Genomic DNA, 57639 nt, shown 5'->3' with positions numbered 1-57639 from the left:
TCGATTTATCAACAAAAAGAAAACAAAAATGGATTGAGAGTGGGTGGTGTTGGCAAAACGCACGAGTTGGCAAATGAAATTAAATACTGAAATATTGAAGGAGGTCCCCCAAAAAAATATTTATAATATACAAGTCTGTGTTCGTTGCGTGTCAACGCTTTCACTTAAATGTCTGTGTCGCTTTGGGGTCACGCCCCCATTACCCATTTTTTTGTTCGTTCCGCCCAGCATTCCAGTGGTTGCACCAACCCCAACCAACGCCTAGCCTAGCCAGCCTATCCAAGCTGTGCCCACTTGCCTTTTGCCTTTGTCTTTAGCTGTGGCCTTTGGCCTGTCTGCCAAACAGAAACAAAACCAGAACCAACAGGCAGCACACTTTAACTAGTTTGTCTGTTTGTCCTCCTTGTTTGTTCGTTTGTTTGTTTCGTTGTTTGTCCCTCTGACCCCTGACCCCATCTCATGCAATTTTTGTGCATGTCCTCTTTTATGGTAGCAGGACAACAACAAAAACGTATTTACCTCATATTTAATTAAATTGCCAACGCAACTCGGAAATTTCAATGCTTTATTTGCATGGATAAGTATTTGAGTGTACATTTTGTGGCACGCCACGCCATGAAAATTGTTGAGTTTTGATGGTATTCTTGAGGATTTTTTATTATCTATTGGATGGCATAAAATAACTGGATTTTGGAAAGCGTTTTTTAACATAATTAAGGGAAATATATTAAGAAAATATTTGTTTAATTGTGAGCGTAAAAAATATGTATATATAACGTATATTTAAGAAGTCTATAAAATATATTCGTAGTGTAAAAGTATAAAACTCACTACTGGTTAGCTTTTTTCGTTTCTTTTATTCTCACTTTTCTATTCTATTCTATTCTTCGTTTTTCGCGAGAATTAAAAACCAAGTGTCTCTCGCATTCCTGTTCATCCTCGTTGTCCGTGAGCGAGATAGACATATATACAAAACGATCTCTTAGGGCTAACTTGCATGATAGAATGAGATAACAGTATGTATGGAAAAAATGTACAGTTAAGTTGTTTCCTTATTTATCTTACAGTGGGTCTTATGCCTATACCTAATGCTAAAAGTTTTACAGTGGGCCTTAATAGTACATGTCCTACCACACTAGATCTGCCTGTTACACTATATTTAGAGTTTACCGAATCAAAGTTAAAAATGTTTGCCACTAAAAAAATTAAAAAGAAAAGAAAAATTCAACGCATTTTTCATTTTAAAGCCCATAACATATTTTTTTTCTATCCCACAGTCTAAAGATTCCCATCTCGTTGTAATTTGGCTAATTTAATGGTACATTCGGCACACAAAATAGATGCAAATCACCAAGTTCTTCGGCTCACTCACTCCCACACACACACACATACTCATACACTTAATTATGCCTTGTGCTTTGAACTTTTAGCCCCTGACTCCTTGGATTTATGTGCACGTATACGTAATTTATTTATTAACCCTTGAACGTTGCGCTTGTGTGTGCGTGTGAGTAGACCAAAAATGTACTCATCCAACGATTCTTTGGCATCTTGAAATAAATTTAAATTAGTTTTAACACATTAAGCGCAAAAAGGCGAAAAGGCCCTAAAAGTCAGCAGCAATCGACATTATTGTTGTCCTAACATCTAGGCAAACATAAACTTTAATGAATTTCACCAAAATCCAAACATGCGTCGGTGAGCATATGAAGTTATTTTGCTAACCTTTTGCCGCCATTTCGTTGGTTGCCATAGAGGCAAGTACCCAGAGTCAACCCAAATATTTGCATGAGTGCGCGAGGAAAACTCCATAGAATGGTTAGGAGGAGGATGAAGGATGCTGCTCCGGCTGTCCCTACTCCTGTTACTGCTGCTGCTGCTTCCACTAAAAACATTTTAGTTTGGTGAGAAAATTAAACGCGCACACATAGATGCTAGCACACACACCCGGCTTTAGACTAGACAGTTATATTTTTTGGTTAGCAGCCTCAAATTGCAACTTTTCGCACTTGAATATGCCAAAAACTTCACACCCCAACATTCGCGCTCGCGAAAGAGATGGCAACAGAATGTTAGAAAGAGACAGCGATTAAACCAGGGATCCCAGAAAACCTCTTGAAACTTGTAAGCCGCTGAGAAAAGGGGGGTCGCCTTCGTAACGCCCTCACATTACGCATAAATTTTGCACTTTACAAATTTGCCACGCACACGTTTGCGGCATTTTGTATAACATTTACACAGCCCACCGTAGTGGGTGAGTCCGGGGGAGGGCTAGTCGGGACAGGAAAATTAGGAGGGTTCGAGGTAACTACATATGTAAAACGTGCGCCATTTGTCAGGCTGACAGGCGGGCGCAAGGTGACACCGCTCGAGGGTCTTTCAAAACTACTGCGCCTCGGGCTTATTTAGTCAGCTTTGAATACCCTTTATAATTTGATATTAAATTTTAGTTAGCAGGGTTTAATTTAAATTTTATTAAATAAATTTTAAATTATAAGCATCAACATGGGTAAAAAGCATTCATTGTTACGTAAAAGTTTTCCTAACTCCCCGTATAAAAATGATGATGATATGAAATGATTGCAATCACTTCCAAACTTTGAATAAAATTAGTTTATGGATTTCCAGACTTTCCGAAGTTGGTTATATTAACCCTCTTGATTTCACCTATTTCTTATATGTAATCCATTTATTTAATACCTTTTAAAGTGCAGAACATTACTTTAAAAGTTGCTAAGCAAAAGGTACTCTTTTTTCCCCTTACTAAGAATAATGTTAATTATTGCTATAAGTTGTGTTCTGCAAAATACCCTCTGCCAGTGTGTTCTCGGTGATTGGGAAGAGCAAGCAAGGTAATGTAAACAAGCACTACACTAGTAATCAACTTTCTTATATGCCTCCCAACTAGTATGCCCCCTACACTTCCCCCCAGAGCTTCTCAGGCTCATGGAGCATAATGAGCCAGGTCAAAATGCTTGAAGCGCCGAAAACTCCGCACGTTATAACATCACTTATACGGTTTTCTATCTAACCCAAAGTGCACACATACACACTCATTTACAGTTACATAACAAATTAGAATTGGGTCTCGCACACAAACCCACACAAACTGACACCCTGACAACGCGACGTATGCGTAATGCGTTCCCATGTGCTGTCATTGCTGTTTTTGTTGTTGTCGCTGTTGCCGTTGCCGTTGCCGATGATGTTGCCTCTTGTAGCCTGCGGTGCTTGTAAACTTGTAGCCCTGTCAAAATGTCAAAAATATTCGAGGGTAGTCAGCGCCATTTCCCGCGCCTCCGCCCACTTTTCTTCGCACACTCTCAACGATGAGAACGCGTTAAAATAAAAAAAAAAACGAGAAAAACGGTAGCCGAAAGTGTAATTGGGCGTCGCTCGGGTTAATAGAGGTTACGCCATGGGCGCGATATTTTCGACGATGTCCCGCCCCCGCCACTTAGTTTTAATTAGTGGCTTACATTTCACGCAAAAGATATGACAAAATTTGTTTCCCGAAATGGAGCATCCCCAAGTGGCAAGATGGGTTCTGCTAATGCCTCCCTCAAATGATTTTTCCCGGAATTTCATGACGATCTTATCTGATGTTTAAAGTGAAAAGTAAAATTAGTTTTCAAAGGGGGGTTCTTCATCGTCAATGGAAATTATAGTAGTTTCGGCTTAAACAGTTTATGTTTAATAATTTTTAAATCAACAAAAGTTTAAAGAAACCCTTCTGTAGGCTCCCCAATTTAAAACCTTTTTAAGGACTTATATAATATTTAATGGTTTTTTAAAAGATTCTTCCCTTACGTAGACGATGTCATTTGGCTTTCCCTCATTTGCAAATCACAGTCACAATGGAAATGTTTCCTGCGCTGCTTTTACTTTTCCTGTTGTCAGCACTCGACCTATTCCACTTCCCCATAAATTTAATAGGGAAACCCCCTAACGAAGACTGCGAAAGCCGCGACAACAACAACGCATACATTTGTAATTACATGCAATTCATTAAAGTGTAAATACAACATAAAAAAAACTTGTTTATTAACAATTATAAGTGATGATGATGACTCGACCGAATGTTGACTCTTAAAAGGAAAGTTTTTTCCTATGTGGATTTTGATTTTGGATTTTTTTTTCATGCTAGCTTGATAAAAATATATTTTTAAAAATGTTTATTCTTGGTAAATTTTGTATAATCATTCTTTTTAGTTTTTAGGGAATAAAAATGTATATTGGCAAGGATTAATCACCTTCAAATGAAGTTTAACTTCGATGATCTGAAATTTTAGTTCAATGAAAAGTTGTAAGTCTTAGCAAACAAAAATAAAAGACAATTTCTTCTTGTGGAAAGACTTTTAACTCAAATTTATGTTTATTTAAAAAAATTTAGGTTTTTTCAGACTACAGAATGGTCCCATATAACCCTTAGGCTACCCTAGTTAAGATGGAAAATGATTCCAAAGGAACCGCAGCTAGAAACGGCTATTACTTTCCCATCCCCACCCCTTTACCAGTCAACTGCCTTACCCCTTTCCCTGTACAGGATGTGCGCAGACAAAAGGCATTTAAATTGTCATGGCAAGCAGCCTAGACGACAGCCGACTACAAGGACACGCAGAAAGGCTTGTCGCTGGTCTAAAAGTGGGTTGGCGAATGGGTGTTTTTACTGAAAATGTCTGCTCGCTTGGCTGTGCTTTTTGTGTGAAATAAGCAGTTGGGGGGAAGAAAACAACAAGAAAAAAAATGAAAAAGATATTACAGCCCGTGATGGAGGAGCACTGGCAAACATATTTACACCTTGTTGCCATATGCTTAATGAGCAAAAAGGCAAGATGAAGGATAAAAATGTAGGCGGGCAGGTAGAAAAAAACCTTAACAGGATGCCTGGCTGCCTTGCAATTGTAATTTTTGTTAAATTAACACGTTGCCAACTGTTGCGAGATGTGTGAGGTGGTAAGGTGGTTAGATATACCCCCCCTGGCTTGTTGCAGGAAGTTGTCAAGTGGCGTCGGCATAAATTCAATTAGCAAAGTGGCCTCGAGTGGTAATGGTTGAAGGAGAACTTTAAGAAGATCTGAGATATATATATATATATATATTTTTATATATACAATATTAGCTTCTGTGCATGGGCATTCGCATTTCGTTAGCCTTTTTCGACTCACAATCAGCGCAGTGAAGCGCACATCCTGTCAGCCTGAATGATTGTCCGGAGCTGTGTCCCGTTCTTGATTTAAACCGAAACTGAAATGCACACAAATGGATTCCGAACTTGACCTCGGCAGCCCTCTCCCTTCTATACGGTTCAGCCAAGCCAGTTTCTATTATTTTGTGAGCTTTATTTATACACGACTGAGGATGGGAAAAAGTACACTAAGGGAAAAAGGATAAAAATCTAAGTTTTTTTAAATAAAAATGTAAATAATCTAATCTCTTTTTCAAGATTTAAGTTTAAGGTTTACTGTAAAAATCTGAGTATAAAATTGATATTCTTTTCTCTTAAAATATATTACCATAATGTTTTAACATTTTCGACAAGTGCTCTTTATTTTTTCCCCCATTTCATTCAAGTCAATTTTGGTTTGCCTTGCCATGATTTGATGCGTGTGGGGGAGTGGCTTTGAGTGGGTGGTTTAGTTGCTGTTGGTTGAGATTTTAGCTCTGGGCCACCACTCGCCATTTATGCGCGACCCGTTGGCCTGGCGACAACATCTTTCGATTTGCACGTGCAATTTGCTTGCGGCAACCACTAAAATGTGTCACTAAATGCTCAGCACGCGAAACAGCTATGCACTCTGTATACAATACAACCCACGATCCGAGCAGCCAGCAATCAACCAAACAAAACTCAACAATGCCGCTGGGTTAGCTTAGAATAGGGTAGTAATGCAAGTGCTATGGGTTGTTTTGGCTACTAATAAAGTTTATTACAGAGTTTTTAGTAAACATTTATAGAGGAATTTCTTTGAAATTATAAGTTTTATAAAGGTAATGGGATGGAGTTTGAATGGGAATGAAAGATTGACTAGATTGTATTCTAAGATTTCTACAGTTATCAATGTTAATTTGGTATTTATGTATATGAAGATCTTTGATCACAAATTTAGGGCATATCCAAATTCGTTGCATTCCCAAACTGCACAGCTGCCTCCTTGTTCTTCTTAGTTGGTTATGCATTTGTTAAGCCCGCGAAAAGAAATTGCAACTCTAGCTTTTCCCCCATGGTTTCCACTGGTTTTGAGCTCTTGCCTTACGACTGCTGCTGCTACACGCCCAGTAATTGCCATTGCACTTGTTGTAGATGTAAATGTAGGATGTAGATGTGGTCCTTGTCCAACGCCTGCCACTCCTGCCACTCCTGCCACTCCAGCCACGCCCACCACCCTTCCTTCACCAACCATTCTGTTAACCGACCTCCTACAGAAAACCCGCTTGCACCCGTGGAGCCACTAAAAACAACCGCAACACAAAACTATTTTGTTCACGCAATGCGAAAATGCATTGTTGTTGGCGCTCTCTTGCCGCTGGCATTTGGCGTTACGTATACGCAACGTATGCCACGGCGCAATTTGCATTTGTATGCACATTGTTGTTCAAACGGGCGGCTAGAGGGCGTGGACTTTGGCTTGGTTTCCCTTGTAATTGCTTCAAACGTCATCATCACAGCCTCTTCTTGCTCCGCAACTGAATGCATTCATTGCTGTTATTGTTGGAAGGGCAGCGCTTGGCTTGGTTTAGCCCTAGCTAAAGTTTATTAAATTTGGTTTTGATTTAGCAGTCAATATTTGTATTCAGTTTCGGCATTGTAACAAAATTTTACAATTCTAAGCCTATTAGATAATCCGATAGAATGAACAGTGTATGGCGGGAAATCGGCTTTGCCCGCACGCATAAGCCAAAGAAACATCTGCGAATAGTTCGGATCAAGAAGCGCATTGCCAAGGCAAGGAAAATCTTTAATGAAAGGCAAAATGAATTGATACAGCTTCATTTCCGGAATCGAATGAAAAGTTTAATTATCAAATATCTGGAGAATAAATTAGAAGATTACAAGAACATGAAGAGGATACACAAGAGCTTAAAGTGATTGTCAAGATGAGTCATTGTAGAAATAGTAAGGGATCTGATTAAAAGAGACATCTTCAAACTTTAATTTCAAAGATTATCAAGAAATTACCAATTATTCCTGCTCTGAAAATATTTCACACTGAATTAAACAATTTTCAAATCAAAACCAAGCGAAAGCAATAGATAAAAGCCAAATCAATTTCCTTTGTTTGCCACACCATTCGGATTATGAAAATTTGAAATAAAGTTTCGTTTGGCCAGCGACCACAAAATCATTTTGAAACTGAGCTCAATAAAAATCAAAGCCACTGTTAGAAGCATTGCATTGAATGATTCGAAGAATCCAAGCCAAAATGGAAAGTTTCACCAGCATTAATAAATATTTACAGGCACGTCGCGTCCTCTTCAATGGAATGGCCTACTGGGCAGTTCCAGTCTCAGTTCTGGCAATGAAATCAAATCAAATATGCGCGCTGACGCTTTATATATCGCACCAAGGAGGGTAGCATCGTAGTAACATCGTTCGCTTTTGGTGTGCTCACAAGAATTTAAATCATCCGACTTACATGCTACTTACAAGCCAAAGCGCCTATATGTATGCCCCATAAAATGCGAGCAAGACCGAGTGCAGAATGGGCAAGTGGAAAAATGTCAGACAAATCACTGCGAAAAATCTAGTTTCTAGTTTCTTAAGAGTGTAATAGTTTGATCAGAATTTGAATATCATACTCGTACTAATGATATGACTTTCATTTTCTGAACTTATTATTGCATTTTCTAGATTTCCTATGTATAAACCATTAGTCAAAAAGTACGCAATGGAATTATAATACATTAGCTCGATGAACTTATTTCAGAATTTAAATTTTTCTCTCAGTGCCGAAGGACCAACGAAGCCAGAGGGCAGAGCCACGGAACGGAGTGGCGAACGGTCTCTGGCGGGCAGTTTTTGGACAACGCAGCAGCCTGAGACTGACATCGCCCCGGATAGACAGATAGATAGATGGCCGCCCCCACATCGTCCGCCCACTACGTTTCCTTCGCTGGCTGCAACAAAAACAAAGTTATTATTCGGGGTTTCGGACGTTCAACGATGGTTGGTGGGTCTTTGCCTTCTTATGCACACGGAATTTTTATGAGTTAATTTAATTTATAGTTTTATTATTATGTTCAGGGCATAATAATGGGCAATGGCGCGAGTATCGTGGCCCTCACTCCTTCAAGTAGTCGTTAAGCCTGGCCTTTCATGCACTTTTCAAGTGTGAATCGTCGCTACCAAACAATTTCTAGACCATTTTTGTCTTTTGGCTTTTCAGTGTTTGTTGGCAACGAACAACTTGTAAACAAGTCGAAATGGCGCATAAATTTAATTTAAACGTCGGACTGCTGGAAAGTATGCTACGATTTTTGCACTGTTGATTTATACGCTAATAAAAGCAATTTCGCTGAATGCTAAATGAAAGCAGTCTCCACAATCGGAGTAGCTGACAGATAGAAGGGGCTGAGAAAGCGAAGAGAGATTCAGGAAGTTCGTGAAAGCCGAGGAAGCCTGCCTTTGACATTGTAGACAAGCTGTTCAAGTGGTTTTCCCTTCAGCCTTCCAACCTATTTTTTGGCCATTTTGGCGGCCACTCCAAGTTTTATTTACGCAGCAAATTTAATTATTTACTCTGACTTTTCGACTTGAGTTTTGTGGACCAAACTAATGGATTGACCGCACCGACCTCTCTCCTTCTTTCTTTAGTCTAACATTATGATTAACTTTGCCTTTAGCTCTCAACTCTACGACCTTAAAGTGTAAGCCAACTTTAATTTTGGTTCTTTAAAGCCTTATTATTAATGCAAGGGAAATCAACAAATTCAGGCTGGCTTTTACATTCCGTTTTTTTTTTGTGCTGCCTACTAATATTGTTTACATTTTAATAACATGAATACCTAACATGCATTTTACATGCACATTTTCGTGGCAATTTTATTCAATGTTCGCCTGGCAACAAAACATTTAAATAACAAATGTATTAATTTTGCAACATCGAAGCGATGGTGCTCGTTAACAATAAATTTTCGCATGAGAACTAATGCTGGATGACTTTCAATTGTTTTAAAGCTGCCTAAAAATACATAACCCAAAAATATGGTTTAACAAAAGGAGGAAGTAAAACGAAAAAAAAAAAAACAAATACAAAGACAGACAAAAAAGTGAGAACCGGTTCCTGAATATTTCACCTGATACATGAATAAAATGAAAACGTATACTCATGCCTTTGGGCATTAAGGTTTAATGAAGCAATAAATTTAAAATCCGCCTTTTTTATTATGAAAAAAAAGGCTCATTGTAGGAGAGAGCAACAGAGAGAGAGAGACAAAGCGAGAGAGTGAGTGAAAGAGAGAGGGCTGTCAGTTTGGCGTGTTCGTTTGTATAAATACATAAACCTTTTTAAGCTGTCAAGTGATATGTCAAAATTGATATCCGAGTCATTTAAAATGCATGCAAATATGGCGCATCGGCAAAAAACCAACTCAACCCAAAGAGATATAGCGAGTAGTTGGACAAGGATAAAGGAGCAGCATCAGGAGGAGGACTCAAACACGTAGCAAGCAGGACTCGCAGCACATTTGCATAAATACGTTTACGTAATGTGAAATGTCAGCGACAGCGTGAAGAACTTCATATGCCCCCGAATAGCAGAGAAAGTCTTTCTCCAATCCCCAAAAAAAAAAAAAAGCAACGCACTCAATGCCAGTAAGCCTCACTTACTCGCTTCCTTTTTTGTGATGACCCCCCTTTTCTAGCAGTGCACTTTTTCAGTTCGAATTCGGTCTATATTTTTTCCTGACGCTGCATTGAAATTCATAACACATCTGATGCATAAACGCCCCCAAGCTGGCTATGGAAATTTCACGCATTTTATTAACACTGCAGGGGGCGTGGCACTGCCTGTCCTCGACATATGAGTGGAGTGGCAGTAAAAAACAAAAAAAAACAAAAAAAAAACATATACATATAAAGAGCAGAGGAAAAACCAGCGGGAAAGGCACTACAGCATCAGCGGGAGCTTAATGATGGATTTATTAATTAATTTCACTTTCATGTAGCAGTGCAAAATAATTATTGTGTTTTAAATGATAACAAACGTTATATTGTCTTTAGGCTTGAACTTCCTTTTTCCTTGGCTTGCAGATGGAAAGTTGATTATGGGAGGAAATAACAAAAATATTTACTTATTCGATTTAAAAGCTGGACGGAGATTAATTAGGGGTAAACAAAATCGCAAATCAAAGATCAACAGCCATATTTTTTTTAAGTTTTTTATATAGTTAAGTCCGATAGTGGAAAAATAGTGGAAAATAGAGTTAGTAGCGAAAAAAGTGGAAGATTTTTCTTAAATTAAATAATTTTATAAACCTACAAAAATAAATTCCAATCAAAATAATTTATGAATTATTATAAATTCACATTTTTACATTCAATTAATTTTTAAAATATTATTTTAATTGATTAAAAGTTGTTAATTGGCTATAAACCAAACTGAAAGGCATCAAAAAAGTATCCGATTAATTTAAAAGCTTCTTAAATAGTTATTAAATATTAAATATAATGCAAACGTTTTTAATTGCAAAATTTTAAAGAACACTATCGAACAAACTTTTGAATATATTTACTACCATATTATCGCAGTTGCCCTACTTAAAATCCCATTAAATATTTCTGATGTCTCTCCATCCAATCGCCTAGAGCTTTTGGCTTTCTCATTTCTGAAGCACCTTTCACAACATAATCCGCAGATCGGTGGCAACTCCTTAAAGTCGCTGGATGGCAAACATATTCATGTCTGCCTTGCACAACACTTCATTTTCCCCGGCTGCATTTGGCTTCAGTTTTCCACGTCCGCTGTTGCAACCTCATTTGTTCCTTCATCTTTCAAAAGCTTTGGAGCCCTCATCCAGTTGCCTATGTTCACTCCATCCTTGTCAGTCTGTCTGATGGCAACATATGGAGGCACATACTCCGCATTGTTGCAGCTCGTGTGTGCGGCTGGTGTTCCTGACGCTACACTAAACTACAAATCTTGGCTCATTATGCCAAATAATTTGGTTTTTATATTCTTAGCTTTAGATCTATTAAAAGGATAAACTTTTCCTGTTGATACCTTCAAAGAAAATATATCAAATTGGAAAACCTAGTAGGAATTAATATTTCGTAGGCCAGTGTTCGTTTCTGACTGCATTTTTGGGGCGCGCGCAAAACGTTGATGCATTACTTTCAACTTAACGCGTTTATTGTGCAATATAACGCGCCCCACACACACGCACACACACCCAAATTCGCGTAGCGGGAAAAAGAGAATAAGAGGAGAGAAAGCCGGAAAAGCTCCTCTGCCATTGCAAAATGTTGCTTATGAATTATTATGAGCCCCATGCACGCATTTTGCATTTGGCAACAATTTTATGGCACCGAATTTCGCTGTTGCCCTTGTCTGCCAACCATTTGCCAGCCCAGCCGAAAAACTTTTCACAGGCCGCATTGGTTGGTTGCAAGTTGCTAGTAGTAGTTGCTGTTTAGTTGCAGCAAGTTGCATCCATGACCATAGAGACGGCCCACAGTTTTTGGGGCCATTTATGAGTGATTTGCCAACTGGTTTTGTTTGGCCACACACACCGCATCGTCGCGCGTTCCAATTTAGCTCCGCTGCTCCGAGCTCCAAACTTATTTCCAAGTGCATAATTCATTGTTTCGCCCACATTATTTTCATGTCATAAGTTGGGCAGCTGTTTGTTGCCAGTCTCCGCTGTCTCTTTGGCAATTGGCTACAAGGCATATGAAATTAGTTCTATTTTAGTTACCAACTGCCACTGTCACTGGCAATATTCAACCGAAAAACTTCTCGCGACGTGCAATGGAAATATAATTTCGCTGAGCATTTAATTGAATTGTTAAGCTTTTGAAATGGCTGCAGGAAAAGGAGAAAAAAAGAAGATGTAAATGCTGGAGTACACGGAAGACAGCTGACATTATGCCATTAAAACAGAGTTTTGTACACAAAAAGTTGGGTTGATGCAATCATTTGGGAAACTAGTCAGTCGGAAAGGGAATAACTTATCAGTTTATTTATAATAACTTAAGATAGTAAGGTTCTGAGTGCAGTTAGTAGTTAAGCTTTCCCAGTTTATTTTCCATTTTAAAACTTAGTTAAGTCAGAATTTCTTAGCTTAAACCCATCACATATCCCCTTTAACTCCTCCATATGTTGCTTTGAAAGAATTACCTAACGTACATTTGGCCCGAGTTAAATATATTTTTTCCTGTTTCTGCTTACGCTTAATGCATTTGGCAAATCTAGTTAGCTGCTGCCGGCAAGTGCAAGTTCTTGCTCCATTTCCACACAGCGCCACTCAGCCGAGCTGGTAACATCGGGTCCAAGGGGCTAAAAGTCTAGGTCCTGAAGCTGTGCACCTTTAAGCAAATTCAAACTCGATTTGCACTCAAACTAAATGTGTTTACTTTTCACTCGCAGGCAAAAACTATTTACGAGTGCTACACGACTCTTCAGTGGGTTGGGGCAACCTTGCCTCCGGCGGCTTAGTTATTTACATTTGACGAAGGTGGAGGTGGAAGAGGTACAGCAGCAGCATCAGGACACCATCTCTACCTTTTCGGTTTTATCTGGGAATGTGCGCCATTTCGTGCACCTTTCAACGCTGCCATGCAAAAGATGCTTCATCAGCCGCTGAATGCTCCTTCTTTTTTCTCAACGGACAGCTTCAATCGCTTCCAAAATAACCGGTTGCTGATTGTTTTTCGCCGGAGATGTTACCTCACAGAGAAAAAATTCATAAGCTAACAGAAACTAAAGAAAATTAGAAACTAAAAGAATCTTAAGGTGTATTTCTTCAAAACTCATGATAATTGAGGATTTCCAAATACCAATTGGTATTCCTAACTAAACTAAATTCTGCAACTTTCAAATAAAATAGTTGATTACAAAAAGCATCTCTTGTACTGAAATTTAGATTACTTTGATAATAAAGCAACTGATTGGGAAATTCGATTCCTGATATTGTTTCCATTTTCTTCTGTGCACAACTCTACGCTTTCCTTTGGTAAAATTTCAATTGTAAATAAACTGAAATAACGTGGCAGAGTCGAGAGTACAACTTTTCCTTACATCCCGTTGCAGTCTTCAATTAAATCGATTAATTTGAGATACAAAAAAGGAGATGGGTAAGGAGTAAAGGGACGAGGAGTCCGACAAGAAACAAGAACAAAACTTTAGCATCGCCCCCGAAAAAAGGCTGAGATAAATGGCAGCCGTTTGGGTCTCTGGTCGTTGATTAGCAGTCCTTTCTAGAGAAGAGAAGCTGAGCATTTTAAATGTTGTTCTTCTACCGGAGAAACTGCAGAAGAACTGCAGCAAGGAGCAACGAGTTTGCCATTGTCCGTCCGCCTGTCACTTTGTTTGTCTTGTGCAAAGTTTGTTTATTTAGCAAAATTGGAAGTTCCAATGCATAGTGAAGGAGTTGTTTAATTGCCATTGAGCTGTGACAAGGCAATCGCTTCAAGGAAACTGATGCAAGATAACAGTTTTTCTTACATAGATGATAGTTTGGGTTCAGTAAGCTTTAAAAAAGTGTTGAATAGCACAACGAAATTGTTTAAATCTGTTGGGGGAAGTGGTAAAACTGATTATAGTTAGAGGTAAAAAGTGAGAAAATCAACAATATGATTAAACTTATTATTTTAAATTTTAAATCCCTTTTTCTTTTGCTAATTTAGGCATGAAAACGAGGAAAAATTAACATTTTTGTTTGGTTTTTTTCAAACATTCAACATTTCGGTCAAAAAAGTTTATGAATTGTAAGATTCAGTAAAAAGTGGCACAAAACAGTCTTAGACTTAGCTCTAGGAAACTAGTACTAGGATACTAGCTCCCAATACTTTCAGTCTTACTAAAAACTATTTCGAAATTCTATCTTAAAGCCCAAAAACTTTTATTGTTTCCGTATATTTCCCTCACAATTTTACCTTTAATTCGTATTCAATTAAATTGCCTGCCTGATTTCATTTCTTCTCACCGTGTTCAATGTCATTTTGGGCAGATCTAAGTGAAAATCGTTGGAAATTGTGGGTCTATTGGATGGGTGGTAATAGCCAGCGTTCGTTTATGTTTGTCCTGGTCAGGCAATAAATATTTTATGCATTGACACTTTTTTGGCACTAAGCCAATAATACGCACACGACAATGAGTCATTGTTGTTGGTGTTGCAAAACACAGCGATTGCTGTTGTTGCATGTGTGTTTTATTGCACTGCAAATAAATTAAATGCAGTGTGTTTGCGTGTGTGTTTGTGTGAGATGTTTTGTTGTTGTTGCTGTTGGTGTGTGTGTGTGTGTGTGTAACAAATGACACTGTTGCAATTTGTAAAAGCTAATCAGAGATGGAATGGGAGTTCGAGAGGCGGTGGAGAGATTGGCGACTCACGATGGCGGCCATAATCAAAAGCTTTCATGCGCATTACCAATACAATTAGCCCTATTCAAAGCCGGTCATTGTGAGTGTATCTGTGTGTATGCTATGCAATTGTATTGGTGAGTTAGGCAGGCCGGTGGGGTTCATGGGGTTAAGTGGTGGGAAAGTTTTAAGTGGTGCACGTTTCTCGCAATTCTCGCAGATAGGGTCAAATCCCCTAAATACAGACACACACACAGACATAGTCGCCGGAATAGGCTCGCACTGGAAAATGCAGTTAATTTTGCATTTTGTTTGCCACAAATTGTTGTTTCGACAGTGTAGAGCAATGGGCAGGAGCGCCGAGATAGCCTATTTCGACTGTTAATCTGCTGGGGCACTTGCAAATTTATGGCAATTGCTTTGATAAATGCCCACGAGCAGCGAAAAATTGTCACAGAAAGAGAGTGAGAGAGAGAGACAGAGAGGAGAAGAGTAGCGAAAACAACAAATACCAAGTGAATGCAATATAAATTGACAAATGTTCCGAGGACACGACAGACAACTTCCCATCCCAATAAAACATTTTCCCAGATAGATTACCCCTCCCCTCCATTCAACATACGCCTTTGATATTTTTGGTTAAACAATTTTTTAATTAAACAGAAACCTTTTGCGGGTCATGCAGAAATGCTTTTAGCCTAAAACATTTAATTAAAACGCTCATAATTAGAAGATGAAATAGGAAACGAGACAGAGGCCTTTGACCGAAACACATGCACATACCTATACAAACTGAGAAAAATTGTCTGCATTTCAATTTACTTAAATGGCACACATGCTTACACACACACACACATATATATATGCACACAACAAATGAGTCTCCGAAATAAAATGAAAATTTTTAGCTCTTGTCTAAGACCCCAAAAACCAAAATGAAAATGTAAATAAAAGGCAAACGAAAATCATGTAAGCAAACATAATTTAGCTTCAAGGTCAAGGGACTGTGGGGAAAGCATACTTTTGCAGGGACAAGCACTAATCGCATGTTTATCCCAAAAATTAAAAAGAAATTGACAAGCAGTTAGAAAATTCATAAATGTTAATAAAACGTTGGTTATGAATGATTTTAAACTTATTTACAGTTTCCTCGCAGAGCGTCAGTTTAGTCTTTTCTTAAAACATCAATTTAACACGTTGTTAATAATATAAACATGCATAAACAAAACCTTAAAACTGTTCTAAATACAAATTAAATTATTTCACTTTTAAAATTCATATACGTTAGGCAAGACTATAGACACTTTTCTCCGACCACAGGTCAGTGTCCAACTATTTAAGAATAAAAACCAGAAAACTAAAACCGCGGTGAGACAATTTCAAGCGTAGATGGGCAAAGGTAAATATGTTTCCCAAAGACATTCATCTTGAATACTTTCATATCTATTTTGTCCGAGCATTTAATTATTTTTGGTATAAAATTATTTTATTTAAACCAAAATACCTAACAATGTCCAAAACAAAATCTTGACCTCTTTATTTTAGACCCCTTCTTTCCAATAAACACGAAAAAATTAAATTGTTTCAGCTTTCACACTAGCAGTATATAAAATTTATGAAATAAGACCCATTAAAGCACCTTCTTCGAAATAAGAACAAAAATGGTGACCTCCTTGTTTGTGTCAGACACATACTGGGGCCAAGAGTAAAAAAAAAAGTATGCTAACATAAAAATCAACAAGAAGAAATCAGGGAGATGTATATACATATACAGGCAAACATATGACCAGCACACAGATACAAATCACTTGGCCACACATGCCAGACGTGCCACGCCTCCTTCCCCCAGTGAAAGGAGAAAAGAAAAGGAAAATCTTTTGGGCACACACACACACTCTCAAAAAATAAAACTAACTTGACCCGAAACTACAATGAACAAATAACAAGGCCAGGACTCAAAGCAAGGACTCGGACACTCTTGATATCCCTTTTAGGGTTGGGGGGTTGGATAAAAAATATATAAAAAATATAAAAAAAACAGGGCAACTCCAAGAGAAAGCTGAACGAGAGGTTGAGTTCATATTTTATGCGCATAGCGGCACATGTTTAAATTAACATAAAGCGAAATTGAGCTGCTGCCAGGGCGGTGCCCAAAAGTTGACATTAGGCACTCACACACACTCTCTGCGACTGCGACCTTCACCACCCAACCACCCACCCATCTTGCCCCCAGATGGACTCAAAAATTCCACACAAAAGTTGAATTTTATATGTCAAATTTTTGGGCTAGGGTATAACGCAAGTAAGAAAGCACAGAAAAAAAAAGGATTTTTGCGCGGCCTTTTTACATATTTTTCCGTTCGGGTCAGGCACATAACTGTGCATGGCATAATAATGATGCCCCACTCAACCGCAAAGAGGGCGGGACCTAAAGGGCAGTGGCCGTAGAGTGGGGCGTGGCACCTATGAAACACGATGCCAACTGTCTGGTCAAACCAATGCCCGGACCCGCTCAAATAAAGTGGAAAGTCGATAAATGAGAATTCAAGGCGTGCGACAAAGCCAACGGAAATCCGATTGAAAATGCAGGATTTTTCCACAGGGAAATGGTATGGATTTATGGATAATATCGAATTAATCACTAATAGGGGGGATCAGAAATGATCAGAAATTGAATTTATTATTGAAATATTTTATATATCTTAATAAAAGAAACAAAAATGTACGTTCTTCTTAATATTGTATAATTTTTTCACTTTTAATAATATGTTAATTAAATTTTACTAAAATATGAATCATATATCAAATTCCTCTTGTAGTAGCCACATGCTAACTTATTAATTACTTAAAACCAATGTCATATCATGAAATTTTCATCAGTCAAACGCCTCTCCAACACACCACGCTCTTTGGCCGAAAATCTAATGCCACTTGGCTCCTGATTTATTCACTGCCTCAATCATCGCTATGCTCGCATCCGATTCGGAGACCAAAGTAGGTTTATGTGTGCGGAATGCCATAGACAGATGATGCAGCCAAAGCCTTATTACATTGCCAATCGTCAAGGAGCAACATTTGAAAATAGCCAAACGCAAATACCCGCACATGACCTAGGCCGAAATCTGACTTGGCCTTCTCAACATATATATGGATGCTAGGCTTGAGTATCTGTTATGGAATTCCTCCTTTTGATTAGGACCGCTTCAATGGTGCTCGACTGAAAGCAAGAGCACTGGAAAAAAATATACCTGCTGTATTTATTTATTTATTATAATTTATTATAATTTTCTACAATATCTACATATGAAAAATACATTTAATATTGAATGCAGCAGAAAAGTATGCAATAAAAACAGACATACTAATTTCTTTCTTTTATATTTCTACATTTTGACTGATGATATAGGCTCTCAGTGCATTATCCTTGACTTGACGGTTTGTTGGCTTGGGCAATTTCCTGGTCAGAACGAAAAAGGGACAAGCCATAAATTTATGACCCGCCCTTCTGGCCTCAATAATGAGTAAAAATTTTCGATAATTCCGGGTTTGTCGACCGCTTTGGTGTCCCTTTTTTTTTTGGCTGCGCTTCGCTGGGCACGGCTCATTTGTAATTCACTTTCACTGTCTATTTATTTGCAATTTATTATGGATCGTTTGAGAGTGAACGAGATGAGGAACCGAATGAATTGTCGACTCATTGGATTATCGAATGGATTTTGATTTTGGGAACCAGAGGAGAGCTACAGAAAAGTTCTGAGCGAATGATGTCTAAAAAATCCCATAAATGTTAATTGCATTGTTGACCCTATTGTCTCCTGACAGCTGCCTGGAATGAGGTCGACAATTATGTGTACCCCGTCTCCGGGCCATCATACAATCACACACACACTGGTCAAAAAGGGCAAGGAATTTTTCGGCCAGGACATCAAATTCATTAGAAACGCTTCGCCTTTGAAGAGAGCCAGGATATGTGTGTGTATGTATGTGAAGTATCCTGGCCATTGGACTGCTGATGCTGCTTGTGTTCCTGCATGCAAAACGATGTTTTAATATGAAATTAGTTGAGTCCTTTGCTTTCTGGCTTTTGGCTACAGTGCGTGCAGCCAAAGGAGAGAGAAAGCTGGAGATCTGGAAAACCGGACAGGACTTGGTCACTTGGCCAAAAGTAAAACAAATACAAATTGCTTGCCATGTACTTATTTGGTCAACAAATGACAGGACATTCAGTGTAGATAGAGGCAAAACGTATAGCCAACATTAACACAACATTGTGACTGTTGACTTACGCAACAAGAAACAGTTACGACCAACTGCCAAAGTAGAAGCACAGTAACAGCCACAAAAGTGGGAATACACTAGCTAAGCTAAGGCTCGAACTGAAGCCGTTACCATTTCGAGTTTCTGGCTAACGACAGGAGTGGTGGTCCATTCAAGATGGAAAGCCTGTTGGCCCAAACAATTAAGACAAAGTGTAAATGTTTGTTTCATTGACTTTTTAAATGGAAATGCGTTAACTTGGCTCTGTCTGGGATTTTCCGAAAAGTACGTATGAGTTGAGTGGTGTTGAAGCAATAGATATAAATATGGTTAGAGAGCTAGAAGTAAGCCAGAGAAAATAAAAAAACATTTTTGGCTCAAAGCTGAAAGACATTAAATAAAGTGAAACAGCTTTATTTTGCTTCTGCAGTTAGATCTATGGCTATGGTTTTGTCTGGTTTTTAAGCAAAACTGATTTTTCATTCTTGCACAATATTTATTTTAAAATGCTTGTATATTCACATTTTGAAGGATTAGGTTTATTTTTTGCATTTCCCATAAACTTGCAGAGAAAGAAGAGTCAAGAAAAAGAACATTGAATAATACCTTTTGCATTTTATAGAACTCTAGTTAACCGGGAACCAGTAATTTTCACACTCTTTCCCTTGCCAATTTAGAGTAGATTTCGCTAGCGAACACTAATAGACGTGGGGCTCCAATTTTCCAAGCATTACAACAACTACCGAACATCCGCGCCCCCCTTCGATTTGACATGCGGCAGGCTGGCTGCCGGAACTTTTTCAACTGTCAATTAAAAGCGAAACTAATTAAACTTTGCAACACTGGCACAGACGAGACGCGTAATTAATCGACACACATATACCAGCCGCAAAAAAAAAAAAAAAACACAAAAAAAATTAAACGCCCACGAAACGCTCAGAATTGTAGGAAAGTAGGTCTTGGCAAAACTTGGCACAGGGCAATGCTAATGCAACAAACGCTTAAACTTTAATTAAACTTTGATATAAGCAAGGAGTCACGACGATGACGACAATTATTAATCAATTTGGCGATTTAGTTAAGCAAAAAGGATTTAACCAAAAAGCGGCATTGGCGTCGAAAACAACAAACAAAAAACAAAAAACTTCCGCGTGCAAACAAAATTATATCCGCTTTTCCTTTTGTTAAGCCCAACAATCTCTCACACCACAAAACCACAATATCCATCCCCCCCAGCCCACAGAAAGTCCAAGAAGAAGAAAACACATTGTCATCATTGGGGGAAACGCCAGGCGGTAAATGACAAAAGGGAAAAAGTATTATGGAGGCTTTCGTTGATCGAAAATCAAAATACTCTGGTAAAATAACTTTTTCAAAATCAAGCTAAGGGAAGTTTTTGTTACCTTGGCAAATATATTTTATTTTTAATGCAATTAAAATTATTAAATCTTTAAAAATTCAGAACAAAATGTGTTTAAAGTAAAAGAAACAACTTATAAAACTTAAAAAATATTATTAAATCTTATGTTAAGTCTATAATTTTCCCACTTTCATTCCAAAAACAAAAGCCCTTTGGGCCGAAAGGGTATTCCAAAAAAGAGTAAAGCACTGAAAACAATATGGCGCCACTTCCGGTTGCGTATTAACAGCAGGGTGGCATTAGGGGCCACATTGCATTGTCATGAAGCGTGCCGCAGCTTAGTGGGTGTCATTGGAGTTATTGCCCCATTGTCTGGGCGTCATCATCATTAACGGGTGGGCCGGACCGAATGTTTTTGATCGATATACTCGTACACCTTGTGTACCTTAGACCCCTTGCAGGTTGGTTGGGAAATCATTTTAAATTTTACCAATGCCCCCTAGCCGGCTTGAAACATCAAATTAGATTAATGACCGGGGCGGTACAACAAAGTGTGGTGGGAGAGAAGAGGAGAAGCAGAGCCAACCTCAGATCGGGACAAAGCCACCAAACAAACCCAATCCGAAGTGAACTGAACACTCATTATGCGCCGCACGAGTTCGATTTGATGCTCATTTACTTGTTTGTCTGCCCCATGATTTTTCTTTCAGCCAGGATTCTCTTTTTTCTTTTTTTCCTCCTGCACATCGCCCCTTCCACTTTTTTCCTTTTTACCTCCCGCCTGTTGTCTTTGGGCTTCTCGCCGCTCGGCTCACCGCAATAATTGGAAAAGTTTTCATTTGAACGCCATCAACGACAGCGGCAACAGCAGCAACAAGAACAATGGGGCGTGTTACTACAACAAGAAAATTGCGGTTCCAACAACAACATCTTCAGTAGCATCAGCAGAAGCAAGAACAACAACAACAACAGCAGCACCGAACGCCGGCAAAAAGTCATCAAAAGGCTACTAAAGGTTGACGCAGGCAATGGCCAGTGAGTGTCCCCATTTGCCCCTCATGCCACTACCCTTTGCATCCACCACATCAGCATCAGTATCAACGCCCATCCACCCAATGTCGGTAGCCCTTCCTTTTTTCAGCTCTACACTGGGAGAAAAAACTACTGAGATGTGGTCAATTGCATTCCAGTTTTTATTTCTTTTTTCATTATTATTTGAAAACATATTTATCGATATTTAATGAATATTTTTGTGAACTTAGATTGATGTTAATATAAAAATATATATATATATATATATATATATTTAAAATGATTTTTCTCTCAGTGCATGCCCATCTTCAGCCAGGCATCCTCATTCTGTCCAGCAACTTTTTGCGGCCATCGCACGCTCTCATAGATTTGGCACGCAACGGACCACGAAAACGAAACGAAAACACTTTACACTCCAGAAGTGCAAGCGAGATGGCGAAGGCCGAGTAAAAGGGAGAGGGATAGAGTCTGAGTTCAGAGACCGATCTACTATTTGTCCGCTTGGCCAGATGGCTAGCCTGCATTTCCCGATGCACTGCAATGGGAAAATAGTTTGACAGGCAAACAAGAAAATTTCGAATCTTGTGTTAATTATTAAATATATTATTAATTAAATTATAATATTAAATATTACATTTAGTTTTTGTTAGGTTTATTTATTACCTTTTTTTGTTTTAAATTTTTTTGCAAGAACATTGCATATTCGCCTAGTTGCCGACCCCTTCGCTGACCATCCTGGCCATTGCAGTTTGCCTACAATGATTCAAGTTTTCATTATCAGGCCTGGCACTTCTCACTCTTCACTGGCCAAGTTTACCAGCTGCCGGACCATCTCCCAAACTTTTCCCTTACCCAATTTTCCATTTACCCCCCTTCCACCTTTGCAGCCAAACGTGAGAGCATTGAGAGTGAAGCAAAGGACCAGCAGCAGGAGCAGCAGCAGCAGCAGTTAAATGTGAAAAGTTCCATTTCGTGTGGATTACGTCGTTTATCCTGGCAAACAGGCAAACAGAGACACCCACACAGAGGCAGAAACACTTGCCCAGGATAATCATCCAGGCAGGCAACCGCTTTCGATCGCTTGCTGGGCAAATGCATTTTCGACGCGCTTCAAATGCGCCGCCAAGCAATCCGCTCCTCCTAACCCTCCACATCCCGTAAAAGGAAAACCAATGAAAATGTTTGCCCCGCTCACAATGCACTTGGGTACTAGGACGCCAGGACTCCAACCGAGGGCGTAAGCAAGTGTGCGTGTGGGCGTGGCATTTTAGAAAACGGGTGACGGGTGCAAGTTGCCAGAATTTGTTATAGCAAATGCTAATGAAAAGTTACTCGTTACCAGTTGCTGTCTGTGACTGCGGTTTCGAGGGATTTCGAATTAGTTTTTCGGCTTAATTTTCGCTTGGTAACAGCAGAAAAAACATAGAACTTCCGCTTTGTAATTGAACTTAATCCCTATTTTTATTCCAAAATAACAAAAAATAATGCATTTATTTCAATAATAAACAATACGTCTGGACACAAAATTTTAAGTAAAATTAACGACTTGCTGAATAAAACAACCTAATCTAAATTGCTATTGCTTGCTTGTTAATGAACAACCTTTTGGTACCATAAGACCAAACAAAACACATAATTATCATTTATAAATTATAAGGTCTTAAACAAAGAAGTGCCCCAAAAAATGCTAAAAATAACAGATAATTGGTAGATAAGATGCTGATAAGACTGATGCTGCTAGGAAAGCATCATCTGATAGTCAGTCATCATAACAATCATGATCTCTGGATTGAAAACACGTACTTTGCTCGGTCTCCTGGCACTACTTGTTTCAGGTAAGTGGCGACAATAATTTTACTTTATACATTAAAATTCATTAAGGAAACATAAATTACTAACTTATTTAGAAGCTTGTCCGTTTGTTATGAAGCTATTCAAGCTAATAAATAAGATAACGGTGACCTAAGACCAAAGGTCTCTCGCTTTTGAATTTCGACACAACTTGAATTTAAACGAAATAAAGATACTTGAAAACTAATAATAATTCTCTAAACTAAACATCTCTAGACGCCAACAGTGTGGTTTGTCCATACTATGAGGAATGCATCCGAATGGACGAATGTTTAACGCTTATGCCCTATCTTGCGGGTACAAGGGAAAGATCATCGGAGGTGATGAATATGTTACGAAGAAGAACGTGCTACTTTAATCCGTGGGCCAGTAATGGACCCTTAGTGCATAGGTGGTTCGTTTGCTGTCCATTGCCAGGGGATATTTTACCAAATACAGACATATGCGGACAAAGACCGTCTACGGATCGAGTTATTGGTGGCAAAGAGGCGCCGATCAACGGTTATCCATGGCTGGCCGTGCTTCTCTATAGAAATAATGAAACCCACGAGCTGTTTAAGCAGCCTGGTTCATTGTGTATAGGTTCGCTGATCAACAATCGATACGTCTTGACAGCAGCTCATTGTGTAATTGGAGAAAATATTAAAAAACATAAATTAGATCTTGTTGGTGTTCGTTTGGGCGAACATGATCTTTCCACTAATCCAGACTGCCAGAAAGGTGCAAATGGTAAAAGACATTGCGTCTCACCTCATTTGGATATCCATTTGGAGGAAATAATTATTCATAAATACTACGCGACTGAGGATGGAAAACATTACAATGATATCGCCCTTCTGAGACTTCTATTGCCAGTAACGTGAGTAGCAGAAACCCGATTTGAACTCTTTATATTTATAAAACTTTATTTATTTATTCCTTTTAGCTATACAAAAGAAATTCAACCAATTTGTATCCAGCCTAGCCCACGCAATTCCAACCGTTTCTTCGTTGATCAACCTTTGGATATTGCTGGTTGGGGTAAATCGGGATCGGACACTTCTAAAAATATACTGTTGCAGAGCACAATCTTTGGAATGGATCCGCATAACTGCTCAGATCGGTATCCAATTTTAGGAATCAATATATGGACTCATCTATGTGCCGCCACTCACGATGGAACGGATACTTGTCAAGGCGACTCTGGCAGCCCCCTAATGGCCACTGTAGGCCGTGGCTTTGAAGAGTACACGTACTTAGCCGGCATCTCTTCGTATGGCTCCACAATTTGTGGAATAGGTCCATCTGTTTACACTAGGACCGATAATTACATTGATTGGATTAAGTATCACATCAGACAATAATAATTTACAGCCAACAACAACAATATTTTCAAAGCACAAAACTTGTTAATTGACCTTGTCTAAATTTTTAAGCGATAAGAATAAAGAATGAATGAATGTTATTTTGTTTGTGTATTTGTAAAAAAGAATCAAAGTAATAAACAAAATTATAAAAAAAAGTAGTTCCAAGTTCCCAAAACTTTGGCTGCCCAAAGAATCTTAGAAACAATTGCCCAAAGAGTTTTTAATCAGCTGAAGTATAACCTTTATGGTATTCCCCGCAATATCCTGCTGGCTTCGACCGAAAATCAAATGGAAGCCGAGACCACACAAGTAACACTACCTTTTTCTTCACAATGCCCAATGCCATTCTAATTCCCTTCCAACTCATTTGTTTCCACTCGCTACAACCGCTGCCAGTTATCTTTCAGCACTCAACATCCAATGACTACTGGCACCACCTACACGTCCGGCTCTAGCTCTACTGTACTGGCTCCCACACACATATATAGCTTGGAAATGTTGTACCAATAAGCCAGCACGAATCCTGAATGAGAAGTCCTGAATGAAAATCGGGGGCGGGAGTTGATGTGATGATGTGCTGGAGGAGTATCAGGAGGAGCTGTGGGAGGAAGCTGAAGCTCCGGTAGATTTGCTTACAGCTGCAATGCCATGCAATTTAGTTGAATTACCAAGTGAAACAATGGCGTCTGTTAATTGGTTTCCTTTGTCCTCGGCCCTCGGTAATGGGGTTGCATCCGCTTTGGACCCAAAACGTCTCGTCCCTCGTCCCCTACATCATCTCTGGCATCTCTGCTGGCTGCCCTTGGGCTGTGGCTGTTACTGTGGCGCTGTGGCTGTTGCTGCTGTTTGCCAATTGCTAGAAGAATTTAAAATTGTCTTTGCCAAGGCAAATTTATTAAACAAACAAAAAGCCAAAGTCAAGAACTTTTTGGACGTAGATGGAGATGGAGATGGACGAAGCGGACCAGTGGATCTCGAGCCTTGAAGCTAGTGAAGTGCAGCCATGAAAATTTGCATTTCGCACTAACTAACCTAAGGACAGGAGGTTGGAGAATGGACCATGGGCGACAGCTGGCAGCTCGACCAGTACTAATGAATGCCAAGACTCAGCTGCTAGGAATGCACTTAAAGAAATAAACTGAACATGAATAATGTAGATCCTAAAACTCGTTCATTATCCATCTTAAACAGGAAGTTAGGACCTTTTTGTTAGTTAGTTCTTAGCATATATAAAACGTTATATTAAAACTTTAATTTATAATTTATATCTTGTTTTTTTTAGTGTTTTCCCTTCGTGGTCCTTATGCTGGTGTCATTTTCCCAAGACTTATCCGAATGTGACTTGAACCAGCTTGCTTATCTTTATGACGGCGCATAACTAAATGGCCAATCAGTGGGGCTGCAGCTGACAAATGATTGTCTTGGCTGGTCTACACAGACTCCCTTGATTTCAGCCAAGACCTTTTTTGGTTTTGTATATCAAGAAATTTAACTTCAACGTTCAACAGGAATTAGTTTGTTGTTTAGATGAGAACCCTTAAGCCCGCAGTTTACTTAATTGTTCCAGAAATTCTAAGAGATCCACTAAAATCACAGCAAGTTATATATATCTAAAAAATAATACTGAAATACCCATAAATATTCTGATATCCAAGGAAACATCAAATAAAATATGGTCACTATTGTTGTCAGCTTCCAGAGTATTAGCTTAATCGCCTTACTATTATGGGGAAAATTGAAATTTCAGCAGCAACAAACACTAAATCTATCACCAAATCCGACGAGGCCATATCAATATTGCAATTGATTTTAACAGTTGTTAAAAGCACACAACGCCGAAAGACGAAGTAAAAAGCCCCGCATTTCCATTGTAAAAGTTTTCCCCAGATGGAAATATTTGCATATACTCCGCGTTGAAAAGGAACAGAAACCAGGGAATCGTAGATGCCGAAAACTTTTGGATTTTGTAGAAGGCTTTGACTACTTTTTCTTTCTTTTTTTTTGTTTTTTGGCTCTTGGCTTTTAGCTTGGCTATAAGTCAATAAGCGAGTGTTGAGCTGCAAAGCGTCGCAACTTTTGGCCATTTGAGAAATGAACTCAGCAGTCAAGTAAAGGCAGCTGGCTGACTGTCGTCATAATTTGTCTGGCAAGTTTATTGCAGCGCATAAATCGGTTGGCATTGATGACAGCCAGGATAGCCAGGCGGCAGGCAGCAGGCAGTAGGGCTCACACACTAAATCAATTATGATTAAAGCTCATTACACTTGCAGCACACGACTTGGGGTACGCGGCAGCCACAAACTTGTGCGGAAATTGCATGGAAAGGGGTTTGGGGTTGGGTTTTGGGGTTTTTGGGATTTGGGGTTTGCTTAGTTTGGGGCTTGCGTTCGGGATCTCCAGAGTCTCGAATATGGAAGAGAGAGAGTGGGGTCTGTGGTTGCGCCCTGCAATGACAATGATTTGCATTGCCATCGACTGCTCGAACGCTCACTAATGCATGCCCCATGTCACTAATTTTCAATGCGACGGCCAGCCACACAAAGGCTGCAGAGGAGGGGTAACGCGGGACTAGGGTGCTGCTGGAGTTTCGGTTTATAATTGAGAGAATAATTAGATGAGTGTCATGAGTTTCGGGAGTACTGACTATAATAGTCCAAAGTCCAATCAATTGCTGTATACACTTAAGGAAAATTATTCAAAGTCAGAAATTAACACTTGAAGCCGTGAAGTGGCGGTGGAAATAGGATATTGGCAAGTTTTCGATTTCATTTTGTATGGTGTTGCTTTTTATGACAAACTTTTTTACTAATATAAGCAAAAGTTGAGAGCTTTCTTTTTTATATCTTGAAATTGAAACTTTTGTAATGAGAATAATGGCTATATATCTTAACTTTCTTATCATGTTAAATATTTTATATTAATTTTTGAGCTTTAACAGTTATTATCCTTTCACCTCAAGTGTATTGCACTATAACCAAATTCAGGACTAATTTTCAAGGAATTTGTGTAGCCAACAGCCACTGCACGAAACAAAACAAATTGCGTGCCCAAGAGCTGAGCGAATGATAAAAGTCTATCGAAGTTAATGACAGCGTCAGCTTTCTTTAGAATCAACTTTGCCTGACTGCCAAATGTGTTGTCTTCGAAGGGAGACATTCTGTATTATTTAGCTTGCGTTTATTTCTCATTCAATATTTGTTTTGTGTGTTGAAAGACAAACTCCCACACACACAGAGACTATAGCATATATACACCAACACACACAGACAAACGCTGACATGGCATAGAGATATGGCTTTACATGCGTGTGAGTGTTTCGCTTCATATAGCTCGTATACCGACCGCCTTACTCTGTATATAAATGCCTACTTATAACGACATTTAATTTCAAAGCACGCACGCACAGGACGAGCCTGCAATATTGAATATTGAAGCGACTTTCACGGATACTCACTCAGGGAGCAGGGTCGTAGGTGGGTGGCAAGAAAAAGGGGTTGCTTTTTAACTGAGTTTCAAGATTATCATTATTAAGTCTTTATAATGAAACTCTTTCTATAGCCCTTTAAATCTATCCAACCTAGAGGCAATCTCTTGCAACGTCAACGTCAACTAACCAAACTTGACAAACGATAGAAGCCAAACAGGGATAAACTCTTCATCAGCCAATGAATGCGAAATCAATGTAGGGCCTGCCCGCCTGCCTGCTTGGCTGACTGCATGCCAGTGAGCGTACCCCCTTGAAGCTGCGCCCCTGGCACGCATACCAAATACCCTCGCACATCCATTTGCACCTACACGATCCTGCTTATTTAGTGGCCATGGTCGATGGACAGCACTCGCTAGTGGGTCGTGGATTTTGGGCCTGGGTCCGCTTTGTTTGCTCATCGCCACAGACAGTCAATTTATTTGCAACACATGCAGCAGTAGCAGCGGCAGTAGTGGCAGTAGCAGAAGCGGCGGCTTCCATCCGAAAATGGCGTCTTTGCACCTTCTAATCCTGAGCGCGTTTACGTTTTTGGCCCCTCTACCGAACTCTGTGTTTTTCCAAGGGGCCTCTGGGGGGTCTGCGCATAAATCTCGCACGCACAACATAATTATCCAGCCAACAAACGCTGAATGGCCAAGCGAATGAATGACTAGCTGGACTGGCTGGTCGCCCCCTTTCCACCAAATGGCTCCCTTTTGCGGGTGAGTAAGTTAGTGGCGCCCAGTGGCTGCGACTACTTAGTGGCAGGCAGGACCATGCTGCTAATGCCACATTTAAGCCCTAAGCGTACAGCAGTCACTGGAGCTAATAAAGGCTTAAAGTTGCCAAAAGCAAGACACTTTATTCGGTGTCTTTTAGTAAGTAAAACTAGTGATAATCGATGATAGGTTAAAGAAAGTGTACAACTTTAGTAGGAATATAAAGATTTATTATCTAAACTAAAGTAAACACTAACTTATATCCTTTCAAGATTTTTTACTTCTTCCGCCAACCCCATGGAATTTGGAATATCTGCAATCCTGGCAAAATGCCCGCTTGACATTGGACCTTGGACCAACACAACCATATGCTTAACCCCCTTATGCCCCTTAGACATACCTAATTAACATAAAAATTAAAGCTGCAAATGGGGCAACGAAAAAAGTTCGCACGAAAGTGGGATTGAAGTGGCTTTTGGGGCTGGCGGCTTAATACGGATTGTCGACAGAGAGTTCAACTTGATTTTTTTTTTTTTTGCACTATTATTATTATTATTATTATTGTAATGTGGTTTTTTTTTTATTGTTGGGTAAGCCTTTCACTCTACTTAAAGTTATTAGAGCAGAAAATCACATAAACGCAAATGAAGTAAGTTTCATGCCCGCGCAATGCTTAAGAGCGTGCAAAAAGCAGCCAAACAACTGTGTAAAGTACAGTAGCAACAACTACAACTAGAACTAACAACTGTTAACAACGCAAAAATAAAAACAAAAATACTGAAAAAACTATTGAAAAGAAGGATGCGAGCTTAAGGATACCCTGTCCTTCTTGAAACTAAGAATTTCGTTGTAAGAAATGAATGAGATATGGAAATATATATTTACGTTCATCTCTTTGATAGATTATTATCCGTTTAAGATATAGAAATTCTTATAGACTATAATATACCTTTGGTTTTTTAAATTACTGGGTATTACGAGTAGGGATTCTGCGAGAGGAAGGAACAATGGGAAGTGCGCGCAAGGTGCAGGAGAGAGAGGCTTGGATGAGAGAGAGTTTTTGCCATTGCCAAAGCAAATATGCAAATTGTTGATTACAAACTTTTGTTGCTGCAGCTTTTTGCCCCGCCCTCTCACTCTTTGCCACGCCCCTCGGGTCCCTTTGGTTATATAAATATTTAAGTATCTGCGCATTGTTACTGCCGTCCTTCTTCTTTCACTATCCCACTTCATGGACGGCATTGAGAATTGTCTAAATTAGACTTTTGAGTATTTTGCATATTTAATTGAAATTGCATTTCTTAAATAACTCACTGTCATTTGCACAGCAGCTCTCGTACATGTGCCGTTTATTTGTGCATTTAACTACAGTTTGCTTCTATCTCACTCTCTCTCTTACTATCTCGCTGTACGTTTTGTTTGTTTAGTTTTATAAGAGTTTATTCAAGTGCATGTCTTACCCAATTCTTTGTTTATTTACATTTACCCTAAAACAAAAACGGAAACTACAACATCTAAAGAAAAAAAAGAACTACAACAAAAAATCCGAAACTCATTTGCAATTTGTTTAATCAACACTCGACGCACAAGCAGCTGCTCTCCCACCCACATCCAAACAAACATAGCCCGAAACTCACATTACACATACGGCACGTGTGCCCGGAACGAAAGGCTCAGCCTTTAGTCCCCTAGAAAACTTTCCGCTTGCCAGCAAAGTCAAATAAACATGCTAATTAAAAGGCGTCCAAATACGAAGAAAGAAAAGAGAGAAGCAGCATAGCTCTAGAATGATAGTTTGGAGAAAATGTGATGTGGCTCTGCCCTTTGACCCAATTTAATTGAAAATCCACTGAAAGAATTGCAAGCCTTTTCAATAAGGCTTAAAAATAATCCAATGACTAGACATCTATTATTTCATTTCATCCAATTAAAAACCTAACCTAATCACAACTTAGTAAATACCTCATAAACTGCATTTCTTGGGCAACTGCATTGCCATTTCGTATTTCTTAACTTAGCTTGGCTTTCGTTTTCAGTTTCGTTTCAGTTTCGTTTTGATGGCTATCTAAATGCGGCTAATGAATGCCATTAATTCGGTGAGGCAACTGCAATGTCCACCCAAAGGCATTGGGTGTTTTGGGGATTTCTGTGCCGATTGAAATCGGATTAATAAATGAGCGTTGCGCAGAAAAATTCAATTAGACAGAACGGTGGGGGAGAGAGCAATAAGGATGAGGGAAAAGGAACAAGAGGAGGAGCACCAAGACGACCAACACCACCAGGCAATCGTGTCCTGGCTTAACTACCTGTAATTTTTCTACCTTTAATACAATTATACGGCCCGTACACGACGGCTACCTTAATGGCCAACGGAAGTCGCAGCTGCAGCGGATCATTTTTAAGGCTGACATTTTGTGGTTTCCCCCACGGCGGCAGCTGCAACTACTGCAGAAGCCTGTGACCTGTCTGATTTATGTCTGCAGTAGTTCAATTGGCAATGACAAAGTTGGCAATCATGGCAGCCAAAATCAATGAAATGTCCAAAGGAAAACTTTCACTAGAATGGTAGCTGGCTAAAATTCATACATATCTGGGGATTTAATTACAAACTCTATTGGTTTTCAGATCAAGAAAGTTGCCTTCAAAATATTGAAGAGTTTTTAATTAATAGTCAAAGAAACTTTTTAGGAAAGATAAGTATGTATAGCTAATGGTTACTAGACGGATAGAGGATGATAAAATCACAATAAAGACGTCATAACATAATAAAATAAATATAGAACGATTTCAGTTATCCAAAATCTAAACTCACTTTAATATAATGTTAAATATCACTTGCCGTACTTGCTGTAGTTTAAGCCCTAGCAAACTCCAGTTAAGAAAATCTCTTGCTGCTTGATTATTTATTTCAAAATACAGACATCACTTAATCCCCGACTGTTATAAATCACACACATGAGTATACGAACAAAACGCGTCCAACCGCTCGTTTCAAACTTATCGTTATTCTGGCTTTTAATTAAAATTTAAAAAACCAATTACAACTGCGACAAGATTTAATAACAGTAGCAGTAGCAGCGGCAGCAGCATGGCAGGGTGCGAAAAAAATGGGTTAAAATTACATAAATTTTGCAGAAAATATGAAGCAGCACATACAAAAAAAAAATAGTGAAAAGAGTGTCAGACCTGAAAGATCCTGAAGTGAAAGAGAGAGCAAGGAGAGAGATAGATATACTAAGGGAGAGAGAGAGAGAGAGATACAGGAGACAGCGACAAGAAGACACGAAATGGACATGGTCGTGAACGTGAAAGGGGAAAAGGACAAGTCCAGCTCACACATACTCGGAAATGTATAAAGGATGAAATTTTGCGGTTACGCACACAAACACAAATACAAACACACTGACACACACACACACACACACATATACATGCCCGAAAACATGCACATCAATGTCAGCGAAAGAGCTGAATAGGAAATGGTTCCTGGTTCCTGGGGATGCCAAGATTGGGTTGTGGCTGGCTTCTAGGGCCGCTTGTCAAATGTTGGCACCAGTTTGAGCTTCTCGTTTTGGCGTTTTCCTGCAGTCACTCGACTGATTTAAAATGTTACCGTTATTTATACACGTAGACCAGGCTATATAAACAGCGGGAACAGGAGCAGCAGCAGGACTAGCTCCCTTTTTTATCCCTTGCCTCTCCTTTTTCCCCCAAGAGAATATCGCGTATATTTCTTCTTTTACCCATTTTTCATCGTTTACGGTGTGCCAGTGTGCGTGTGTGTTTGCTTGTGTGTTTGTGTTTTGTGTGTGTGTGTGGTAGTAGTAGAGCTGCAGGACGAAAGCATCCTGCAAGTGACTGACTTGCGACTCGCTAGCTGGAAAAGCAGCAGGGGCAGCAAATAGAACCGAGGAGCTGTAACAACACCTCGCATCGCATCTCATCCTTGGCTCTTGCTGTTCGCTGTCAAAAGAGATTTTTTCAAATTAACTTTTCATATAAATATGTACGTTTAAATTTTCAGCTCAACCCCGCTTTGCCTCAGAAATCAGAAAACATACATAACATTTTGGTAGTAGAGTAAACGATGGGAGAAGGTGAACTCGTGAAAAATAAAATAAAATATTACTTTCGCTAGGTAAATACGTTTTTAGTAATAATAAAACATAAAAATGTATTTATTTGTTAAGCTTTTCTAATTATTTTTCCTCATATTTTAGTAAAAATGTTAAACATTTCGTTTACCCACTGTAATAATATTTCTTTCAGAACTTTGCCATAGCCAATTTCACTCTTTGCCTTCTGGCTCCTGACTGAATCTGTCATAAACGCTTGACTTGCTAAAAAAAATCGTAGAAGTTACAGTAAAACTTAGAAAAATAAAGCAGAAAAGTCAAACTATATATTATTTTTCATATATCTTAGAAACTGTATGCAAAGCATTTGGGAATTCTCTTCCATAAATTAAAATAAAGCTGAAAATGTTGCGTTTGGTTTTGGTTTCTTCTGCTGCTTTTGTCTCACATGCATTTTTCAAAAGGTAAACAATATTTTACCTAAAAATATTTGATATTATGTCAAAAGTTTTTTTACCAAAAGAAGTGAAATAATCTTGAAGAGAAGAAAAGTAAGTTTCTTTTTTTGATATTAAGTAGGATTATTAACAAAATATTTGTAATAATCTGTGTGTAAACTAAATCCATGTGGCACTTTTTAGTTGTGTTTTTATATCCTGAAAACATAGATTATCACTTTCTAAGTCTGCAATACCCCAAAAAGTAAGTTAATATTTCAAATGGTAATTAAAAATTTGTTTCCACCTTTCACCTAGACTTCAAATACCCTTGACGAGGGCATTAAGTGCGTCACATGCCGCTACACCTCATTTAATGCAAATGCTAAATTATGAAGAAAATTAAAAAGAACTGAAAACAAAGGGACCTAAAACATTAACGAAAAGAAGTAAAAAAAATAGCGACCATAAATAGAGAAAAGAGCTCACAGCTCATTGGACCCTTGGCCGCTGTCTTTGTGGAATCCATTAACTTTATTAAGGATCTTTAATTAGTTACCCCCAACTGTCCCAGTGCCTACTTTTCATTAATTACCGGTGCGACCTGCTATGAAGACTATATAAAGTTCAGGGGGGAAGTCCCTTTCTAAGCCATGAGATGAGCCGAAATGAGTCGAGCCAAGGCAACCACTTAAGGACACTTCTTACCTTTTGATGACCGCCTGCGGCCAAATAAATTACAAACAGCGACTACAATGAAAACTGAAGGAGCAGTAGAGTAGGATGAGGACGAGGAACAGGCGGGGCTGACTGGCACTCCAGAGTTTTGATTGAACACTCGCATCCCAACTTTTGACGTTAATCTTTGATTGAAGGGGGCGACACCGACAGCAACGGCAAAGGCGACGGCGTCGTTTTCGCTGACACTTCATTATGTGATTTTAATATGAATACATATATATATATATCTATATAGCAACGTACAACAATGGCCCACCAAAATGGAGGGTAGTTTTTTGGACCCAGCGATGGAATCTCATTTGGACCCCCGTAAACGTTTGATCTTAATTAGTGTACTTGAACGTTCTTCCCTTCGTCTCATTCCTCCGCCATGAAGTTCGAGTGTCGGCTTTGCATCAGCGAAAATGACAAAATGTCGCAAATCACTCGGGTTTGGCAATGGAATGGGAGGTCCTTGATTGGCATCGTTTTCCTCCCGATTTCGCTCTTGCCTTTGCCTTTTGTCTAAGCGGATTTCATTCGCATATTAATTGAACTTTACACAGCAGAAAAACTCGCCTAACTAATTAATAAAAAAATGTATTAAATTCCCCCAGAAATAAGATTTAAGAAAGTTTTAAACATCTGCCCAACTCTACTTTGTGTTTATTTATTATTTATCTAAGATATCCTTAATTTTCTCAGTGCATTGTCACTAAAATACCTAATAGACGGCGGTGGGGTCATTGAGTTTCGCGTCAAAATGTCAAGCACACTGGCGAGCTTAGTGTGGGTAAATATTTTTCAATTAAAATCGCTGCCCGGCTATTTGCTCAGCACTTTAGCAACACGCATAAAAATTTAGTGGACTCATAGTCACAGGTATTTTGATACCAATAAAGGAGGAGGTACCGCGAGATTTCATTAAGGCATTTCGAAGGAGGAATGAGGATTCATTCAAGCATTCTACAAAGGTAATAGAGAAAATAATGGAAAATCCCTAAGAATCGGCAGGTAATAAGGGAGAACTCTGACTGGTAATTAACTTAATTAAAGAAAAAAACTAATTACGATTTTAAATGAAAGAAATATAATTTTAAAAATAATACTCTTAGCAACACATTTGGAAAAACCAAACCACAATAATCAGTGCCCTTTGGATGAAAACTTTTGACCAAACGAAACTTTTCATAACTCATTTTACAGTTGAGCGAGTTCAAGTGGCCACCTCCCTGTGGACACAACATCAAGCATACGCCATGTTATCAACGTTTAAAGCATATTTCAGCCACACACTTAATTACCCGAAAAAGCCAAGTCGGAAAAAGCTGAAGCTGTTGTGCTGGCTCTATCTAAGGACCCAAACTCCTGCCACCAGAATTGCGGTGCTTAACTTTTCAACTGCAGCAGCAGTAGTAGAAAATGGAAACCTCGGTGGCAACAAGAACAACGATCAAGCAGCAAATGCCCTGCAAAGTGTCGATAATTACCTGTAAAAGTTTGAGCCAAACCATTAGCAGCATAATGAGGCCTGTCTAGCATAGATTTCCCCAGTCGGACCCAAGCAGCCATTTCTATCGTGTGGCGCATTTGCTAAATCCCTCTGTCCCTTACCTCAAAAGAAAAACAACAAAAGCAGCAACAAAAACAAACAAAAAAAAAAAAAAAAAATAACAAATACCAAAACACAACTAAAACTTTCACCCATTTGAACTTGAGGCCAAGTGCGGGGGAAAGTAGTAGGGGCAAGGAAAAAGCTGGAGCCAGAGTAAAAATAATGGCAACAACCACACTTGACTGGCGTTGAGTGGTTCATAATTAAAGGGGAAAACCCCAAAAAAGCCTTGAACTCATTCAACTGGCTGTGGCTGCATTGCGTGCAGTTTGGCCCGAAAGTTGGCCAAGTTGCCCAGGCCGCACAATTGTTGCACGCACAGCACAGCCCGACCACAATCAAGTGGAGTGGAAAAATGCCTATGGGCGTGTCCCCATCTCGAAGGCTAACTGCACTAGGAAAATCAAAGAAAATCTTAAAAGCAAAAAAATATTTTTAAGATTTATAAAGCTAAAATATTCAAAAAGTCAGCCTAAAATTTTACAAAATTTTTATAAATTTTAAAAACAATATTTCGGTTTAATTTGAAGTACAAAAATAAGGAATTTCAAAGCAAGTAAAGTTACTTTTCAGTGTACAAATTTGTTTGATTGCATATGCATATAAAGACATACACCTCAACACATATTCATATTTCCATTGGGTCCTGGCCAAGTTTTCCATGGACTCTAATTACCATCTTTGACTTGAAGTTGGCGTGGCCGAAAGCAACTTTCTGCCTGGGTTAATTTCTTAATACTGCACTTGATGGCTGTTGCCTACTTTAGATCGAAATTAGAGTGTAGAATGATTTGTGGCGTTGTTGAACTTGAAAGTGGTTAAGGATGGGCTTATGACTTGCCTTTTTGTATAGCCATGAATAGCTTTAAAAAAGGATTTATATGATCTGACAGCTGCTTGCTTCTTCAGTTAAGAAATATTAGTAATAATTACATGTCCTTTTTAATAAAAATATTTATTCCAAGAAATTAAAATTAAATATATATAATACATTCAAATTTAGAAAGATTCTTCGAAGTCTCCGAGTCCTGTCACTTCGCAGCTTTAACTTCCTCTTCTTTCTTTTTGCCCTTTGCATCCTTAGGAGGTTCTTTCTTGGCATCCTTAGGAGGCTCTTTCTTCTTTTCGTCTTTCTTCGGTGGAGGCTTTTGGCCCTTCTTTGATGGCTGGCTGAGATCCACCTGTTCCTTGACCTTCTGATCGACATTAACGCATAATAGAAAGGCAGCCAAAGCAATGGACAGCACAATAGCCACATAGCCTGTGGCATATATCTCCGGTATTGTGAGAAATTTATTCAAATACCAGATCAAATGTCTTGTGCCGGCGACCGAGTGGTAAGCTAATGGCAAGGCAACCATTGCCTTGCTCATCATCATAATGTTGGGACAATCGCATTCCTCGACCTTCTTTATAAAACCCTCCATATCGCCTTGAAGGCAAAGTCCACCAATTCCTATGATCCAAACAATAAGTGATAGCGCAAAGCCACTAATTCGCAATAATGCAGACAATGTCGATGTCAACTGAATCTTGTAGATGGTCAAATGTGGCGATAACTCTCGTCCCAATAACATATTTTTATCATCATACGACAAATCGGGTGGCATACGAAAGGGTATCACTTTCAGGGTGACCGGAGGTACTATGATATTACCACCTGGGCCGATTGTCGTGGGTCCACTAGGCTTGATATCCTTTGATCCTTCGGTGGCCAGCAGACGAAACGAAATCAATGGTTTTTTAAGAAGCAGCTGCCTTAGGAGCGGAGTACGCCGTTTTAGACTGCCCGCCAGTGGGCGACTGGGAATCGTGAAATAAGTTGGGGTATTAAGTAGTTTGATTGCCTAACTCACCAAGCGTACATTTTTGATAAAATTTCAATGTGTGATCACTAAAAATATGAACAGTGGTTGTGTGTCAATGAAGTGTCACTAGATCTTGTAGAAAAGCCTATTTGTTTTCATGACAAACAGCTCAAAAGGAATGAATTCTAATGACGGTTTAGGAGAAGAATCTGAAAATTCCTGTATAATTTCTTCCTATATCTTTCTGTTAAGTTAAAATTCTGAAGATAAATGCAAAGTTGCTATTCCCTTATACATATGGTGAGTGGACTGATGGAAATTCGATTGAAAATGTAATTGTATTACCTGGCGAAGGACTTGAGGGCCACATCAGCATCCTGTGCATATGCCATAAATTTATGCGACGATTGGATGAGCTGAAATTCGATTTGACGATGGCCTGGCCATTGCTTTATTAGATTTCTATGGATTTACCTTCTTTACTCCTCCTGATTTCAATCCACCGGTTTGTTATTTTACTTTACCATCCAGCGCTACACACACTGACGGCCAAGGCTTTTTCACCCTAAAAGCATTCCTTCAACCGCTGAAATTTCATTTGCAGCTCTTTGCAATCATTTGCCTAAATAAATACGTCGCACACACAACAAAGAAACCCAGAAAACATCTATACATAAACATACATACACACTCATTCACAAAATCATTTCAATTTAATAAAATTCATTTGAGTTTTGCGTGGCTGCGGTTTTCCTTTGCTGGCTTGACACATTTCGTGTTCATTCTCTCCTTTGCTCTCTTACAACCAATTTGTGGGCCTGGGGGAGCGGGAAAGCTCAAAAAACTTCACGCTCAATTAGCATCTGTTATCGTTGCTTTCCATCCCCAAAACCAAAATTTATTCTTTGCCACACACATCAAAGACATGCACTCAGTCACTCTTTTCGCCCATCGATCAATCAATCAATCAATCATTTGCTGTGAAAACATTTCATAAATCAAACGAAACCTACGAGACATACACATACATATATATTTTCGACAAAGCACACACAAAAAAGCTGCGGTCAGGGGTGCAGGTTAATAAAAATTAAAATTAATCGAATCAGTAGAATTGTAAAATGAATTAAGGCTTAAAAGAAGCCGAACAAAGTTGGCCTTGGCCAGTGCCTGGAAAAGTTTTCATGCCGCTTCAAGTGTATGGAAAAGTTTTGTATGAATAAGGTGTACGTGTGTGGAAAAGCATGCCAAGGAGTCATTAAGCCCATATACGTATACTCAATGTAATGATAAGGAACAGGCGACTAAAGTTTTCATTTAAATCATGTTTGGTAAAAGAAAGTATGGAAAGTTAACTCTTTTGAATAAGGCAATCATTTAATATTCCAATTTTAATAAAAACATCTCACTGTCTTCTTCAATTTTATTTCAAATTATTGCTGATAAAATGAAATGACTTCCCTTTTTACAATTTGACACTCATATATGCCAACGTAAATGACATTCAATTAATAATTATTAATAATATTTTAATTTAACTAGATTATTTTTCTTTTCTCTTAGAACATTGTTAACCCTTGTCGCCTGACATAATTTCAGATATTGTAAATAAGTTGGGTATACATTTTTGTTCATATATGAATGAAAAGATGTTTTCAGCTGAAAAGCAAAATCGTAAAAGCAAAGCAAACTCTGTCCTCGCCTCTTTCTCTGTGTTTCTCCCGCTTTCTCCATCTCTTTATTTTTTTATTTTTTTGCACTCACACAGACAGAGAAGTCAGGCGATTGCTTTTGCCTTTCAAGGAACTCAATATGAGAATCCGTGTTTAATTAAGATTCGAGTTCGCATCAGTGTGTGTGTATGAGTGCTTGTGCTGAGTGTGTGTGTGTGTGTGCGTGTGCGTCTGCGTCTGAGGCATATGAATAAATGTATGAGCGCATGCATTTAATTTAATTTTCATTTCAATTGATTCGATGACTTTACGTTTCATTTCACGTCTCGATGCGATTTCAATTACAACACTCCTCGACTCACAAACACACACAGACGCACGTTCATGAAGGAAAAGCATTCACCTATGCGAGGATAGATGTGTGTGAGTGTGTGTGGCAAGTTGAGACTCAAACCGTTGACGGATTCGGGTTTATATTTACATATCATGCAATCTCAGTCAAGGACATACAAAGGGCTACTTGTATGGCAGGAAAACGCGGATATATATTAAGTTGAATTTTTAAAGAATATTTTATATACATTTTTTAAATATTCTATTAGAATGAATGCTAATTTCAAACAAATTTTTGATTTCTTAGTATCTCTAATCTAACCACTTTACTCATTACAATTAAGAGATCTTAAAATAAGTAGCCTTAGATTATTCTGTTTGAGAAAATTTCACATTTCACTTATTTCTTCTATCAGTAGTTACCTTTAAAAACAGCCTACAACTTTCTCCTAACTAAATTTACCTGCTTTTTAGCCTCATAGTCAGGCTTTAAAGTTTGCCATGCACAATTTTGGAGCTAAGCCGAAAGCTAAAAGCTAAAAGCCAGCCACAAAACTAAGCGCCTGAGTTTTTAGCCACATGATTTCGTTTTTTCTCTCAATAAGGTGGGTGACTGCCATTTAGCCCTGCATACTTCAAGGTGACCTTTAAGGTTACGGTGCCATTGTTACGCATTTTTTGTGCACCACCTCGTTGTTGCTGTTGCAAGGCTGGGACGTGATTTTCTTCCTCCACATTTGGCAGCCTAAGCTTTGGTTTTTGGAACTGCTGCAACACAAAGCCATTTTTTGCCCGCCTTCAGTTGGCTTTTCCCTTTCGCTTACTTTACTTTTTTAGACTAGCTGTGTGTGTTCTCTCTCTCTCTCTGTTTTTTTGTAACAAATGCAACGGAAAACCTATTTCCTTTGTGGATATGAGTAGGAAAATGCTTGTTAGCGCCGCATTTGCCACAATCTCATATATGTGTATGTGTGTGGTTGCAGAACCTTGAACTTGTTGCAATGGATAGGAAAACTGTTAGTTTTCCAGTACTTTTTGCCCCTTTTCTAACAATGCTAATTTCATTAGAGCAACTAAAAAGCACACATACTGGCACAGAAACTGGCACGTAAATGAGCGCAAGGACAGATCGTGGCTAGCATTCAACGTTTCCTATAAAATGACAATTACATTTTCGACAGCAGGGAAAAATATAAAAACAAAAAAGGAAAAAGGCAAAAAAAACAGGAAACCAAGGAACATCGAAGTGAAAGCAAACTTTTAATTGCGCATACGACAGGTGTGACACAGCCAACGCAGCGCTCAAGTTGTGTGAGGGTGTGCGGGTGTCTGTGCGAGTTTTTGGTGAAAGTTTTTCGAACGTTTCCATCCCAATTAGTGGGCCACAGAAAACACACAAAAACATTTGCAACTGACAAGCTTTTTGACAAACGTCTCTCGACTAATTATAAACATTAAACATCCAAAAATCCTAATTGAATAAATGTTTTTTTTTTCAGGCAATTTGTAATATATAAAGTTGGCCTAAGATGAAAATACTCTTTTAGAATTGATAACTTTAATTAATGTATTTCAGGAATTACCAATATTAGTAAGTAAAAGGAAAAGAATGAAGCTTACAAAGTTATTGAAAATCCAAAATTTTTATCTTCACTTTTTTAATAATAACATAAAACAAAATAAATACAAAAGTTTTAAATCTGAAACACATACCACTTCTTATATTAAGTGTATGGCTAACTTAACTTAAATCAGAACCCCAATCGGCACCTTGTACGTTGAGTTTTCCTTGCGGTCTGTGCCTTGTCTTAGTTGTCAGTTTGTAAAATTGAATTCTTGCCCGGTTTGTTTGGCTTTTGAGAGATTTATAACATGGCCAAGAGGTAGGGGATGCTGGGCGAGGTGGTCGAAGCGGGGGTTCGAATGGCAATGGCCGCGTATCGATAAGCACAATGGCCGGCAAAATGTGTGTGTCTGTGACAGTTACACATACAGGCGGGCAAACACACTCACACAGATACATATACTCGTATACCAATACCAACGCCCAACGGCGACAAACTTTTTAATCAAATTTTTTAACGCAATTTCTTTGACTACTTTTTTTGTGCTCTGCTCTGTCCTGTTCGCGTTCTCTCTCTATCTCTCTCTCTCTCTCTCTTTCTCTTCCTTTCTCTTTCTGGGACTGCTGTTGCATATGCATGCTCAATTGTGTTTGTATTGGCAAAGGACATGCTTTGTGATTTATACACACATCACACAAACACACACACAACAAAGAAAGGAAAGTGGGTGAAAAAAAGAAAGGGGATATGGGGTACAGGGTGGTCGGCTGCCTGTGAGCAAACAACAGCTTTTTTTGATTTATGAGCGCTTTGGGTGCCGCCATCGTCAACGACAAAAAATATAAAGAACCAACCAAAACAGCAAAGAATCGACAGCTGAATATATTGAAAGCAAAAACTTTCGTATAAGTTCAAACGGGCAACTTAATAAAACGAACAAAAAACATTGACTACAACTTTCATTTAATGAACGAAACTTTAAAAGAAGACCTAAAAGGAACTCTAACTAAAAATAATATCAGTTCTTAACTAATTAAAGTTCAAAATGAATTCTTTCGTAATTAACTTTTTATACCCTACATATACTTTCATTTTATTCTCTATTAAACTACATGAAAATATTAAATAAACAAATAAAGTTATAAACCATTAACTGACAACCAAATTAATAAAATGGTAAGAAATACAGAAATATTTCTCATATTCAATTGCAAATAGAACTTCCACAGCCACCTGCAGGACAGAGCATTTTATTTAAGTTCACAGTTAACAACAAAAAATATCCCCCTTTAATCTCAATCAAAAATCTGAACGAGTATTCGTTTCCATTTTTTAAAAACCATATAATCTATATAATATACGCTTACTTTTAAAGTTTAATCACCGATAAATTGCATGAAATCGAACGCTCAGCATGTAAAATAAATTCTGTAGAAGTGGCTCAGTTATTTTACGACCGCATATCTTGGGTATAACCATGATTTTTCAGGATATTACGTTCCCAGGTCAGGAGGTTTTTTTCATTTTATATTTTGTATATCATATATTTTTGTGTCTGGGCCTACTATTGCCTATCGATTTTTATTAATCCCCACTGACAGCAGCAAAATGTTATTTATAAATACGAAGCGCATGAATTTTAATTAAGCGCAGCCCGCAATTGCTTTGCCCACCCCTGGATTCTCATCAGGCTTGGGTTTCAGGGTTTGGGTTTTTCGGTATGGCCGCTTGGTTTTTGTATGCGGCTTGAGCCTGGACGCTGACTGGGTCCATTGTCCATATGAAATTTTGATTGATGACTCCCCGAACAGCAGGGCTTCACCCTCCTAACTATCGATTGTCGCTGTCATAAAAACGGAGGGGCCAAAAGCGCACATATATGCATAAAGACAGAGAGAATGAGTATGCAATGCCGAAGCTTATGCAAATCAAGACATGCCGCACACATCACTTTGTTTTACCAGTAGCCCCCCATTTCCCCACAGAAACCAGGCCGCTCTTTTTTTTCATATACATATATATCACCAGCCACCCAACCACCGCCCAACGGCGAGTGCAGGAGCTTGTCAAAACTTGGTTTCCCGTTTTTGTTAAGAATCTGCTGTAAAAAACGAGCTGGCAATTGCTGTAGGTACGTCGATCTTTTGAATACACTTTATAACCTATTAAAAATCTTTAAAAAGTTATAATATTTTGATTTGCTTTACTTTTTTTAACATAGGAAAGCTTACCTTTAAAAATACTTTTTTAGTTTTTATATTTCATCTCTACTCATCATGATAACAATAACTATTTACATCTAAACCTGTCATTATTATGAGCTCTTTCCTGCCAATCTAGTAATTAATGTTTCGTTTCCCAATTTATTCTTTCATAAATTTTCCTTTATTTTTCCCTTACAAAATATAATGCAATCTGATTCAAGAGTATCAAAAACTAAGCCAGCACAAAAAAATGTGGCCACTGCATATTGTTTCCCGTTGTTTGGGGGCCCCAAAAAGCAGGGATCCTAGGGCAGAAATCGTGATGGGACCGCCTGACTCTGGGTTTGAGGCGGCAGATTCTGCTGGCATTGGAGCAACACTTGGACGAGTTGATTTTTGCATATTCCTGATAGCGATGGCATTAGTCTCCAGTGAACTGGCACATAAAAGCACAGTTATGGACTGATTGTCGGGTCCGCTATCCGACGTACGTGTAAATTGCCAGCCATCTTCCCTAGTCAGCCAGCCAGCCAACCCTATCATACGCCCCGTGATCCCGCCCGTCTATTGCAGGCAGCAAGTGTTAGTACGAGGTGTGTTCAAAAAGTAAGGTGACTCTTCAAATTTCGCGAATTTCAAATTTTTCGATTATCGATTTTTTTGTTTTGTTATATTGGTACACTCTTCCCTAACATCTGTACCAAGTTTCAATGGAACATCCTCTTTTGTTTGGTTGTGAGAGGCGTAAAGTTACAAGTTATTTTGCGAGCTCGGCGATTTTTTGCTATCGAAAAATATGGATCAAAGGATTTGGATTTTTTGGCCAAAAACAACACCACAATAATGCCTCAGCCACCATATTCACCGGATTTGGCCCCATGTGACTTTTTCTTGTTCCCAAAACTGAAGATAATCGAAAAATTTGAAAAATTTGAAATTTGAAAAGTCACCTTACTTTTTGAACACACCTCGTATAACTTCTAAAAGGTTTCGATAATCGAAAAATTTGAAATTCGCGAAATTTGAAGAGTCACCTTACTTTTTGAACACACCTCGTATTTCAAACTTTTGTTCAATAAGATTTATATGACTGACAGTCCGGGGTGGTGTGGCAAACGAAACCCGGCACAGTGCGGCGAAAAAACAAGTTTTGATTTTTGATTCTTCTCTCAGCGTTTTTTTTTTTTGTTTGTCTGATCTGTAGTTTCCCTCTTTGATTTTTTCAATTTTTGTTTTTTTCTTGTTCACAGCTTAACTGCGCGACGTTTGAAATCCTAGTTGGGCCGCTGCAAAAAGAGCTGTCTGAAAAGCTGAATTTTTGACTAACGTTTCTATCTGGCTTGGCTTGAATTTTACACCAAATTTATAAGTTTTTCCTAAGGTTATTAAACTCTTTTGGGCTTTGCAAATCAAGCATTAAGGAGAAGGTATATTCATTATTTAAGCAAAAGGAAATAAGGTTATATAGTCAGTTTACAAGGAAAAACCAGAATAAACAACATATTCGTATCAACTAGACTGTAAGCGAGTATTTCATTATCAAGGGTCCACCAGGATTATCCATAGAATCTCAGTAAACAATCCGAAACAAGCGAACCGTAACAATCTGTACAGATATAATCCACTAGAAATATTGAAGAGATACGCAGATACTTGAGTAATAACGCGCCATTTTCATTGTTGGCTTACGCCGTTGAGATGTTATTTTGCCCGGTGGCATATTAACTGCATCACGAGCCACTCGAAATGCAGCAGAAACCATCAGTTCATCCACTAAGCCAGCACACAGGACACACACGCACACATACACAGGACAACAATGCAGGAAGGACGAGGATGTGAGGACGAGACAAGAGAGGACAACCAAGCGAATATATAGATAGAAATTCCTCGGCTAGGCGCTGTTATTGAAACCACTCGAGCGCAAACTGTGAGTGCTAAAAGCGGCACAGGATCTGTAGTGGGGATGATATAGGGATATATATTGTATGAGCCAAGGATCGAAGAGAGAGCTGAGAGCTGAGAGCTGGGTGGGGCTCTGAAGGGCTGTGAGCAAGTGCACACCTTGCCCGCATAGGTCTACAATAATTGCCTGCACTTTAAGTGCGCCATTAGTACTAAATTACAGACAGCCAGCCAACCAAGCGGCAGCTAACGGCGCGGTCTAATTACGCGCTCACCTGCAGTTCCCTCTCGCCCCGCCCACCTTTTTTTTGCACCCACTTTCACTATCCCTCCCCCACATATATATGTATATACAACCAAGGCAACCCAAACCACCCATCGAAGCAGCAAATTCAGGAAAAAGTAAAGTGCGCTAATGGCAATTAGAAGTTTACCCGAGTGCAGTCAAAAATTTTGTAACGGCTGCGCAGCTGAAACTGGGAAATGGAAAATGTGGAAAATGGGAGATGGGAGATGGGAAATGGGAGTTGGGAAATGGAACCTGAAGCTGGTGCTGCATTATTGAACATTTGGCTAATTGCCGTATAATTATTGCAGTTAAAAAATTTAGCACAACGGGTGTTGGCAATCCTTGACCGTTGCTAAAAACTTACAAATATGGTTAGGTCATTGTTACACTTGAATATGCTAAATTACGTATACGCAACGTTTGCCCAGCAAAATTCGAGCAAAAGCCACAAACATTTGCATTGCATTTGGCCAAGACAGACAGTTCTATAGAGAAGTTTATACACTGAAGGAACTTCTAACGATACAATATGTAACTCAATATAGCTTACACATCTTTCCCGTAACCCAAAACACCTTTCAACATGAACTTTCCCACAGTGTTTAGGATGAGATACAAGTAGTTGTACTTTAGCAGCTGAGATGCATTGCCGCATTATGCAGTTGCTGTTTCTGTTTAGCAGTTGCATTGGCTCCCATCTAATGCAAATATTATGGCAAAATCTCATAATTAAGATAAGCAACTCGGTTGAGTGGTTTTAATGAAAATCAAACAATTGCCAAATGCAACAATAACAGTGACATAACATGTAGCCAGTAAGTAAGGATGGGTTGGAATTGAGGGTCCAGAAACCAATGCCCCCAAAAACCCAACAACAATGCCAACCACCTTTGCCTTCATTCATGTCTGCTTCGGTTAATATTTAATTAATGCTCAGACCGTGTTTGCTAATGGCTGGGCTGGGCACTACAGCTGCTGTTACATCCATTGCCGTGGCGACCAGCATAATTATTTTGCCAGTATTCTGGGGGCTGGACACGGTTCGAATTGTATTCGTAGGTCAGTCAAGTTCCACTACAATCTCTGCCACTAAACAACGAAATTCGAAGGGAATCTGTATCCGTAGGGTTTTCAGGCAAGAACTGCAAAATGTTTACCCTGCCAGAGATGGACTAATGAACCATGTTGTTATCCAATTAAAAGTTTAAAGTTTTCTTGTTATAACTTTACTAGTTTCTTATTGATACGTGCATTTTCTTAGTTAAATTTCACTAACTAAGTCACAAAAACCATGCATTGATGAGGGGTAAAACTATGTACAGGGTTCAGTTCTAGCTTAAGTTACCCTTTTTTCCAAAAATTCCCCTAACAAACTCTACCAAAAATTCCCTCATCTTTGCTCTTAATCTGCCATCATGCGAAATCGAATCGTGAAACTGCGACTCGATAATTAGGAGAAGAAAACTATGTCGCACCAGAAAGCAGCTGAAAACTAGGACCTCGAAGGAAAGTGGTTATAATTAAGGCTTAATTGAACGCCGCAGTCGTCACGTAAGCCCGTTAATGATGCACACGTTACTCGCCTTTGACACGTCATGATTTCACCGTAAACAGTTACGCCAAAACTCAACGATTTTTTGTTAACCCCTTTCAAGACCAAATTTAGTTTTCTATTTGGTTTGGATTTCGAGGTTTGAGTTTGTGTAGAAAGAAGGATTTTCGTTTAACTCCAAACTCCATTAAAACAGTTTGCGATGCGGACTTTCCGTGGGCATTGTATAACTCACATGCCACAGCACTTGTTTGAGGTCCTTTTGTGTCGCCTCGCCCGCCGACAGGGCATTGTTTGAGATATACTTTATAACATAACCAAAAAAAAAATAAAAAAATAAAGTTGAATATGCAATTCGGTGTGCATATTAACCCCCAAACGGGTGTGGAGACGGTAGCATTTCGAAAAAGTTACCATTTTTTGGCTCAACTATTTAGCATAACGACGGGCACTCATTATGAGGCAATGTCCCTGGCATTAACCCTTCACGTCCTTCGTCCGAAAACCTTATTTGCCCAGTGTATTTGACCCCTTGTTATTCGGAGGAATACACCAGGAACAGGAGCTGGACCATCAGGACCAGGAACAGGAACAGGAACAGGACAAGGCGGCAGTTAGCCGAAAGCAGCTACCAAAGCACCGGGCACGTAAAATATGCGCAGTTGTACACCGGGAGTGTATGCCAGAGATCACTTGACTATAAACGAGATTAAAAATTCAATTACGTTGGAGTTGGAAGCTGCATCGAGTAGCAGCAAAGAGCGCAAAAAACACACCCAACGAGGGCAAAGGCAAGGTAAAAAAAAAAACATGGACAGCCAAAGTTGGCCCAAGCTGAACTAACGTACTAAAAAAAAAACAATCATGATGGAAATAGTATTCTTCAAATAACGAAGTTTTAGATACTGTAAAATATCGAAATATATGTTGGTTGAATAATATTAAAGTCATCTTCATCATAATTCAGAACAAGGGATCAAACATTTTTGACACTTTTAGAAGTTAGTATTAATTGAATTTCTTCAAAAATGTTAGAAAAATTATTTAAAACACTGTTTATAAAATATATTAATTCTTTTTCGAACTAATTGACTATCTTGTATGTATTATTAAATATTAAATTTATTAAATAAACATTTATATAATAAATCCAAAGATAAAATCACAATACCCTAATCGAGGACTCTAAAAATGTAGGAAAGACAAACTCTATGGCTCTGGCGTATGCTCTCAAGTCAAAGCTGGCCATACGCTGGTGTAACCTGTAACCAGGCAAAAGGGATACCTGGGTATCCAAGCGAAGCCATAGCGGAGTGGAGCAGGTGAATCGCTGGACACAGAAGTGGTCAGCGGCGGCGACGTTGTCGCAGCCAACGGAAGTTGACAACAATTTATGTGCCTGAAACGGATACAATTTACAAGCCGAGCAAGCGATGGCCCGCTGACTGTGCACGTGCTGAAGAGGTGAGGGCCGAAGGCTGGGTGCCCACTGTACAGGTGCTGCCCATGGTCGAGAACCCAGGCACCCAAGCACCCAAGCACCAAGCACAAGGCACCAGCACCAGCACCCAAAAACTTCAAACGGAATTTTGTGTGAGTACTTAGTGCAAAGTGGCTAGGGACAGGCTTCCTTTTTGCGTATGTGTGGATACACTGAGAGAAAGAGCCCCTTCTGGACAACACTTTTTAGAAAAATCAAAAAACCAGAACACTACAGAAACCATATATTGGGAGAAAAAGGGGAAAATCACACATTTACGCATTTTTTTGTAAAAATCTACAATGTGCCCATATAAAACCTACATTAAGATCAGTAAATCAATTAGTCTTAAATATATAGACTTAAATTATATCTTCTATGCTTACAAGTCTTAGTTAAAATTGTTTTCCTCAGTGTAAATCGCATTTTTTCACTCCAGTTTTTCCTCCACGGCCCATCTCCCAGAGTTGTTAGGGGCAACAGCCGGAGCCGAATCGCATTTGCAGGCCGAGAAAAACGAGCGAAACATTTGAATTTCGTTTCAAGTTGAAGTTGATAAAAAGCCAGTGATTTAGGGCGTGTCCTGGTGCTAGCAACGGACACAAATTTCGGTTCACTTTTTCCGCCGGAGTCCCCTGCCATACCGTCCAGCCAGCAACCCGTTCCACGCCCCCTTTATTCCGACCAAGCTACCTGGGCAGACCAGTTGAAAAAAAGTAACCCGCAATTAAGATAAAGTTTTTTTTTTCTCCTAGCGATATTTTTAACTCGGTAATTTTTGTGTACTTTGGCCAAAAGTTCTTGGGTGTGGGCGTGGTTCTGAGAAAAAGGGCATCGTGGGCGGTGACGGCGTTTAAAAAAAAATAATTTTACTTAAATGCCTTTCATTTAATCAAGCACTGAGAGGGTGTTGATAAAGTGAAACAGATGAGAGAGGAATAGCAAAAAAAAAACAATTTTCAATGACAATTTGATTAATATCGCGTATACGCTGTGTGGGATGATATGAGTAGCTAGCTTTATGGATATGGGCTGGCCATAGCCCGCAATGTTTACTATATATTAATTGCTTTTAATATCTTCTTATTTGTATGCAAAGCAAAAAGCTTTTAATTTGTTTTCATGGAATAATTTATAAATAATTTATATTAAATAAAACAAAAATACAAGGTGGTTTAGCTTAGCTTGATAATAACTTGTTATTAAAATAAAGAAGGTAAAAATAAAAACCATTATCTTGTAAAAAACAATTTAAACCGCCTAAGTATTACATCAAACTAATTGATTAGATTAAACTCCTTTATCTTTTCCTATATATAGATTATTTTCCATTCCCATTGTGTAAATATAAACGGATTTCTAGGACGGACTTATCACAAGCAAACACAAACAAAAACACTCACACAGCTGATTAAGTAATGATAGTAAAAAGAAAATATTATTATCAACCGGCAGCGGTGTTTCCCGGTTATTCTCTCAATAAACGTGAGCCCCTTGAAATAACAAACAACTTTTAAGCAATAAAAAATTTAATTTCAACAATAATTTTACTAGATAAGCCTGATAACGCAACTAAAGAACTAAGGACTGTAAACAAACAACACAGATAGATAATGCCTCTACTGTTTCTTGACCTTATCAGCATGTGGACACTTTGCTTTCTTGCCCCCCAGTAATTTACAAGCTAACTTAACGATAACCACGAAAACTAATAGAGGAATGGCCAAGAGAACAGCCAATGTATCCAAACTGTGCAATTGAATGAAGTTAAGATCTCGGGAAGCGGCTCGCAGATGAGGAGCACCGTTGTGCCTGATTATGTATTCCGTCCACCAGACAGCTCGATCAAGAGCTGATTCTGGCTGATCACGATACCTCTCCGAGATTGCAGCAGATGCTTTGGCATAACTTGAATCGGTGAGAAGAGTATTAATGGATTTCTCTAGCTCATCTTGCTTTAGATTATTCAGATCTAATCCCAAACCGAATCCCAATCGCTGAGCACGCATCACATTCATGTACTGATCATAGAAACAGGGCAATCCCAACACCGGTTTGCCAAAGTAAACACTCTCTGTGGTGCTCAGCAGGCCACCATGGGTGATAAATAACTTGACATTGGGATGTGCTAGAATATCTGGCTGTGGATACCATTTCTTGATCAATACATTCGAAGGCTTCCCGGGCATGTCATCGTCTTCGAATTTCCACAACACACGCTGTTTCAGTTTGGCAAAGGTTTTCAACAGTACATCCCGAGTTTCCTGTGGCAGATCTTTGCTCTTAACATTTGAGCCCATCGAGAAGTAAATAACACCATTCGGAGAACTTTCAATAAACTCCTTAATATCCTCTGGCAGTGGTTTTGGTTTGTGTGAAATTTGCATACCACCAACCTCAATCATATTGGGCAAATAGGGTCGTGGATGGCTCAATGTAAAGTGCTGACCCAGCAGAATCAACGAAAAGCTATCCATGACTTCCTCCATGGTTTTCTTAGCATTCGGGAAATATTTTTTGTACATCTTCTGGCTATTTGGCAGGTGAACGAAATGTCGATGAATTTCCTCGACGAGTGTTTCATAGTGATTCTCTAAGCGTTCCAGAAAGTTCATCTTATCGGTACGAGGAGAGGTCACCAATGGGTTATACGATATGGGTGATATATTGCCAGCATGTGAATCAATTTTCTGATCTGTTCCAAAACTGGAGAAACCAATTAGAGTGGCATTGAAATGCTCAGCAAAGCCATAGAGTTGTTCCGTTTGAATCATCTCAGCCAAAACAATGTCAAAAGTTTCGCCAGAATTTAGAAGTTTTTGCACACCCTCATCTGCCATTGTGATATCGGAGATTTGGGCTAAAATTTTATCCATTGCGTTAAGCTGTTGCCACAATATGGGCACATTCAGTTGGCTCATCATTTCTGTAAATCAAACAAAATATCAAATAATATTTTTTTATATTAAAAATATTTAAATAATATATAATACCCACCATCGGCGTATTCAAGCACTTTGGGTGCCTCAATGAAACGCATATTTGTCGTTTTTTTATTCTTAAAAGCATTAATCACTGTCACCTGGTGACCCTTAGCGGCCAAGGCCTTCAAGTAGTTCTCCATAAATATATACTGAGATCGACCCGGAAATGGAAAAGTGACCAAAATCTTGGCACTTTCCGTTTCCAGAGGCTTGGCGCTTAAAGCGCAAAAAACAAACGCGATCACAGTCAATAATCTCATTGTCACTGAACGAGTCTCTAGCAACGAATAATTGAGAATCCCCCAAAGCTTCTCTATATAAATATGAACTGAGCTTTTGCTGATAGCGAATGAGAGAGCTTTAGAAAATATCGCTAAATCATGCTGATGTTGGGTATTACATTATGCATTTTCATCGCTCTTACCTTAGGAAACGAGATTAGAATTTCAATGGAGAATCCACAGTTAGGGCAGTCCAAACCAATTCATATTATCTTTATAGGTTGTTTTTTGCTGACTTCTTAGCAAGGTCAACAAACTATTTCACATTTACTTTGAAAATTGCGAAATGTGTTTAAAGGAAATTATCACTACGTCATGAAATGGTCGATAATGCTAAAAGCTTTCCATTTTGCTCTTCGATTTTCTTAATGCAGGTACTAGTATCACAGACATTTTAAGTGACACAAACTAAAAATCGTTTTATCCTTCTTTGAATACATAAAAAAATGTCTTAATTATCAAAATATAATGCCCGTCAAAACATAAACAAATAACATATACAGGGTTAATCAATCATTATTAAAAAGAAATTATCAGAATTCTTAGATGAAATGTTTTTAAATGATTTAGCATTTTATTGACCTTAAACAGTTGCTTGCTAAAAATATATAAAAACAAAATAAACAACTATATTAAAAGTGGTTTTGATTAACAAATTAACAAAAATATAAACAGACTCTCCTTAGAGTTAAGTGTAAACCATAAAAATCTTTACCATTAAGTAACAATATAACCATAGCTTTACTTCCTTTTCCGATATTAATTTCTCAATTTGTGCAAACTACTTAAAGTTGGCAAGCAAATTCCCAACAGGCTTTTAAAGATCTTCCCGTGGAGCGGAATCCGTTGGACTGAGTGCTAGGCAAATTCCCCGAAGAATGTGCGTGAGAAGTGCAGGCCAAACAAGAGGAGGAGGTAACTAAAAACAAAACGCACAACAGGGAGCAGCTCCAAAGGGCAAAACGAGGACCAATGCAGCTGGCCAGTTGGGAATCTTTTTTTTGCCGCTAAAGAAGATGAAGAAAAAGAAGGATGAGGAAGAAGTAACTCCGGAGGACCTCGTCGGAACTCGGCGGAGCATAAAAGCCAAAGCGCTGCCTAAGAAAAGAAATTATTTGCTTAAGCGACGGCAAAGGACCTTGTCCGGTGCTTCCTTTTTCCCGGAACAAAGCACACACACACACACACACTAACAGCCAGACAAAGAACAACAAGAAGGGAAATAAGCAGAATGAAAACAGCAGGCAACGAAACAAGAAAGAAAGAGAGAGAGAGAGAGAGAGAGAGAGAGACAAAGAGAAAAGGAAACAGAGTGGGCAAGAAATATTAAACTTTTATGCACGAAAATTTTTAAGTGTATGTCCGGCGGGAAAAATTGTTACTGTTAATTTATAAATAAGGTGGAGTTGTTATTGTGGGCTTCTGACGGAATGTCCGCTCGGTCCCTTCCGAAAGACTCACAGTGGAACCCCCTTTCGACCAACCAGTAGCAGCTCCACCACCATCACATCCCGGGCTATTTGTTTTCACTTCAATTTATTTGCTTTCTTGCGCACATTTTCACTCCTTAGCCCTTGTTTACTCCTTTCAACCAACCCACTTTCCTTCCTCTTTTTTTTTTTGTTATTTTTTTTTTGGTGGGTTTCCCTCAACCCTTTGAGCAACTCTTTTCTTTGGCCTTTTCTTTTACCGTTTATTATGGTGGGCTTTTCGTTTGGTTTTGGCCCGGATCGTCTTGCAACTTGATTCAATTAAGTTGCCTGATTATTTTAGCTACAAAAAAATGATACCACACAGAAGCAAAGAAAAAGGTTACAAGGTAGGAAGAAACACTCACCCTTTTTATCCTTTCTTTGGTTAGCAATTTTAATTTTTTAATAAAGGGCATGTGTAAGGCGAGAGCTCTACAAGTGGGCTGGCTATCTTGTGGTTTCTGTTGGCCTATTGTATTGGTTCATCATCATGTTGGTTTGGTTTGGCAGTGGGGGTCGGTTTTGCTCAAGTTCGTGGCGGGTCAACAACTGATCCGGGGTTAAGAAAAGGTCAACAGGCTGTTCACTTTTCAACAGATATTTACGAGAAGAGGTCCCATCTTAATGGTCAAGTGTAAGGCAAACAACTATGTATACAACACTTGGGAAAAAGGATGGAAATTAATTCAACAATATGTCAAGGATTTCCCTGAGAGATATTTAAATATTTTCTTAAGATTATTTGTTCTTAATTTTTGATATAAGAAAGTGCTCTTCTAGCATTAAGGAAGTTGATAAGAAATAAATAATTATTAATAACAGCTGAAGTTTCATATCCTTTACAGTTTTCTGGGAAGAACTTTTGATATAATTCTTGAGAGCCTCCTTGAGTATAGTTACCCCATCTCAGCCAACGATAAATTAGTACTTAAGCTGTCACACTAACTGAGCAAATTCTTACATGCTCAAATACGGCCTAAAAAAAATTTAGCTCTATCTCTCTTTTGTACACTAAATGCTCTTGGCCTTTATTCGACTCGTCTCGTCAGTGGAAGAAAAGCTTGAACAACATTAATCAGGCTTACCTTGTCGTGTATTTTTCCCCCACCTACAAACAACATACGCACACACACACACTCATGTTCTACTAGCAAGGATGAAAGGAATTATCCGGAGAGCTGAAGAATGAGTAGCAACAGCTGCCGCATCGACGATGTTTAAAGTGCAAATGCAATTTATTTGCAACAAGCACTTGGTGCACATGCAACAATGGCTGGCCAGGAATTGAGATTGGAAGAGCTGTGTGGAACAATTTGCCCATAAGTAAAAATCATTTTTCATTTGTTTTCATTTCCGTTTTATGAAGCATTTTGATTTCTGCATAGTTTCCAAACCCTCTTACCCTTGCACCTATCCCTCCCTTCCATATCTATACATATCTCTGCTCTTTCAGACTTTCAGACTGGGGACATTAGAGAATGTTAAGTGATGGGCAGAGAACTGGAGTTTGGCAGAGGGACCTTTGGCTATGTTGCTTTGGCATACCTGAAAATCACTCGGCCAGGACCAAGTTGAATCTTTGCAGGATGCAAAGGTTGGAAGCTCGCTATACACTCACTCGCTTTCAAGAATGCCAGTCAACGTTGACAATCGACTTTTATTGCTGTTGAAAAGGAGCAGTAGCAAGGAAAAAAAACAAGAGATCGGAAAAATCTACAACCAGGCGAAACGAAAAAGAAACGCATGAATGTACTGAAAAAAAGTGGTTCGCTTTTTCACAGAAACAGAAAGTTTACAAAACAAAACTCTTTTGATGACATTTTATAACATGTAACGTCTATTATTTAATAGCTTAGCGTCTTTCATGGCAGATTTGGATAACTTTTTAACCCATTTTTAGGTTTTCTCTGATAATCTGTTAACTACTTTTTAAGATATTTTTTCTCCAAGTGCCATCGACATTGTCAACTCCCAGTTATTACGTTTTGTTTAACATTTCAGCAAATTACACTGCATTGTCTAGAGCTCAGCACCAGGAGTGAAGTTGAAGTCCCCGTTTTCTTTTGGGTTCTTCCCCATTCGACAACTTTTTGACATTTTTTTTCTTTCTACCTCCCTTTTCAACGTACTGACCTCGTACGGATTTCGAAGAGAACTTGTGCAATTGCATAAGCACAATTTCCGGTTGGCACTAAGAAAATATCTGCTGTAGAAAAGCAAATGGTGATGTTATGAGGTTTGGATTCGAAGTTTGCAATGCTCTCTATGTGAAATAAATATGTAATGAAGAGAGCTTTACATTTCAATGGGCTTTTAAAGTCACGCAACATTATTATATGAATAAAGATTTATAGAAACTTTAAACTTTTTGAAAGCCTTCTTAGTTAGATTAAAATATCCCAAAAAATTCAAAGAGAAGAATAATAAGAAAATAAATTTTACTTAAATTCTGCAACATTTTTAAGTAACTATTAGCTTGTCCATATCCTATCCCCTAACAAATCCTTTCACTTTCTCCTCACACCCAAAATAATTTGGTATCTGTCGCTGGCAAGGACATCTAAAAGTATGCTACAGTATTTTTGAAGCCAGTGACAGGAAATTGAAAAAGTGTGGGGCGTGAACAGAAAGTTCAGGAAATAAAGAAAAAGAAAATAGTTTTCCGTTAATTAAGTGCGTGTGTTTGGTGAATGGCCAAGCGAGAACCTGGATCCCACAAGTAAACAACGAATGCATGAATTCACCGGTTTCAAGGTGAGGAAAATGGAAGCTAAGTAGCAGAGAAAAACCACCACGGTGGTTTTGCCGCACAACCAACCAGTGGGTCAGATGGTCACTAGCCAAGGCATTGTTTCGTGTCCATTTCACTGCGCTTGACTGCCCTGCTCGACGACCTCCAACCTCCGACCTCCAAGCTTCAAACCTCCTAGTGCCAACCTCCGTTTTTCCCAACCTCATTTTTCCCAACCTCTAAGGGAGTTCAACAACATTACGCCACACAGTTCAACAATTTTTTTTCCATGTTCCGTTTGCTTTAGCGTTTCCATCTGCTGCTCCTCGCCAAGTTCACATTGTAATCCATCCGGGGAATAATTATTGTGTACATATTAATATAGGAGCCGAGGAAGCCAAGAGGGTTTATCGTTTAGCCGCGATGGACGACGGCATTATGATGCCCTCGAAAAGTAAATGTAAAATGGAAAATGAATGGTCTATAAATTCCCGCTCTTGGCTTTAAAGTTGTGAAAAAGGTTGCTTAAGTGTGCCATAAAGAGGTGTACGAATGGTATTTCTTTATGGATTTGGTTATGGTTAAGTGAGGCTTAAGTAACGAGGTTGATTTTTACTGATTTATGTAACTAAAAGTAAGGGAAAATGGAAAGAAAAATTGATAAAGCTTAAGGACCTAAGATGTTCTTACTCTTGAGCCTTTTTCTTTTATTTTATTTAAATATAAAGTTAAACAAAAATGGAAGTGTATTTTACATACATAAAAAGGTTTTATGACTTATCTTAAAAATGGCTCAAACTTAATATTATATTCACTTTCCCTTCCCTTCCCTTGAAAGCTAATCCCTAAACCCTCAAATCCATTATCCAAATCCAAGGCTGACTATAATCCATTATAAACTACAACTCATTAACCAGTTTTAAAGGTCCAACTTTAAGCACACACGCACACTCAACGCCGGATTAAGCTGCCAGGTTTATGCCACTAAATTGCGCCGTTGTTGAGCATAATTTATGCATTAAAATTGCATGCCAAGGAGAAGTTGACTCTAAACTTGGATATACCGTACCTGGCTGCAAATTAAATCTAATTATGTGCGGCCAGCTAACTCTAGGTAATACAAAAAAAAAAAAAAATGGAGAAACTAGTACAGAGAAACTCAGCGAATGGGTGGTTTTGGGTTTGGGCTCTCGGACATGGCTTTCTTTTTGCCAAACTGACCCGCACAAATGCGTCTATTGACTGAAACAATGCAGACAAAAGCGACGCAGTAACTGAGCCGGGATCATAAAACGGGCGGCGGGAACTGTAGGGAGAGTAACTGGAAAGCCGTTGCACCTAAAGGTAAACCAGGTGAACCAGGTGCAGCAGGTTGGCTCGCAATGGTAGCGGCCATCCATTGAGCGATGAAGTCGACGATGGTGGCGTGGGATGAAAGGCAAATAACGTGCAGTAAGTGAGAAACAAAAGAGCTAAGCTACACTGCACATGAAGAAACATTTCTTCATAATTTTAATCCTTTAAAAATCTAGAAAGTCTATAAAACCCAAACTAGGGTTTGGTCAGTTTGGTCAGTTTATCAGTATTAAGCGATTACGTCTAAGATCTGCTTCATTTTCCATAACTCTAAAGATCTTTACTAATATTTTGTAATATATATTATTATTATGATTATTCCCCTTTTCAGCAGTGCAAAATATTAGTGAAAATACCGCCTGAGCTCGGCTTGCGCCTGAATTGAGCTTATGAATGGATAGCCAAGAGGGTTTATAAAGGGTACGAGGCAAGCGGAAAAGCGGTCAACTTATGGCTTAGACGCACGGCAAAAATCCATATTTATATATATGAATGGGACATGGACAGGGCCATTGAAGTGGTCAGGGAAATGGGTACCGGCCACTAGGTCCTGGCGACAAGGGAACCAGACCGGATCGGGTTTGGGGACTGGGACTCGGTTACTT

General features: G+C 38.8%; 4 protein-coding genes across 4 annotated transcripts; 2 read left to right on the top strand and 2 right to left on the bottom strand.

Moving 5' to 3' along the window:
- The first annotated feature begins 6567 nt into the window (after window positions 1–6567).
- Window positions 6568–7922, top strand: LOC108116279. The gene has a single exon (XM_017228066.2). It carries the CDS (start codon window positions 6854–6856, stop codon window positions 7088–7090), a length of 237 nt encoding a protein of 78 aa, XP_017083555.1. The 5' UTR covers window positions 6568–6853; the 3' UTR covers window positions 7091–7922.
- Window positions 7923–22738: 14816 nt separating this feature from the next.
- LOC108116292 (spaetzle-processing enzyme-like) lies at window positions 22739–24421 on the top strand. The gene is made up of 3 exons (XM_017228081.2): window positions 22739–23006; window positions 23239–23881; window positions 23948–24421. Exons 1-3 carry the CDS (start codon window positions 22949–22951, stop codon window positions 24363–24365), a joined length of 1119 nt encoding a protein of 372 aa, XP_017083570.2. The 5' UTR covers window positions 22739–22948; the 3' UTR covers window positions 24366–24421.
- An 11927-nt stretch (window positions 24422–36348) lies between these two features.
- On the bottom strand, window positions 36349–37325 carry LOC108116300. The gene is made up of 2 exons (XM_017228089.2): window positions 37258–37325; window positions 36349–37204 (listed from the first exon to the last, which is right to left on the bottom strand). The coding sequence occupies exons 1-2, from the start codon at window positions 37266–37268 to the stop codon at window positions 36433–36435; spliced, it is 783 nt and encodes a 260-aa protein (XP_017083578.1). The 5' UTR covers window positions 37269–37325; the 3' UTR covers window positions 36349–36432.
- A 12396-nt stretch (window positions 37326–49721) lies between these two features.
- Window positions 49722–51492, bottom strand: LOC108116504 (UDP-glucosyltransferase 2). The gene is made up of 2 exons (XM_017228440.2): window positions 51208–51492; window positions 49722–51136 (listed from the first exon to the last, which is right to left on the bottom strand). Exons 1-2 carry the CDS (start codon window positions 51452–51454, stop codon window positions 49830–49832), a joined length of 1554 nt encoding a protein of 517 aa, XP_017083929.2. The 5' UTR covers window positions 51455–51492; the 3' UTR covers window positions 49722–49829.
- Window positions 51493–57639: the final 6147 nt, after the last annotated feature.

The sequence above is a fragment of the Drosophila eugracilis genome, unplaced genomic scaffold (genome assembly GCF_018153835.1).
Source record: "Drosophila eugracilis isolate 14026-0451.02 unplaced genomic scaffold, ASM1815383v1 contig_367, whole genome shotgun sequence".
Taxonomy (NCBI): domain Eukaryota; kingdom Metazoa; phylum Arthropoda; class Insecta; order Diptera; family Drosophilidae; genus Drosophila; species Drosophila eugracilis.
This window is presented reverse-complemented; position numbering and strand designations above follow the sequence as displayed.

Excerpts from the sequence above, each read along its gene's own strand:
- LOC108116279 (XM_017228066.2), top strand. The coding sequence starts at position 6,854 with ATGAACAGTGTATGGCGGGAAATCGGCTTTGCCCGCACGCATAAGCCA.
- LOC108116292 (XM_017228081.2), top strand. The coding sequence starts at position 22,949 with ATGATCTCTGGATTGAAAACACGTACTTTGCTCGGTCTCCTGGCACTA. Across the intron at positions 23,007-23,238 it reads CCTGGCACTACTTGTTTCAG|ACGCCAACAGTGTGGTTTGT; the intron begins GTAAGTGGCGAC and ends AAACATCTCTAG. Across the intron at positions 23,882-23,947 it reads AGACTTCTATTGCCAGTAAC|CTATACAAAAGAAATTCAAC; the intron begins GTGAGTAGCAGA and ends TATTCCTTTTAG.
- LOC108116504 (XM_017228440.2), bottom strand. The coding sequence starts at position 51,454 with ATGAGATTATTGACTGTGATCGCGTTTGTTTTTTGCGCTTTAAGCGCC. Across the intron at positions 51,137-51,207 it reads AGTGCTTGAATACGCCGATG|AAATGATGAGCCAACTGAAT; the intron begins GTGGGTATTATA and ends TTTGATTTACAG.